The sequence below is a fragment of the Chiloscyllium plagiosum genome, unplaced genomic scaffold (assembly GCF_037043375.1).
Source record: "Chiloscyllium plagiosum isolate Xiang-an unplaced genomic scaffold, Cpla_swu_hap1 HiC_scaffold_38, whole genome shotgun sequence".
Classification (NCBI taxonomy): domain Eukaryota; kingdom Metazoa; phylum Chordata; class Chondrichthyes; order Orectolobiformes; family Hemiscylliidae; genus Chiloscyllium; species Chiloscyllium plagiosum.
The window spans coordinates 85,628,127-85,700,215 of NW_028270176.1; the positions used below are offsets into that span (position 1 = coordinate 85,628,127).

The window sequence follows — 72,089 nt, forward strand, 5'->3', positions numbered from 1 at the left end:
CAAACGTTTCGTCCCCTGTCTAGGTGACAGCCTCAGTGCTTGGGAGCCTCCTGTGAAGCGCTTCTGTGGTGCTTCCTCCGGCATTTATAGTGGCCTGACCCTGCCGCTTCCGGTTGTCAGTTTCATCTGTCCGCTGTAGTGGCCGGTATATTGGGTCCAGGTCTATGTGTTTGTTGATGGAGTTTGTGGATGAGTGCCAAGCTTCTAGGAATTCCCTGGCTCTTCTTTGTTTCGCTTGCCCTATAATGGTAGTGTTGTCCCAGTCAAATTCATGTTGCTGTTGAAATCTTCTGAGACTCGGGTAAAGTGCACCCATAAGCGACAGGCAAAGGCAGTCTGGTGATTCCGTTTTTTTTTTGCCAACGCATGTTTAACCCCTCTATGATTTCGACTTTGTTGTAGCCAATTGCCCCTCTTTTTCATTTTTCCCTCTCCCTTTCTTTATCTTCTAACCCCATTTTGCTCAGATTTAATTTAACATTTTGTAACTTTACTGCACTTGCGTGTTTCTCGTCCCACCGAAGTGTTTGACTAATTACCTGAGACATTCAGCTTTCCTTTTGTCCCTGGGTCAATCCAAATCCAACCTCCTTTCCAATTCTAAGTGCATCGCCTCTTTCTGTACTTATAAACTTCCTTATCAAACTTGACAATTGTCTTCAAACGCCAGAACGTCTTATGTAATTTTAAGGGCCATTTCTCTCACTTTTAATTGAACCAAACACAAGCAACGGAAATTAAACAAATTGCCTCATCCACGTGTTATTGAAAGATTGAGGGCACTCATCGGCATGTCTTCAAATCTACTGGGTTATATTACTCAAATCTGCTCAACTGTGTCTAAATTTCAGACTGTTTGTTTCTGAACCTGTCCAAATCACGGACCGAGCCTCTCTCCATTCCCACCATTGGTTACCTATGTTGCAGACCCAGATACAATGTAAATGCTGAAAACAGACCTTGTCCAGAGTGGGATAACCGTACCCTGAGGGATCCCTTAATGATTGCAGCATGCAACAACAAAAAGACGAGAGCATCATCTGCAGAACCTTCACTGAATTTCTAGTCACAAAAGTAAGTCAAATTGGTGTATCCCTGGTTAACCCACTCAGTGCCTCCCTCTCGTCAGTTAATGTTCCTGCCGGATTGAACATTGCATCTCTGCACAGGCTCAGTGACCTTAAATATAAAGAGTACAATTCTCCATTGAGGTCGTTGACAATATACCTGCACAATTTTCTGTACATCAGTCATGATCATAGCAATACCACTGTTGCCGTCCAAGATGAATGGTGTTGCTGTGGAAGCGATGGCTCATCAGGATGATGTCTCGGGTATCAATCAACTGAAACAGATAAATATCCAGGCCTCGGAATTGAATCCCACTACGGCTGATTTTGTAATTTGAATTCGTTATGTAACTGGAATTAAGAATTAATGACTCTCTCTTCTATTGTCAGAAAACACATCTCGAGCATTAATGTCCTTATGGAAAGTAACCAGACACCTTCACCTCGTATGGCCTGGATGTGACTCCTGACCCTCGAAATATATCAGTGACTCTGAACTGCCTTTCGAGATGGGCCGCGACTCAATTATATTAATCACTATAAGATCAACAGGAGATCGATCCAGACAGACATAGGAACCGGCGATTTACAGCGCGTGGACTGCAATGGTTCAAGGCTGCAGCTCAGGAATACCTTCACAAGAGCATCTCGAAACGGGCAATAAATGCTCACCCAGCCAGGGAGATTCACGACCATCACTCAATAAAAGAAGACGACCATACGAAGGGAGTAGGAAATGAGGGACATAAATCAGTTTAAACAGGTATTTGGAATAAATAACAACATGATAGTGATATGGGAAATTGAAGAAAAAGAAACGAAATTGGTCACACATGCTATTTCCATCCTAGCTGATACTCCACACAGCTCTGTTTGCTTCTGGGTTTTTTTTTTCTCAGTCTGTGTTACTCCATATAATCAACTCACACCTTCTCCACTTTCAAACAAGCATCCCTGTCACCACAATCAATCGCACGATTTTCCAGCTGCTGTCCGTTCCGATATATGGTCTGTGGTTTGGAAATGGTAACTTTGGTCTTCTCTCGTCTGAACCTGCTAATCCTCGCAATGTTCCAAGCACTTTCTCTTTCTGTTTCTCAGATCTCTTTCTGATCTTCCAGATCTCTAGCAACGTTCTTCGTTTGATTTGACTTTTTATTTTAATACTACATAGGATGTCAGCATCATTGGCATTGGCAGCATTTGTTGACCATCAGAAATTGCCCTTGGCTGTGACCTTTCCACAAGGCAATATAAAGCCAAACACATTGTGGTGCGTCTGATCTCTCTTAACCCAGACCATGTAACACTGTTAAAACTCATTATCAAAGGACATCAGCGAAACAGACAGGTTTTTTTTGACAAAATGATGTTGGTATTATGGCTGCTATTAGTGAAATGTATTTGCATACAATACTTATCATTTGAATTTAAGTTCTGTCATTAGTTGTAGGAGCATTTCAAAGCTTGTAGTTAATATAATAGTCTGTGCCTCTGAATTACGCACCCTGGGACATTATTACTGTGAAACGTTGTCCCTCTCATAAAGTTATTTGAGAGACAAGAACAAGATTGTGGTAAAAATATTTGTAATTGGACAAGTGGCCAGTTGAGCCCTGTAACCATAAAGTCTGAATTTTACCAATGGGTTTTTTAGCAGTGGTTTTGCTAAATAGTTTATTTAGCAAAAGCACTGACATGGAGGTGGAGATTGGGGATTTCTGGAGCTGTTATGAACGCGCTTGGTGATGAGAGAATAATGCAACATAATTAAGTTTATGGTAAAAAGCTCCCTCGAGGTTGCAAACAGGCTTGTTCTCCGTCTCTTGTGAGAGCAAGGTGGGAATTCCTGTATAAGGAATGGAATTTGTCATTGAAACTGAAGACAATAGTTTCTGTCATTGCCAAATGTGGATAAAGTACATAGGAATGATGTTCAATTGGTATTAGCAATCAATAAATCAACAGAGATAGCGAGACTTACCAGAAACACCGACAACAGCGAGAATGGGATTGCAAACCGTATGAATATTCATCAGTACCCCACATATCTTGCAATGGAATGTTCCCCTGCAAAAATAGTGAAGACTTCAGAATAAACTCCTGTCCATTGTTGTAACATTCCAGTCTAATGCTCTCAGATTCTGGTGCATTTTTCGAACATTCCAAGCTATTGTTCTCAGATTCTGATCCATTGTAGGAACATTCCAGTCGAAAGCTCTCAGATTATAAATGTTCCTCCCTCTCTCTCTGCAGCTGCTGTTCCCTGTTATTGTCCGAGGTGATACAGCTGCTTCTACAATGAAATAATGCATTCGAATAAGCCCCTTACGAATAGCAGATGGAAACCCTCCAATGAGACAATTAGAATCCATGAAGATTAGCATCAATCACTGGTGCTGAACAAACAGTTCCAGTTAACACCTTACACGACGGCACTTTCAACTTACAATAATAACTGGACTGGATTGGATGTTGATGTGGCTATTTGGGCTTATCTCGCATCACGAATTGCTTTAATGATGTCATTGGTGAGGGAACGCAATGGTTGTCACTTTTCATCGCCTAGACAATTCTACTGTGGTGTACATGTGTAATACTGCAGCTGCCTGCACCACTGCGCCTCCCCCACATAAATGTACACAATTAGAAGATCTTCACTGGGCATGGTTGCCCTGACCATTCACAGGAAATGTAGTTTTCGCTAGAAGTTCTTCACACTTTGTATCTTCAACACGCAATGTTTCTAAGGTCATTGTAGTTTATTTGCTTTAAGCAGTAACATGTACATGTCTTGACTTCAATCCAAAGCCAAACGTGGCATATAGAATGATCGTGTTCATTAAAACCCATGGCTTAATGAATCAGGGACAGAATGAATATGGCATTGAGTCGGAGACGGAAAGGAATGGGGCAAGTGGCTGTGGAAACAGGAGAGGAGTACCGTCATATTTCCCAGACACCATCACTCTTTCCAAAAGATGGAATGAGATGTAATCCGCGCAAGGAAACAGTTGACATTTCGGAGCTGGAATGTTGAACGACAATGTGAACAGAGAAGCAAATTTTCAAATGTGATGTGGAGAATTATATTTTACATGTACTGGTTAATCACAGAGTAAACAAGCTGATAATTTTCTTCATATCTGCACAGGATAGTCAGAATTAAAAGCAGGGGCAGACGGCAAAATGTTTTGGGTACAGGGAATGTTCAGGATAACATCAGTAGAGATATACTTCAGTCCAAGCTGGCACAGAGACGATGGGCTGAGTGAGCTTTATCTTTAGTGTAATGATTCCGTGATATGCAAGACAGGTTTTAAGATCCTGAAGACGTGAACATAATCGGTGAAGACTACAGATTGTGCCATCATCATCATCATCATCATCACCATCATCATCATCATCATCATCATCATTATCATCAACATTATCATCATTAACAACAATCATCCATTGCTTTTGTTTCGTGAAGTGCAACTGCCTCTAAAATGTCTATTCAGATACAAATTTCCAGAGATTCATACATTTCGTGGGATATTCGCAAAAATGATTTTTTGGGGATATAAAGAAGCAACAGACTCTGGTGTTTTACAAATGTCATCGGCACAACAGCTCTAATGCGAACAGGGATGGATCATATTCTCCAAATCAAGTCAAGCTCAACATCTAGACCTATCAAGAACAGAGGAAATGGAAGTCTGTGTCCGAAACGGAAAATGGTGCAGCAGTATTTGAAGGCAGATTCAGAATTAACGTATCGAATCTGATATGAGCCTGTTCTGAAAAAAAGCCAAATTGGTCTAAAAAAATTGCTGTTTCCCTCTGCTCTGATTTTTCCCAGATCTGATATGTTTCTGCAGCACTTCCTTTTTTGAATCTATTGAACTTGGGCAATTTGTCTGATCTGAACTGGAATACTGAAGCTGACCTTTTATTTGACTCTCACGTATTTGGTTATGGATAATAAATGAAAAATTACAAACAACCTGCATTTGACACGTCCCTAAATATCAATGATGTGTTGCATTGTGATAACTCGCCACGAAAATGTTGAACTCAGTGACACTTACATCGCATGATCAATCGTCTGTTAGATTGAAACTGATGGGAATCTTTAGCTCAAAGTCATGTTATGTTCCTGATGTCGCATGGCTCATAAGTATCCAGCAATATCTTACCTTTCTGATACATTACAGCAAACTGCAAAAACGTCAATATATTGTTAATTGTAGCAGGAGGTTTACGGGGTTTTTGTCAGTACTGGCCTGGGTTGGATTTATTTGTCATCCCCAACAGTTCTGGAGAAGGTTGCAGAGAGCTGTCTTCTTTAACCATTTGTCTCCCAGTGGCGCAGGCATTCGCAAAGCTGATTTGGAGTGGATTCCAACAGTTTTAACAAACAAAGAATTACTCTCTCGTCAGGATGGCAAGTGACTTGGAATACAACATGCAGGGACTGGTTTTCCCATTGCTCAGCCGAGGATATTACCAAACTCAGGATTGTCTCCAAATCCTATTGATCACAGTTTTGTTCAGGATCTTTGGTGCCACGCTCCGTCAAGATCTCCTTTGATGGCAAGATAATTTACTGAGATATCACTTCAAACATTCGGGAAAAAATACTGCAGATGATGCAGTCTGTACTGAAAGCCACCAGTGCTGAAGAAGACAGCGGGTCAGACAGCATTCAGTTCTCTTTTGAATCCACATTCCTAACTCTCCCAGGCAGGGCATTCCAAATTCTGACAACGCCCTGAATAAAGAAGTTTCTCCTCATCTCACTTTTAGTTTTTTCACTGAAAATCTTAAATTACAATTTCTAAATACTTTTTTCGGAATATTCTTCTTTTTATACCCTGCAATTCTTTTCATACTGTGAGCACCTCAATATTTTCACATCTTTTTCTTCCTGGAGCAGAAAACACTAAGCCTGTTGATCGCATTAACCTTTAATTTCTGAACTGCTGCTTGTAAAGCACAACCGCTGGCTGTTCATACTCCCCCTTAAAAATGCCCTCAGCACTATCAGAGACATCCTTGACCCAGGTATCAGTGACACATCTTCTGAAGAATTATTTATTGTGCTATTGCAACACGAGGTGCTGAGTTTGCTGAGCGTTTGCACCAACTTCTCGCTTGTCCCCAATGATTATTGCTTATTGATCAATATCTATGCAACAGAGACTTGGAAAATTCTGAATTTAATCATGTAGTGGGTGGTTTGTCTACGGCATGAGCTGTCAGAGGAAGTGGTGGAGGCTGGTACCATAACAACGTTTAAAAGACATCTGGATTGGTGTGTGGATAAGAGCGTTTCAGAAGACATAGGCCAAATATTGGCAAATGGCACGAGGTTAATTTACGATAACTGGTCAGCATGGACGTGTTGGACAGAAGGTTTCTGTTTCTGTGCTGTACATCTCTATGGTTATTTTCAAACACTCCATGAACATCATCTAGTTCACTTCACCAGTTCAAGAACTGGAAAGATATTCACAGCATTTCGACGTCTGACCACTTGGAAAATACCGTATAAATTCATAGCCTTATCAGAATATCATTACATTCTGTAACTGCAACAATTCTTTGTATTTATTCCAATTCGGTCTGCACACATATATATATATATAACACACACACACACACACACACACACACACACACACACACACACACACACACACACACACACACACACACACACACACACACACACACACACACACACACACACACACACACACACACACACACACACACACACCACAGAACTTCACGAAAGAATGTAAGTAACTTTATCAATAATTAGAATGCTAACTGGAATGAAGGACTTATATGAATGAGAGGTGAGAGAAGCGTGTTCAGAACGGAGTGATGGAAGAGGATGAACAGTCAGAGGTCGTGGTACATATTGGTACCAATGATATAGGCAGAAACAGCTCTACAGAAGAGTCATTTAGTCTCGAGGAGTTAGCTTCCTCTGCCTCCATGAATGCTGTCTGACCCGCTATGTTCTTCAGGATTTGTTGTTTACAGCCACCTCAAATAATGCTGGTACATCAGTGTAAACAATAAACGTTGACAGGCCGATGACGGCAGAGGCCATTCGAGACTTGGTGCTCGGAAACGATCCGGGGCAGGAATCAGATCTTGCAGTGGGAGAGCATTTTGGTGATAGTGATCACAACTGCCTCACATTCTATATAGTTATGGAGAAGGAGAGGATTTGGTAAAATTGGAGAATATTTAATTGGGGAAGAGGAAACTATGATGAGATTAGACATGAGTTAGGAAGCATGAACTATGAGCAATTGTTCCATGGTAAAGGCACTATAGGCATGTGGAGACAGTTGTTTCGAGTGATGAATAAATATGTCCCTCTGAGACAGGCAAAAAGGGGTAAGATAAAGGAACCTTGGATGATGAGAGCGGTGGAGCTTCTTGTCAAAAGGAAAAAGGTAGCTTACATAAGGTGGAGGAAGCTAGGCTCAAACTCAGCTCTAGAGGATTACAGGAAGGCGACGAAGGAGCTCAAAAATGGTCTGAGGAGAGCCGGGAAGGGGTTCGAGAAAGGCTTAGCAGAACGGATTAGGGAGAATAAAAAGACATTTTACACTTATGTGAGGAATAAGAGAATGGTCAAAGAAAGAGTTGGGCCGATCAGGGATAGCACAGGGAACTTGTGTGTGGAGTCTGAGAGGGTAGGGGAAGACCTCAATGAGTTTTTTTGCTTCTGTATTTACGAAAGAAACGAACTATGTAGTGAATGAAACCTTTGAAGAGCAGGTGTACACGTTGAAATGGATAGAGATAGAGGAAGCTGATGTGCTGAAAAGTTTGCCAAACATTAAGATTGACAAGTCGCCAGGCCCAGAACAGATTTGACCTCGGCTGCTTTGGGAAACGAGAAATGCGATTGCTTCGGCACTTGCGAAGATCTTTGCATCCTCGCTCTCCACTGGAGTCGTACCTGAGGACTGGAGAGAGGCAAATTTAATTCCTCTCTTCAAGAAAGGAAATAGGGAAATCACCGACAATTACAGACCAGTAAGTCTCACGTCTGTCATCTGCAAAGTGTTATATAGGATTTGTGACCATCTGGAAGAGAATGGCTTGATTAAATTCAGTCAACACGGCTTTGTGAGGGGCAGGTCGTGCCTCACAAACCTTATCGAGTTCTATGAGGATGTGACTAGAAACGTTGATTAGGGTCGAGCTGTGGATGTGGTGTATATGGACATTAGCAAGGCATTTGATAAGGTTCCCCATGGTAGGCTCATTCAGAAGGTCAGGAGGAATGAGATAAAAGGAAATCTTACCTGTCTGGACACAGAATTGGTTGGCCAGCGAGTGGTAGTAGAAGGAAAATATTCTGCCTGGAAGTCAGTGGTGAGTGGTGTTCCACAGGGCTCTGTCGTTGGGCCTCTATTGTTTGTAATTTTTATTAATGACTAGGATGAGGGGATTGAAGGATGGGTCAGCATGTTTGCAGATGACACAAAGGTTGGAGGTGTCGTTGACAGTAAAGGGGGCTGTTGTAGGTTGCAGGGGGACATTGACAGGATGCAGAGATGGGCTGAGAGGTAAAAGGTGGAGTTCAACCTTGATAAATGCGAGGTGATGCATTTTGGAAGGTCGAATTTGAAAGCTGAGAACAGGATTAAGGATCGGATTCTTGGTAGTGTGGAGGAACAGAGGGATCTTAGTGTGCAGGTACATGGATTCCTTAAAATGGCCACCCAAGTGGACAAGGTTGTTAAGAAAGCATATGGTGTTTTGGCTTTCATTAACAAGGGGATTGAGTTTCAGAGTCGTGAGATCTTGTTGCAGCTGTATAAAACTTTGGTTAGCTTGCACTTGGAATACTGCGTCCTGTTCTGGTCGCCCTATTATAGGAAAGATGTGGATGCTTTGGAGAGGGTTCATTGGCAGTTTAATAGGATGCTGTCTGGACTGGAGGACTTATCTTATGAAGACAGTTTGACTGAGTTCGGACATTTTTCATTGGAGAAAAGGAGGAGGAGAGGGGACCTAATTGAGGGATACAAGAAAATGAGAGGTATAGATAGAGTCGATGGCCAGAGACTATTTGCCAGGGCAGAAATGTATAACACGAGGGGTCATAGTTTTAAGGTAGTTGGAGGAAAGTACAGAGGGGATGTCAGAGGCGGGTTCTTTACACAGAGAGTTGTGAGAGTATGGAATGCGTTGACAGCAGCAGGTGTGGAAGCAAGGTCATTGGGGACATTTAAGAGACTGCCGGATATGCAATTGGTCACAGACATTTGAAGGTGCATACATGAGTATCAATGGTCAGCACAACATCGTGGGATGAAGGGCCTGTTCTGTGCTGTACTGTTCTATGTTCTTTAAAAACACACACAGATAGTACCCTTTTTAATAATGTGCGAATTACCCTCACAATATTCAAAAGATAATTGATACAAGGACGTCTGTTTCGATGAGGGAACGTTTGTTATTCTTGTTTTGACTCTATTTGTTTCGTTGCTGTGATAGAGAAGCAGAAAGAGGCTTCCATCTGTACTATGGGAAGAAAATCATCCCGTTCTCGTTGCATCAGACAGTGGCAGACACACATTGCTGCCTGTTCCTATTCGAAATAAACCATTCCAACCTTATCATTCATTGATAAAGTACAGCAAAAATAAATCTGCAGCTTCCATCATTCTGTTTGAAGAGCAAAACCGCTAGTGAATTATCTCAAAATTTTCTTTTCATTTATTTTGCAATATGAAGAACAGTCGGTGTTTTATATTATAATTTACTTCAAATTCAAGGTAGGAGAAAGTGAGGACTGCAGATGCTGGGGATCAGAGCTCAAAATGTGTTGCTGGAAAAGCGCAGCAGGTCAGGCATCATCAAAGGAACTGGAGAATCGACGTTTCGGGCATAAGAAGGGCTTATGCCCGAAACGTCGATTCTCCTTCTCCTTTGATGCTTCAAATTCAAGGTAGGCATGTGATTGTGAGTTGATCTCCTACAGTATGAATGTTCATCCACATCAGTCTCGCTCTTTAAAGCCAACTTAACGAGTGGTTCTGTGTCCATCCAGCGGATGGAAAAATCCTTCTGCTTTGACTATTGCAGGAATTGTTACAATTAACGTGCTTCAGCTGCACGTAAAGTGCAAAGGTGGAAGTGCAAGATACCAAAACCGAGTGCAATATTCATGACGTGCAAGCCTAATGAATAAAAATTGCAAAAGTGCAGAGTGCAAAGGGAGAATTTAGCTCCATCTCCAAAATAAGACTTGATGCTCACTTCGAAAAGAACTCGACTGCATCAGTGTATTAATCCACGAACAGAAGTAAAACAAGGACTGAGATTTTCAAATCTTCCTCGATGAACAACACCTGGAAACCAGAAAGAAAATAGAGGATTTTTCATGATATTCAAAAACGATAAGGATGAGAATGTGGAGGATGGGGAGGAGTGAACAATAAATAACTTTGAGGGTGACACAGACATGAGGCTGATACTTCACATTGAGGAGGAAATTCATAGAACATACAACATGTAAAATTACAGTACAGAACAGTCCCTTCAGCCCACGATATTGTGCCGAGGATTAATCCTAATGTGAAATAAAATAAACTAACCTGCACACCCCTCAATTCACTGCTGTCCATGTGCATGTCCAGCAGTCGCTTAAATGTTCATAATGATTCTGCTTTCACCATCAATGCTGGCAACGCATTCCATGCATTTACAACTCTCCACATAGGGACGCTAACACTGACGTCCCCTCTATACTTTTTCTTCTAATATCTTTAAACTATGACTCCTCGTGCCATTCAATCCTGCCCTGGAGAAAAGTCTCTGGCTATTGCCTCTCACTACCTCGTGTGGGTCGATCAGGTCACCTGTCTTCCTCCTTCTCTGGAAAAAGGAAAGTCCGAGCGGAGTCAACCTCTCTTCCTACTACAAGCCCTCGTGCAGGCAACATCCTGGTAAAATTTCCTTGCACCCTCTCCAAAACCTCTGCATTGTTTCTATAGTAGGGCGACCAGAACTGGACACATTATTCAAAGTGTGGTCTCACCAAGTACTTAGAAATGTGTTGCTGGAAAAGTGCAGCAGGTCAGGCAGCATCAAAGCAGCATGAGAAACGACGTTTCGGGCATGAGCCCTTCTTCAGGCCTATGCCCGAAACGTCGATTCTCCTGCTCCTTTGATGCTGTTTGACCTGCTGCGTTTTTCTAGCAACACATTTTTAATCTCTGACCTCCAGCATCTGCAGTCCTCACTTTCTCTCACCAGGTATTTGTAGAGCTGTAGCAAAACCTCGCGGTTCTTAAACTCAATCCCCCTGTTAATGAAAGCCACTACACCCATGTGCTTTCCTAACAACCCTATCTGCTTGGGTGGCATCTTTAAGGGTTCAATGTACCTCAACACCAACATCCCTCTGTTCCTCCACAATGCCAAGAATTCTGTCTTTAAACCTATATTCAGCAATCGAGCACGACCTTCCAAAATGCATCACTTCGCATTTCTCCACGTTGTACTCCATCCTCCATTTCTCAGTCCCGCTCTCCATCCTGTCTACGTCGCGCTGCAGCCTGCAATAGCCCTCCATACTATCAACGGCAGTACCAATCTTTGTGTCATCTGCAAATTTACTGACCCACCGCTCAACCTCCTCATACAAGTCATTTACAGAAACTACAAAAAGCAGAGGCCACGAACAGAGCCCTGCGGGACACCACTCAACACTGACCTCAAAGCAGCAAATTCCCATCTAAAACCACTTTCTGCCTTATGTCCGCAAACCAATTCTGATTCCAGACAACCAAACCCCCCCTGTATACCATACCTCCTGACTTTATGAATGAGCCGACAGTGGGGAACCTTATCAAATGCCTTGCTGAAGTCCATATCCACCACATCCACTGCTCGACCTTCATCGGCCTCTGTTGTCACCTCAGCAAATTACACAATAAGATTCGTGAGGTATAACCTGACTCGCACAAAGCCTTGCTGACAATCGTTAATCACGCTATGCATTTCCAGATAGTCTGTAATTACAAGGGATTTCCCTATTATCCTTCTTGAAACAAGGGACAACATGTATCTCCTTCCAATCCTCCAATAACTCCTGGAATATCATCTCTCACTGAATCTAGGACAGCCCAGCCATCCCTGCAAACCTCCAGGATAATTCACGTTCTCAGTGCAAGCATAATTCCGCACCAGCACCAATATTAGTCCAGCTGTTTGCCACTATTATTTTAAGTATTCCAATAACATGGATACAGATTTTCCTTCATTGTAATACAGACTTTTCGCTGAAAGGTTGTCTTTTATCAAAGCAAAATAAAGCCCTTCTTCCCGGGTACTCTCTCTGAGAATGGGTTTGTGTTCCTAAAAAATATTAAATCCCCAGCCCAGAGCTAATGATCTTGGTGACTGTTTCCATGGTTAGGTTCTTGTCACTTGAGTATATGGTTCTGAAGAGAATGTTTGTATTTGGACCAGGATTGCGAATGCTCGCAAACGAACAGTCCACACTGAGACGGGAGGAAAATACTACCTAAAGAACTGAAATTCATTCCCTAACATCAATTCTCAATTCTCAGATACTACTGCAATCTATGTCACCATTCCCCGAAATTTGTGGACATTATTCAGGTTTTGCGGATAAGCGGCAAACAAGAATATTTCTTCAACATGATCAGGTAGTAAATAGCTTCAGAAGGAGAGAATACAAACCCCACATTTGATATCGGTGATATAACCAATCTCCAACTAAAGATATCTGTGTATAACTATTGACCAGAAACTGACCTGGACAAGCCATTTAAAACTTCATTTCAGATGCTGACAATTATGTGGCATTTAATTCATCTCCAGAATTCCACAAATCCGACTCATTCTCAACATGGCACCAGGCAGGAGTGAAATTGAAGATCCTTTGTTACCTGGATAAGCACATCTGCAACAACTTTTATCGAGAGGAAAGTAGAGGGCTTAATTAACTCTCCATCCTTATCCAGAAATAGTTACTCCTGGCAACACTGACACACAAGATGCACTGCTATGTCTCCCTCCCAACAGCACTGTAGATGCACCAACAGTAACCAGCCATATTAAAATCCCAAATGAATTAATACGAACATCCGATTTACTAATAATTATTGACAAAGGCAGACATTCATTTCATTGATTGGCTGACCATGTCGCTGTGCACAAATTTGTGATCTATTTGCAGATTTCATGGCGTTCATACATTTAAACAAAATACCAACTGACAGCTGAGATCAAGATAATACAAGACAATGAAGCTGGAAAAGATAATGAACCGCTGAAGAATCAATTGGATGAGCACTTCAAATATCAGTGCTTGATAGGCTATCGATCTCGAGTTAAGTCGGATTAATACAGTTTGGTGGCATTTGGCTGGCATAGACATGTTGGGATGAAGGGCCTGGTTATATGCCCGAATATAGAACATAGAACATTGCAGTGCAGAACTAGCCCTTTGGCCATCGATGTTACGCCGGCCTGTGAACTATTTTCACCTCGTTCCCTACACTATCCCAAAATCATCTCTGTGCTTATCTAAGAATTGTTTAAATTTGCCGAATGAGTCTGAGTTGACTACATTAGTCGGTAGGGAGCTCCACACCCTTACTACTCTCTGCGTGAGGAACCTGCCTCTGACACCTGTCTTAAAACTATCACCCCTCAATTTTTTTTTATGCTCCCTTGTTCAAGATTACGTCATCATCATAGGAAAAAGGCTTTCACTGTCCACCCTGTCTAATCCTCTGATCATCTTCTATGTCTCTATCAAATCCCCTCTCAACCTTTTTATTTCCAAAGACAACAGACCCAAGTCTCTCAGACTTTCCTCAAAAGACTTTCGCTCCAGACCAGGCAACATCCTGGTAAATCTTCTCTGCACCTTTTCCAATGATTCCACATCCTTCCCGTAATATGCAGACCAGAACTGTACACAATATTCCAAGCGTGGACCCACCAGCGTTTTGTATATTTGCAGCATGATATTGCGGTTCCTGGACTCAATCCCTCTACCAATGAAACCTAACACACCGTATGCCTTCTTAACAGCACTATCCACCTGGGTGGCAACTTTCAGAGATCTAGGTACATGGACTCCAAGATCACTCTGCACATCCACGCTAACAAGAGTCTTCCCACTGACCCAGTATTCTGCCTTCCTGTTATTCTTCCCAAAGTGCATCACCTCACATTTAACTGCATTGAACTCCATTTTCCACCTCCGAGCCCAATTCTGCAGTTTATCCAGGTCTCCCAGAAACCTATAAAATTCTTCCAAACTGTCCACTACTCCACCGACTTTAGTGTCGTCTGCAAATTTACTAATGCATCCAACTATGCCTGTGTCTAAGTCACTTATAAAAATGACAAACAGCAATGGTCCCAAAACAGATCCTTGTGTAATACCACTAGTAAGCGGAATCCAGGCTGAATATTTTCCATCTACCATCACTCGCTACCTTCTTTCAGAAAGCCAATTTCTAATCTCGCCTGCGAAATCACACTCAATTCCATGCCACTGCATTTTCTCCAACAGCCTACCATGTATAACCTTACCAAAGGCTCTACTGAAGTCCTTGCATACCACGTCAACTGCCCTACCATCATCGACATGCTTGGTCACCTTCTCAAAAAACTCGATGATGTTTGTGAGACACGACCTGCCCTTGACGAAACCATGTTGACGATCTATAATCAAATTTTTGCTTTCTAGATGATTATGCATCTTACCTTTTATAATTCCTTCCAAAACCTTTCCTACGACAGAAGTAAGGCTCATTGGTCTATAATTAATTGGGTCATCTCTGCTGCCTTTCTTGAACAAGGGCACGGCATTTGCAATCCTCCAGTCCACTGGTACTAAACTTGTAGACAATGACAACTCAAATATCAAAGCCAAAGGCTCCACTATCTCCTCCAGAACTTCCCAGTGAATCCTCAGATAAATTCCATCCAGCCCGGGGTACTTGTTTACTTTCACCCCTTCTAGAATTGATAACACCTGTTCACAACTAATCTCGATCATTTCTCATCTAATATCCCGTACGTCATTCTTCACCTCTACAATATTCTCCTTTTTTTGAGTGAAATCCGATGAGTAATGTTCGTTTAGCACCTCTCCGATCTCTGCAGGGTTCACACTCAGCTTCCCACTTCTGTCTTTGATTGGCCCTATTCCTGCACTAATCATTCTTTAATTCCTCACATACCTATAGAAAGCTTTGGGGTTCTCCTATATTCTATTTGCTGAAGACTGCCCATTTCTTCTCTTTGCTCTTCTTAACTCTCTCTTTAAATCCTTCCGAGTTGATCTGTAATCTCCATCGCCTCATCTGAACGACCTTGCCTCATCAAACCATTAACCTCCTTCTTCTTAACAAAAGAATCAATTTCGATAGTAAACCATGGTTCCCTTACCTTATGACTTCCTTCTTGCCTGACAGGAACATTGCTATCATGGACACACAATATCTGTTCATTAAACTATCCCCACGTTTCCATTGTTTGCATCCCCAACATTTTGCTACCCCATTCAATGCATCCTAATTCTTGCCAATTCGCATTATAATTTCCCTTGCCGCATCGATAACTCTTGACCTGTGGCATGTACCTATCTCTTTCCATCGCTCAACTAAACGTAACTGAATTATGATCACTCTCTCCAAAGTGCTCACCTGCAACTAAATCAAACATCTGGCCATGTTCATTATCAAACACCAGATCCAGTGTGGCCTCCCCTCTTGTCCACCCTTTGACATAATGAGTCAGGAAACCCTCCTGTACACATTGGACAAAAGCTGATCCATCCGACGTACTAGAGTCATAGCATTTCCAGTCAATGCTGGGAAGGTTAAAGTCCTCCATAATGACAACCCTCTACCTTTCACTCCTACCCAGAGTAATTGTGTTCATTCTCACTTCCACCTGCCCGGAACTCTGTGGTGGCCTATAAAAAAACGCCAAGCACTGTGACCTCTCCTCTCTTGTTTCTAACCTCAGCCCATGCTACCTCAGTTGACGAGTCCTCATCAAAAATTCTCTCAACCACCGTTATACTATCCTTAACTAACAAGACCACGCCTCCACCTCTTTTCCCGCCTTGCCTGCAATTAATGAAAGATCTAAACCCTGGAAACTACACCATCCATTCCTCACCCTACTCTATCCATGTCTCCGAAATGGCCAGAACATCGACGCCCCAGATACTTATCCATGCTGCTAGCTCACCTACGTTATTTCGGATACTTCTGACGTTGAAGTAGACACACTTCAAACCTGTTTGCTGTATGCCAGCACATCCTTGTAACCTGAAGTCCTGTCCCTGTCTTTCCTACTCTCAGCCTCCTGTGCACTGCAATTACACCTCCGGTTCCCATCACCCTGCTGAAATAGTTTAAACCAACCTGAACAGCACCAGCAATTTTCCCGCCCAGCACATTAATACCCCTTTGGTTCAAGTGAGACAATTCTGTTTGTACAATCCCTACCTTCCCCAGAATGAGCCCCAATTATCCAAAACCTGAAACCCTCGCCACTGCACCATCCTTGCAGCCACGTGTTCAGTTGATTTCTCTCCCTATTCCTTGCCTCCCTATCACGTGGCACGGGTAACAAACCATAGATAACAACTCTGGTTTTTCTAGCTCTCAGCTTCCGACCGAGCACCCTGAAATCCTGCCTTACATGACTATCCCTCTTTCTACCTATGTCGTTGGTACCTACATGGACAACGACTTGAGGCTGGTTACCCTCTCCCTTCAGGCCCCAAAGATACGATCCGAGGCATCATGGACACTGTACGACATGTGTTGGAGATAACACATCAATCACGAATCTCGTTCGTTCCCAACAAAGCTACTATCTGAGCCGCGAAGTATTGAGTCCCCAATTGCTAACACTCTCCTTCTGTCCCTCTTTTCCTTCTGTTCTACGGGCACAGGCTCTGTACCAGAGACCTGAGCCCCACTGCATAACACTGGTAAGTCGTCCCCCTCCATAGTATCCAAAACGGTACACACTTTTTTTTCAGGGGAAGGACCGTAGGGGTTCCATCCACTGACTGTATTTTCCCCGTTCAAACAATCACTCAGGTTTCTTCGTGCCAAGGAGTAACTACTTCCCTGTAACTCCTATCCATCACAGCCTCTCTCTCCCGAACTATCCGAAGTTCATCCAGTCCCCGCTCCAGTTCCCGAACACGGTCTTAGAGGAGCGAGAGTTGGGTACACTTCCTGCAGATGTACTTGGATGGGTCACTAATGGCGTCCAACACCTCAAGCACCTCAAGCATCATACAGAAGGAATATTGCTCTCCTTGTACTGCCATCCCGGCTAGTTCCTTTATCACAAAGTAAAAAAAAGAAACGCTTACCTAATATGTCCTTGGTCTTTCAGGTAAAAAGAGATGGTTGGGTGGGAGGCCCTACAATTTTAGGCTCTTGGGTTGGGAAAACACTGGGCTATATAGCTGGACGGAAATAAAAATAAGAAATCCCTCCTTTCCCAGAAACCTCTGCTGTCTGACTTCGTGTTCATCAGAATGCTCTCATTATATATCTAAACACAACAGAAATTTTGAAACTATTGTGAGAATTATGCGATTGGATACCTTCAACTAACACTGATATGGGATAAGATCGTGGATGATGCATCGTTGCCTTGAACAAACATTCCACACCACCCCTTATAACGCTGATGTGACATTCTTAGTCAAGTAACTGGTCTGCCTCTGCGTTTAGAATAATCATTACTTGATCCTCCATCGTTCTCTGGGAAGTGATTTTTCAAACACACAATCATTTGAGAGGGTAAAAAAAAAACTTCTTAATTGTGAATATCTTCAGTTTTACATCGATCCATTCGTGGAAGTCTCTCGCAAAATCTGAAAAATTATTTAAGCAATCAAATTATAATATAGTTCGGGTTGAAATATGACCATGTCACATTTTCCTAATTTTCAACATATCCATGGTCAGTCTGGCCAAGATATCCTTCGAAGATTCATGTTCCACAAAGGAACCAGTTGAGAGAATATTCTCTGCCTTGCTTGTAATTTCATTATGCACACAGCTCCCTCGAATAGGTTTTACTAATACCTTGTAAAACTGCAGATAAAACTCCTTACTCGTAAAAACACAACGTCAATGAATTTTTGTTGTGTGATCCAGTTCGTCTGTGTCTTAGTTTTGCAATATGTCCATTGAAATAATACACTGCATTTCCATGTCTGTGCTTCATACACAATATTTGTCCATTCACTTGACCATTAGTTGAGCTGGAAGGTTCATTTTCAAACGTTTCGTCACCATAGTAGGAAACATCTTCAGTGTGCCACTGGACGAAACATTGTTGATGATTCCTGCTATCTGTCGAAATGTTTAGGTTCCTTGGATTGGGTGATGTCATTTCCTGTGTTGATGTCAATTCCTAGAGTGATGTCCTGCATTTTCATGCCGCATCTTATGTTCCTCGGTTCTGGACATACACACAATTGGGAACATCCTCCTTTTATTTAGACTGTATCGTTCTATTCTAATTTTGCAAGTCTCTGTAAAGTCTCCCCTCATTCGTCTGAACGTCAGCGAAAACAATCCTAACCTTGTCAATCTGTTCTCATACGTTAGTCTTGTCATCCCCAGAATCAGCCTGGTTAACTTTCAATGCACTCCTTCGAGACCAAGAACACCCTTCTTTAGAAAAGGAGACCCCAACTGCAGACGATATTTTATGTGTGGCCTCACCAATGTCCTGTATACCTCTGAAACACATCCTTGCGCCTGTTCTTGAAATGTCTCACAATGAAGGTCAACATACCAATTGCCTTCTTTACCCCCTCCTGCGTCTACATGCCTATCTTTAGCAACCGATTTAAAAGGACACCCCGGTCTTGCTGTCGACTTCCATCTTCCAAGATACGACCATCCAGGTAGTTATCTGCTTTCTTGTTTTTGCATCCAAAGGGAATTACCTCACATCCATCCATATTATGCTGTATTTGCCATTGATTTGCACACTCACACGGACTGTCCAGATCATGCCGCAGGGTGTCTACATTCTCATCAGCGTTCACCTTCCCAGCCAACTTATTACCATCTGCAAAATTTGAGACATCACATTTTTTCTCTCATCCAAGTGGTTTAATGTATATTGCGAATAGCTACCTGTGAAGTGGAATATCATTAGCTATTTTCCAGTCCTCTGGCACGTCCTCTGTGTCCATATTCCAGTTAAAATGTTGTGTCAGGGTCTTCCCTCCATTATTTGCAGCAGCAGCCTGTGATACCACACACCTGGACCCGGAGATTTGTCCAGTTTTCTATCGACCAAATCCATCAAACACTGCTCACATTTTATATCAAACTGTAAAAGAACTTTGCTGTAAACTTCTCGATTTCTGTATTTGTATCTTCATTCTCCCAAGTAAAACAGATATAAATCTTTCATGTAACAATCTGCAAGTGTTCTCTAATTTCACGCACAGATTATCCCCTTGGTTTCAAATGGGCCCTAACTGCTCCCTGTTTATTCTCTTCCAATTAATGTACCTGTAGAATTTCTGCGAATTCTCTCTAATCTTACCTGCCAGCACTTCTCCATGCCCCTGTGTTACTCAGTCCCCTCTGTGTGAATTGTCTAAGTTGCACTATGTTTTCCTCTCATTTTTTGAAACTCTGGAGAACACAGACTGAGTTTGCACATTAGACATTATTGCCATCTGAGGGATTAATCTGGAGAATGTTTAATGCAGTTCCCCTGTGATCAGTGTATTATTTCTTAAATTGTAGCACCTAAACTGTTCACTTGAAGTACAGTCTCACCAACACTCGTTGCAATTAGTGCAGGATTTTTTTAAACTTCTATATTCCAATCCGCTTTAAATGAAGTTAAACATCATTTTAATTTAATTGTTTTCACCACTTTAATGTATTAGTTCCTTAAAAATGCTCCTGAATATACAGCTGCACGACATTCACGGTTCATCATTACTTTATCCACAGGAAATATATTCAAACAATTGGAAATAAAAAAAGTTCGTCAGTTATGACTTTCCTTTCTAAGATGAATTATTATTCCTGCCTATTTGCTGTTACTTGCTAAATATCCAATATTACATCATTTATGTGGATTCCAACAGATACTCTATTGTGAATGGCAAGTTTGCTGTAGTTTGCTATTCTCCCTCTTTTTCCGTTCCTGAGCCACCAGATTATGTTAACCTTGGAGTTGTCCACAATAACTTGCTGCCTTTCCAGAACGTCCAGGAAGACAACACAATGATTCATATTCCGGTCAATATGTTCATTGCTGCTTCCTCCGAAGTTCTGGTATGAAGCACAACTCGTCTGCTACACTTCCCAATGCTCAATTCAGCTATGTTTCCAAATGCTATTTTGTGACTGATATGAATGCTATTAGTCTTCAGTTACACACGGTCCATGGTCATGTGGTAGTTCTCTGGAATTTTCCGTATGTTTCACCATGAAGGCAGACACAAAGTAATTGTTTAGTTCCCCTATAATTTCTCTGTCCTCTACAAAAACTTAACATGTTTGTACATTATATTTTCCTCATTTGATCTTACATTTATATTCTTTTCAAATATTCATGTAAGCTCTCCCGCAGTCCTTATGTTTCCCGTCAGTTTGCATTCTTGTTCTCTTTTTGATTTCCTTATTATTTTCTTGGTCCTCCTTTGATGGGTCCTATATTTCTCTCTATCCATGGTTTACCACAACATCTGGCATGGTTCTAAATCACTTCCTTTCATCGAATGCAATCTTTTGTTAACTACCATTGAGTCATCATTCCCTTTTTCTGTTTGCGCGCTGCAATATTATGTACATCTTACAGTGTTTCTACCAATAACAGATATTGCCTCTTTTCCATTAAATATTTCTCATGTACTTTGCGAATTCACTGAAGCCAACGTCTTCCTCATACCTTTATGCGTTGCTTGAATCAGGTTTATAATTGCAACTTCAAAAAAAAAACGAAAACTGTTTTGTGTTCAAATGTCATGCAAAATTCATGATATTATGTCAACTACTTACACTACACCAAAGGTTTCAACTGGCTCTCCTGATCATACAATTGCAAACAATGTGATCTGTAGCTCGGTGCTCAGCATATTGCTTAAGTACATTATGTCATACATGCTCATGGAATCCATTTTTCCAGCATTAACATTCACTGGGGTGAACGCAACTTAGATGAAACTTGAAATTATGTATTGCAACTGCAGGAAACTCTACATGTTGCAATCAATCCTGCCAAGTGGCTACTTAGAACCTCAAGAACTTTTAGCAATCCTCAAAACTTCGTACCACATAGACAGTAGCCACTTCCCTAGTTGTTTCATGCCATGTTGCTCTAAGAAACAATCTCCCATACAATCTGAATATTTCATTGCAGTACACTTGACAAGTTGATTAATCGAGTCAATATGCACGCTCAAACTATCCATTATTAGCACGGTAACCTTCTCAGTCGACGTCCTTATTTCTTGATTGATACTGTGCACAACATCGGAAGTACTGTGCGTCAGATGGGGCGCTGGAAATTGCTCCTCCCAAGTGGCTTCTCCCATTGCGTTTTACTTCCACCAGGACTGATTTATCATGTTGGTCCTTTGTGCCAATTTCACTTCTTAACATATCTTTAATGTCATTAACAAAGCTCCTTCTTGCATTTCCCTTCGCAATGCTGGGTACCCATGGACATGCAACCCTGCACCCCTGACATTCCCGTCACCACATTTCATTAATCGCAACTATGTCGTACCTATTTGTTTCTATTTCTCCCGTTTGGTCATCTATTTTATAGTAAGTACGACATAGAGTACTTTTAAGATTTTTCAATTAGTTCAATCGTTTTGTATTTTCGTTTTTAATATTTTCTTCTGCGCTATGCTTTCCAAATTCTCCACCCTTATTTATGCATCCCTGATCACACTGAGCTCCACCTCTATGTTTACTCCAACCTTCAACTTACATTTTTAGCTTTTATGATTCATTCCCTCACTGTAGTCATAATACTGGCCCTATCTGTTGATCCTATTAACCTTTACTTTCTGACCAGCTGCTTTTCTCTACAGCCTCCTGCTTGATTTGTTTACATCCAACAAACTTGCACTGGCAAACCTCTGCTCCAGGATACTGATGCCCCTCCGGTTAAGATGGAAACCTATTCTTTTCGTACAAGTCTCAGCTGCTGTAAAAGATATCCCAAGGATCCAAACTTCTGAAACCCACGCCACCCAACTATTCTTTATATCTATATTATCTTCTTATTCCTTATCTCAATTCAACGTGTCACAGGAACTGATCTTGGGATGACAAACCTGAACATCCTGATTTTCAATTTATACCTATCTCCTTGACCTCTCCTTGCAGGATGTTATCACTTTTTCTGACTCTGCCATTTGCACCACTGTGGACAAGGACCACTGCCTGTTCATCCTCCACGTTAAATATGCCTTGAGCACTCTCGGAAGCATCCTTGACGCTGGTATCAGTGACCCCTCTTCTGACGAAGTCTTCATTTTGCTTTTGCAACACAAAAACTGCAAGATCTGCTGAGCTTTTCCTTCAATTTCTGATTTGTCATCAATGATGATTCATATTGAGCAAAATCTATGCAACTGAATCTTGAAATATTCTGAATTTAATTTTGCAAAGGGCGCTGCATGTGTGCAATGAGCTGAGAGAGATGCATGTTGGTAGAGTTCCAACATTTAAAAGGCATCTGAATGGAAGCACAAATGGGCAGGGTTTGGAAGGATGTAGATCGAATACTGGTAAATGGACGAGATTACTTTAGGATGCCAGGTCAGCAACGATGAGTTGGACTGAAGGGTCTCTTTCTGTGCTGTGTATCTCTGTGACTATAGAAATAATGAGTCTTTCAGTGATAACAATAATTGTCCTATGGTTTTCTTGATTAAGTTCATGGCCATCATCTTGTTCACTCTACCAATCCAAGAACTAAAGAGATTTATTTTGCATTTTTTGGATATCAGACTACTTGGAAAATGTTTACTCAACAATATTTTTGAATTCAGTTCAAATACAGAGGATTGTTCACAACACACATACACACACAAACAAACATAATGTATTACTTTGTCAACGCATACCAGTAATGTTCTAACGAATAAGAATGATAACTGGAATGAAAGATTTAGAATAAGGAAGAATGGGGGAAATTTGGGTATGTGGTTTCTGCTCTCGCAAGGATAAGATGTGAACGTATTGAGGTGCATTGAAATTGGGAGGAGTGGGAGTTTTGGTAAAATTCTCAGCAATAATGAGGGCCGGATAGCTAGCGCGATTTACAGAGATGAGGAGGGGTGTAGTAGGTGGAGAAGGATGCAAATATATGAAGGGATGCAGTAACTGGAGGATGTTAAAGAGATAGGGAGGATTGTTGTCGATGAAGGAGGTTGCAGAGGTAGGAAGGAGTGCAATAGCTGGAGATGGTTACAGAGATTGGAATGGGTTTGGAGCTGGATCAGTTTTCAGAAATAGGGATGTGTTTGAGGCTGGAGGAATTTACAGAGATATGGAGCAGTGTAGTACCCGAGGTGGCAAAAGAGATAGGGAGTGGTGTCGTGTTGGAGATGTTTACAGAGATAGGGAAGGTGCAATAGCTGTCGGAGATTTACAGAGTTAGGGAGGTTGCAGTAGCTGGAAGTGGTCACAGAGATAGGGCGTGGTGTAGTAGATGTACGAGGTGACAGAGATAGGGAGTGTCATGCAGCTGGCTGTGATTAATACGATGCGGGATGATGCAAGTGTTGTTGGACGTTATGCAGATAAGGATAGATGCTGGACGATGTCAGAGATATCGGGAGGAATATAGAGGCTGGAGGACGTTATAGAGATCAGGAGCAGCGTGGAGGGTGGATGGGGTTTGTAGAGGTCGGGAGAAGTGAAGCAGCTGTAGGAGGTTGCACAGATAAGGAAGGGTAGAGCGGCTAGAGGACGTTTCAGAGATGGGGAGGGCTGTAATTGCTTGTTTACATCGATGGGAAAACATATAAGTGTTGATTGAGGTTATAGGCAAAATAATGGGTACAGGTGCAAGTGGATGCCCGAGATATGGGGAAGTATGTGGAGGATGGAGCAAGTTACAGAGACCAGGAGGGGGTCAGATTCGAACTGTGTTACCAAGGTCAGGGTGATGGAATGGCTGTTGAATGTTATAGGGATTGGGAGTGGTAGAGTGGCTCAAGGATGTGGTTGAGATTAGGAGGAGTGGAGGTGATAGAGAAAGCTGCAGGGATTGGCAGGGATGTTGATGCTGTTGGAGGTGACAAAATAGGGAGGAGTGGAGTTGGAGGACATAACAGTGTTCGGGTAGATTGTACATTTAAGGGCTGGATGAAGTTAAATAGATAGGGAATGTTGTCAAGTTCGGAGTACCTTACAGAGATAGGGAGATATATAGATGCTGGAGGAGATTGGAGAGATTGGGCAAGGACCTGGAGGAGTTTAGAGAGACAGGGAGAGATGCAGGGTTTGGAGGATGTAACAGAGACAGGAACGAGTGTCGGGATGGAGTGAGGTTAGAGAGGCCGGGGTGTCATGTTTGGAGGATGTTAAAGAGATGGGGAGGGTGTAGGGTTTGAAGGAGTTCAGAGAGATAGAAATTGGTTTAGGGTTTGGAGGACGTTAGAGAGATGGGGACGGCTTAAGATTCTGCAGGAATTTATCGTAATAGAAAAGTTGATGAAGGTTATGAAGATACGATGGGTGACTGAGATAGAGATGGGTGAGGCGGCTGAAGGTGATGATGGTGAAAGGTACACATGGACAGGTGGACAGTTTAAAAACAGAGTTGTTCAATTAATTACTGGAGAAAAAAAAACAATGTAGATATCTGTGGAATAGACAACGAAAAGGGAGGAACTGAATGAGTGAGACCTTGGAATGTCCAATCACAAAACCCATGGAGTCAGTGACATGCAGCACAGGAGAGGCCCTTCAATTGATACCGACGAAAAAATTAAAACGGCCCTGTCGAATCTGCATTCCTTCCGATTGCCTGGGGGCTAGTGCCAGAATTGGGCGAGCTATCCTAAAGTTGGCTCAAGCAACAACGTTTCGGAGTAGAGTGGTGCTGGAAAAGCACAGCAGTTCAGACAGCATCCAAAGAGCAGGAAAATCGACGTTTCGGGCCTGATGAAGAGCTTTTGTCCGAAACGTCGGACAAAAACTCTTCATCAGGCCCGAAACGTCGATTTTCCTGCTCCTTGTATGCTGTCTGAACTGTTGTGCTTTTCCAGCACCACTCTACTACAGAATCTGGTTTCCAGCACCTGCAGTCATTGTTTTTACCCTCAAGCAACAACGTGACAATACGAAGCCTGATGGTGTCAGATCACACATTGACACGGAAACCTCCTGCTGACTCACCTCCCTCTGCCACATGATGTCAGATCAAACATTGACACGGAAGCCTCTTGCTGACGCCATTCCTACATCTGATGGATCAGTGTCCGTCCACATTGAACAACATTTTGAGGAAGCACTGAGAGAGTCACAAAAGTGGAAAAATATACTGAGAGGGCCATTTCAATACCACCACCAGGAATGGCTCAGCAGCAGCATTGCTGGTTGATATTGACAGGACCAAAAGGACATAACTGCGAGATTAGGTCTGCAGCGGGAGGGGAGGGAATAACTAAGAGGGAGAAACATATTTGAACTCACCAATCTACCGGGTGTAGACATGTTGATGGATGTCCACATTGGGAATGGTTATTACTGCATGCAGCATTTCTGGAGACAATGTTACATTTTTACTTTGTGAATACCCTGTGTGTCTGTGTGTGAAACTATCACCGTGCTAAGCGGGAGAAATTTCGAATAGACCCACTAACGCAACACTAGGCTGTGCAATATGATCGGGTCATTACCAACAAAGCATATTTGTACTCCAGCACAATGTTCACTAGCAAAGCCTGGCATATGCTCCACTTCACCCTGTCTATTAAGCCAGGGGACAAACCCCTGTTCAACGGAAAACACAGGATGGCTTGCCAAGAGCAACACCAGGTGCACCTAAAAATGAGTTGATGTTACCAAATAGGATTAGTTTCGCACTAACAGCATAAGCAGCTTGTGATAGACAAAACTAAGTGAAACAATAACGAACAAATCAGACACAATCTCTGCAATACTGCCACATGCCGTCTGGGTGGATGGTGTTAGACAATCAAGCAAGTCAATTGAGGGGGTGGATGCAAAATCATCACATTCCTCAATGATGGAAGAGCCCTGCACAACAATAAAAAAGTTAAGGCTGAAACACTCAGGACAGTGTTCAGACAGAAGTGCAAAGAGGTGACCAATTTTAATCTCCTGCAGACGGTATTTTTCAGATAATTTGATTCATTTTGTGTATTATCCACAAGCAGCTGGAAGGATTGGATAATGCAAAGGCTGTGGGCCCTAATAACAGTCCATTCAAGCTGCTCCTGCTGGTTTACAATATTGGCGCATACCTGACAATGTGGGAAACTATCCGGTGTGTCCTGTACAAACACAGATAAAACTTCGGACAATGAATGACTGCCCAATTGGTCTCATCCCTATTATTAATAAAGTGATGAAGGGTGTCATCTACAGTGGTATAAAACAGCACTTCGTCAGCACCAAATTGCTCAGGGATGCTCAGTTTGGGATTTGACAGGGCCACTCACACCTGAGCTCTTTGAAACCTTGTTTTAAAGATCTACAACAAGAAAACATGCAGCTGATTTAAGAGATGAGGCGGGATTGACTGCGCTTAACATCATCATAATTACACTTGATCAAGTGTGGTACAAAAGATTAGTAGCAAAACTGGAGAAAATCGGCATCATGGAAACCTCTGCACTGGTTGAAGTTATACCTGGTACAAAGGAAGATTGTTGGCGTTGGTGGATAGCAGCCATCTGAGCTCCAGTTCCCCAGGGGAGGTATATCTGTGTAAGCATGTACATCAGAAATGGAAAGGCAAGGCCTTTTACTACTACGGGACGATCTGGTTGCTCCCTCGTTAGACAGAGACGACCGGTGGTAGATTAACTGTACGCTAATCTTGTCTCAAGTATGGGAGAGGTTGAGTAGTACAGTCCTTTACAGTCATCTTAGTCAGTGCAGGAACGGAACCCATACTTTTTGCATTAATCTCCACCACAAACAAGCTGTCTAACTGATTGAGCTAACCAAGTTCTCACTCTGATTGTTAGGTTTGATATCGTAATATTAGTCGGTTCACATATGTGAACCTAAACATCTCTGACGCAGGTGAAACTTGAGTTAAGTATCCTTGCTCAGTGGGAGGGACACTATCAGTGCTATATAAGTGTACTCTCTGTCCTGGACCCAACTTCTTTAGCTGCTTCAGAAATGAAAATCCCTCCACTGTAAAGTCACAGGTCGGGGTATCTGACAATGATTGGATAACTTTAAACGCCATTCGTGATTGTTCAGAAACTGAAGGCGACCTTTTCCAAATGCAACAGGGCATGCAAAATATGCACACATACGCTTAAAATGGCCAAGTAACATTTGCATTACACATGTGCGAGACCACGATCAACTCGAACAATGCAGAATTGGACCATATCCTCTGACATTAAATGTCATCGCCATCACTGAACTCTCAACTATTAATATCCTGGGGATTACCGTTAACCGGAACTGGACTGCTCATATAAATTCAATATCCATTCCTGTGAAGGGCTTATGCCTGAAACTGCACTCATTATCATCAAACCTGCACTTGACCAAGTGTGATGCCACAGATTAGTACCAAAACTGGAGAAAATCGGCATCACGGAAACCTGTGCACTGGTTGAAGTTATACCTGGTACAAAGGAAGATGGTTGGGGTTGGTGGACAGCAGCCATCTGAGCTCCAGTTCCCCAGGCAGGTGTATCTGTGAAAGCGTGTACATCAGAAATGGTAAAGTAAGGCACCATACTACGACGGGATGATGGGTTGGTCCCTCGTTAGACAGAGACGATCGATGATAGATAAACTGTACAGTAAGTTTTCCGCAAGTCAGCTGGATCTCGGTTGCTGCCGGACCTCCAGTGCTTTTCCAGCGCCTCACTTTTCGAACCATATAAATTCATTGGCCGGAAGAGTATGTTAGAGGCTCGGTATTCTGCAGCAACAACTTCCTTCAAGGTTGCCTAATGCCTCCACACCATCTATAAGACACAAATTGAATGTGTGTGTTTTCAAATACACATTGCATCTGTGCAACTTCACCCCACATCCGCTGATATTCAGTACCAGCAAGGCCTGCCATCTGCACGATGCTCTGCAGAAATATAACAACGTTCCTGATAAAGTAGCTCTTAAACCACGACCATAAACAAGTACAAAGGAAGAAGTTCCGTGTGAGCACACCCATGTTCAAATTACGTTCCAAGCCACTCACCGTCCTGATTTGGAAATATATTGCTATTCCTTCAGTTCACTGTTTCACGTTCCTGCACGAATGCTGGTATAAATCTACCTACAACACATGGATTGTAGCAGTTCAATGTGTCAGCTCAGCTCCACCTTCTCAAGGACAACAAGGGATGGGCAATAAATACTGGCCTAATCTCATTCAATGAATTAATTAGAATGAAAAAATATTTTTGAAACCTACCCAATCCTGGAAAATGAGTTTTGAGTTTTGTGAGTGCAGGCTGGTTTGGTTCAATTAGTACCTTGTTTGTTGTGAACAGCTGAAGGGATATGCTGCTTGAAACACTCTGTCTTTCGGAGGCGATGGCCGTATACCTAGCATCACACAGACACTGACATTTACAAACCATACTACTGAGCTGTGAGATAGGAAGAAACAATTGAAAATCTACACGTATCTGACTGGAGATTACTCGGACACTCAGTAATATTATTGCCACGAAAGTTGTTATGGGGATATTCGCACGCACATTAGTACAAGGGAAAATAACTATACTTTCAAAGCCGTTGGACTTAATAATAATTTGGTCTTGGGAGTGGTAACAAGACTCATCATTTCAAAGGCACTGAGTGTGAGCTGTGCACTGTTTTCATCATATTGTTGTCACAAAAGTGAACTGAAAAGAAGGGTGGATTTTGTTCATATCAGAAAATCGAGAAGTGAGACTTCGCAAACCATGTCGAACCAACAGTAAAAATACTTTGCTCTTAATGGTTAGAACATTTCAGCAGCGGGATTGAACCGAAACTGTAGTTTCAGTATACAGTAGGTTGAGAGTAGTGAGGTCAGAAATAATGTTCCAAGGTCGCAAGCGGGTACCGGCAAGGAAGACGTTGGTTGGAAGTGTGTCTACTTCAACGCCAAGAGCATCTGCAATAAGGTGAACATGCAGCATGGATTGGTGACTGGGATGTCGATGTTGTGGCCATTTCAGAGACATGGATTGAACAGAATGAATGGTGCAGTTTCCGCGATTCAGAGGTTTGAGCAAGAATAAAGAAGATGGAAAAAGAGAGGGAGGTTTTGGCATTGTTATTAAAGGATCGTATTACGGTTGCAGAAAGGACGATTGAGGACTCGTCCACTGGCGAAGTATGGGCTGAGATGAGAAACAGGAAAGGAAGGCTCACACTGTTGGGAGTTATCTCAAGGCCTCCGAGATTAGATTACTTACAGTGTGGAAACAGGCCCTTCGGCCCAACAAGTCCACCCCCGCCGAAGCGCAACCCACCCATACCCCTACATTTACCCCTTACCTAACACTATGGGCAATTTAGCATGGCCAATTCACCTGACCTGCACATCTTTGGACTGTGGGAGGAAACCGGAGCACCCAGAGGAAACCCACGCAGACACGGGGAGAACGTGCAAACTCCACACAGTCAGTCGCCTGAGGCGGGAATTGAACCCGGGTCTCTGGCGCTGTGAGGCAGCAGTGCTAACCACTGTGCCACCGTGCCGCCCACAAGGCGGAGATATAGAAGAAAAGAAAAAAAAGAAGATGCTCGATAAGAGGGGGAGTGACAGGATAGTTGTAATGGGGAACTTTAACTTTCCAAATACTGACTGCAATTACAATAGCTGAAAATGTGTTGCTGGAAAGGCGCAGCAGGTCAGGCAGCATCCAAGCAGCAGGAGAATCGACGTTTCGGGCATGAGCCCTTCTTCAGGAATGAGGAACGTGTGTCCAGCAGGCTAAGATACAAGGTAGGGAGGAGGGACTTGGGGGAGGGGCGTTGGAAATGCGATAGGTGGAAGAAGGTCAAGGTTAGGGTGATAGAGCGGAGTGGGGGTGGGTGCGGAGAGGTCAGGAAGAAGATTGTAGGTTAGGAAGGCGGTGCTGAGTTCGAGGGATTTGACTGAGACGAGGTGGGGGAAGGGGAAATGTGGAAACTAGAGAAATCCAAGTTCATTCCATGTGGTTGGAGGGTTCCCAGGCAGAAGACGAGGCGCTTTTCCTCCAACCGTCGTGTTGCTATGGTCTGGCGATGGAGGCGTCCAAGGACCTGCATGTCCTTGGTGGAGTGGGAAGGGGAGTTGAAGTGTTGAGCCACGGGGTTGTTGGGTTGGTTGGTCTGGGTGTCCCCGAGCTGTTCTCTGAAACGTTTTGCAAGTAGGCGGCCTGTCTCCCCAGTATAGAGGAGGCCACATCTGGTGCAGCGGATGCAGTAAATGATGTGTGTGGAGGTGCAGGTGAATTTGTGGCGGATATGGAAGGATCCCTTGGGGCCTTGGAGGGAAGTAAGGGGGGGAGGTGTGGGCGCAAGTTTTGCATTTCTTGCGGTTGCAGGAGAAGTTGCCGGGAGTGGAGGTTGGGTTGTTGGGGTGTGTGGACCTGACGAGAGAGTCACGGAGGGAGTGGTATTTTCGGAACGCTGATAGGGGAGGGGAGGGAAATATATCCCTGGTGGTGGGGTCCGTTTGGAAGTGGCGGAAATGACGACAGATGATACGATGTATATGGAAGTTGGTGGGGTGGTAGGTGAGGACCAGTGGGGTTCTGTCCTGATGGCGATTCGAGGGGCGGGGCTCAAGGGCGGAGGAGTGGGAAGTGGAGGAGATGCGGTGGAGGGCATCACATCTGGGTGGAAATTGCGGTCTTTGAAGAAGGAGGCCATCTGGCTTGTACGGTATTGGATCTGGTCCTCCAGGGACCAGATGCGACGGAGACAAAGGAATTGGGAATATGGGATGGCGTTTTTACAGGGGGCAGGGTGGGAGGAGGTGTAGTCTAGGTAGCTGTGGGAGTCGGTCAGTTTATAGTAAATGTCCATGTTGATTCAGTCGCCCGAGATAGAAATGGAAAGGTCTCGGAAGGGGAGGGAGGAGTCTGAGATGGTCCAGTTAAATTTGAGGTCAGGGTGGAAGGTGTTCGTAAAGTGGATGAACTGTTCAACCTCCTCGTGGGAGCACGAGGCAGCGCCGATACAGTCATCGATGTAGCAGAGGAAAAGGTGGGGGGTGGTGCCAGTGTAGCTGCGGAAGATGGACAGTTCCACATTTTCCAACGAGGAGGCAGGCATAGCTGGGGCCCATGCAGGTGCCCATGGCTACTCCTTTGGTTTGCAGGAAGTGGGAGGATTGGAAAGAAAAGTTTTTCAGGGATTACAATAGTTCAAGCACTCCAGATGTGTCAGTATTTGTCAGATGTGTGCAGGAGGGTTTCCTGACACAGTATGTCGACAGGCCAACAAGGGGCGAAACCATATTAGATTTGTTACTGGTTAATGAAACCGGCCAGGTATGCATTTGTAGGTAGATGAGCACTTTCGTGGTAGTTACTGCAATTCGGTTATGTTTACTTCAGCAATGGAAAGGGATAATTATATACCGCAGGACAAGAATTATGGCAAAGGCAATTACGATACGATTAGACAGGATTTCAAATGCGTAAGATGGGTAAGGAAATTGTGGGGGATGGGCATAATTAAAATGTGGAGCTTATTCCAGTAACAGCAATGTCGGTGATAAGTATGTACCTGTCAAGCAGAGAGGAAGTTGTTGAGTGAGAGCCGGGGTTTACTAAAGAATGAGATGCTCTTGTCAAGAGGAATAAGAAAGCTTATGTAAGGATGAGATGTGAAGGTTCAGTTGGGGCTCTTGACAGTTAAAAGCTCGCCAAGAAAAACCAAACAGTAACGTAAGAGAGCCGGGAGGGTACATGAGAAATCGTAGGCAGATAGGTTCAAGGAAAACCAATGGCTTTCTATAGTTGCATCAGGAATAAAATAACAAAACATAGAAAATGGAACATGGAGCAATACATCGCAGAACAGGCCCTTCGGCCCTCGATGATGTGCCGACTGTGAACTATTCTCAGCTCCTCCCCCTACACTATCCCATCATCGTCCATGTGCTTATCTAAGGACTGTTTAAATCTCCGTAACATCAGCAGTTAGGGCATTCCACGCCCTCTCTGCATATAGAACCTGTATCTGACATCTGTCTTAAATCTATCATTCCTCAATTTGTAGTTATGCCCCCTCGATCAAGCTGATGTCACCATCCTAGGAAATGACTAGACTAAGATGAGGGCCAATCAAGGATAGAAGTCAGAAGTTGTGCATGGAGTGTGAGAGATAGTGGAAGCGCTAAATTAATGTTTTTTCATGACTTATCACACTGGTAAAAGACAATGTTCGAGAAGAACACCGAGATGCAGGCTATGAGAATAGATGGGATAGAGTTTCACAAGGGGGACGTGTTTTTGTTTTGGCTCTGGCCACAATGAAGCTTGAGTGGAAAGGCTAGCATCTAATGTAGATTCAACTTTCACAGCGTGCCAGAAACAAGGCATGGGTTAAAGTCCACCAAGTCTCACTCAGTTTAAGGAAAACAATCATAGAATATTCCGAAGGCTGTTGAGGCTGAATCATTAAATACGTTCTAGTCTGAGGGAAGTATATTTTTAAGCAAATGTTACGGGGAAAATGCAGGAAAGCAGAATAGAAGATTATTAGAACAGATAACATCTAATTGAAATGAATTGAGGGGATGGGCACACTGTTGTTTCTCTGTCTTATGGCATCCTTTTTCCAATATATCAAACATTGACATGCAAACCTCCTGCTGACTCAACTCTCTCAGCTGATGGATCAGTGACCCTCGAAATGGAAAGGTAAAGCACCATATTCCAAGAGCTAGATAAGGTTACTCTCTTGTTATACAGAGATGAATGGTGATGGTTTAACTGGACCGTCATGATGACTCAACAAAGGGAGGTTTCAGTAGATCAGACCTTTGTAGTCACGTCAGTCAGTGCAGGAACGGAACACACACACTTTTGGCATTACTTTGCGTTACAACAAAGCTGTCGAATTATTTAAGCTCAGCTTGTTAGGGTAGATTTTGTAAGATTAATCTGTTCTGATATGTAGTAACACACCGCTCGAACAGGTGTAACTTTATGCAATCTTCTTCGCTCAGGGAAAGGGACACTTTCAGTGAGTGCTCTCTGTCCTAGGCCAAACAATATTCAATTGTTTCACAAACGAGTGTCCCTTCTCTGTGAAGTCAAAAGTAGGTGTGATCGCCAATGATTGGCTAATGCTCACGACTTGACAATGTTTGTCATTTCTCAGATATACATTTTGTGTAGGCGTGCGCTGGAAAGCGACATTTGCATTACACAGGTGCCAGTCAATGATCACCTCTAATAATAAAGATTTGGACCATATCCACTAACGTTCAATGGCATCACTATCACTGCACTCCCAAATACCAAGATTACTGTTCACCAGAACTAGACGAACTATATAAATGCATTCCTCATTATTGTGAAGGGCTTATGCCTGAGAAGTCGACTCTTCAGCGGCCTCGATGCTGCCTGACCAGCTGTCCGTTTGCAGCGCCACTATTTTCGACCGATAAAAATTCGTTGGCTACAAAAATATGTCGAAGGCAAGGAATCCAATTGACATCGTTTTCCTCGCGATTTCCGATGACTGTCCACCACTTATAAGACATACGTTGAATGTGTGCGCGATGAAATGCCCTCCATTTCACTCTCTGACTGCAGCCTCACACAACATACACTGGCACTCAGTAGTAGCAATGCCTGCCATCTACACTGTGCTTTGCAGAAATTTACCAAGGCTCCTTACAAAGTACCTTTAAAACCAGGACCATCAAGAAGGACAAGGGCAGCTACATGGGAACAACACCATATTTACGTTCCGTTCCAAAACACCACCATACTTATGTGGAAGTTACTGTCCCTCCAGTGTCACTATTTCTTGTTCCCTCCCCAACAGCAATGTAAGTTTACCTGCAGCACATGAATTGTAGCGATTCAATGTTGCAGCTCACTACCGCCTTCTCAAGGGGAATAGGGCGCGGTCAATAAGACACTGGCGCAATCATATTTCAGGGATAAGTTAGAATGAAACATATTCTCCAACCAGGCCCAGTGCTGGACACGGAGATTTGTGTTTTGTGAGCAGAGGTTGGTTGGGTCCTGTGAACAACTGAAGATATATGCTGTTTTAAACAAACTGTCAGACTTTAATAGGCATATCTTATATACATCGCATCACACAGATACTGATATTCATACACCATATTACTGTACTGTGAAATGGGCAGAAGCAATTGAAAATGTATTCATATCTGTTGTAGAATGTTGAGACACACAGTAATACTGTTGCTATGAATATGATTGTGTGTGAATATTAGCACACAATATTAGTACAAGGGAAAATTACTGCATGTTGCGAAAGTCATAACACTTAATATTAATTTGCTCTTGGGTACAGTAATGAGACTCATCATTTAAAAGTCCCTTACTGTGCTTTGTGCACTGTTTTTATTATATTGTTGACATAAAAGTTAACTGAATAAATGAGTGGATATTGTGCTTATTGAGCAATCGAAAAGTGGGTATTATCCAATAATGTCGGACCTTCAGCGAAGAGATTTTGCTGTTAATAGTTGGAGCAATGCTGAAAACACTGACATAGAAATCGCTAGATTTTGTCTCACACAAGGACGTTGTGCTGGGTCATGCTGGCCATCAACTTAGCTGCACATTTCTGTTTGGATACTGAGGTTGTGGAGCTGATATACACGCTATAGGATTTATGAGGGATTCAGTGCAGGATGCCATATGCTACAGGAGTTTATCATCTTTATATCATCTCCATTCAGCATCTCGTCCAAGATCGGAACTACAGAGTTTAGGTGAAACATCACAACAAATAAACTTGCAATATGTACTTGTTTTGAGGTGAATTGTAGAAGTGTTTAAAGTGCTAGCCCTTTGGCCAGTCTGCCCCACGCATTCTCCTGTTCTTCTGGTATGTCTCTAAATGGTCAGTTGTGACGGATTGTGCAAATAACTGTCCAGGTCCAGATTGAAAACTCTTTGGACAGACTTCCCAAATGGATTTGGACTTAGTAGGGAGGCCCAGTTGTACGATGTCTGAATTCATACTTCTCTCAAGATCATTTTCAGCAGTTTTGCTGCCTGCAAGATAGTGTGTTCACTGATCAGAACATGAATCAGCTTTTTACGACAGTCACTGAATAATGAAAATTTTAAGTGTGCACTCTGGTAATTTAATTATTGTTCACTTCAATTGTTTTCAACTGAACAACAATGGTGTTTGCTTTATTTTAAAATATGTGAGAAATAATGTGATATTAATTCTTCACTGTACAAAATATACGAAGTGTAAATGTGACCTGCTGTATATTTCCCATAGACCAATCAAGCAACAGTCAGATATTGTCTGCAATGATTCTGCAGGTTTCTATGACCAACACTATGTTTTAGGCATCGTCACCACCCTCACTGCGAGGTTCCGTCCACTGATAGGCCAGAGCGAGGCGGGGGGAGGGGGGAGCGGGGGAAAGCTCATTGGTATATAATCAATAAAGTACTCAGCATGGATGCTGGATTCGGTGGCCACTACCCTGCTGTGCGACTGGTTATGAGGGAATCAATAAAAGGGAAATATATAATTGACTACATCATCAGCATTCCGCCTGCTGCAGATACACCTCTCCATTTACTATATTAGTAAGAATGGCCACTGCCCAGGCCTTCTGAGGGGGAATGGCCATCTTCACATTTTGTCGAACACAAAATAATATGACGGAACCTGTGTGCTGAATGGGACACACGACAAACAGATTGAGCAACTAATGACGATGTGTCCGTGGTGTGCAGTGGACCATCAGCAACATCAGAAACATATTCTGTACAAGTCATACATTCTGTGACTTCATGGCCCAGCATTTTGCCCACTCTACAGTAACCATCAATCCCGCTGGGATCCACCCTGTGTCAATGATGAGTGCAGAAGTACATGCCAGGAACAGCACAAGCTAAACCTAGATATGAGGGGACAGTCTGGAGAAACTCTTATTGTCTTCCGCTGCAAGAAAGACTGACTTGCATGATAAACAGCATAAGCAGCAAGTGCTCAACAGCCCTCAGTGATCCCACAATCAATGGTTCAGATCTATCTCTGCGGTCCTCCAACGTGGTGTCATAAAGATAGTGTACACTGAAAGCGACCTTTTGAGAAGAACGCTACTCTCCAACAATGCAATCCCCAGTTGTGTGGGAGCACAGCACATCGGGACAAAATAAAACTACTGAATTTGTAACAACATTCAGCATGAAGAGCTGAGCAGATGATCCATTTCAACCTCCTTCAGTGGGCCCTAGCATCATATAGCTTTATTCCTGATGAAGGGCTTTTGCCACAAAAGTCGATTTTACTGCTTCTCAGATGCAGCCTGAACTGATGTGAGCTTCCTGCACCACTAATCCAAAATCTGGTTTCCAACATCTGCAGTCATTGTTTTTACCTAAAATTATATACCTCAATGTTCAGAAAACTCGATTCACTCCACACAATGTCAAGAAATAGCTGGAGACACTGAAAATTGTGAGTCAACTCCGGAGACTGCCACTTTATTAGCCTAGCTGTTCCAATCCAGCATGAACACTGAAAACTGCAAACATTATGATAAGCTGCCCAAGTATATCCTGTCAGCAAAACGCATGGCACTTGCATTGCACTCATTCACTGATCCAACGGTACACGGTCTACCTTGTAAATGTGAAGGAAGTGTCAGTAATAATCTGATCAATCAGCAATAATCTGCTTAGTGTCATACAGTCAGTGTCCCGTCAGGCTGACTCATCTCCTGACCCCTTGTAAGCTCAGTTCAGACAGTGGAATTCTAAAGGGGCACTGCGAGCATTTGCTCCAAAAATCGAGGCAACATTTAACAGTGTGTGATAATAGATACCCGAATACAATTACAGTTAATCGGAATCTGAGGGAAACATTTTCCTGGTTGAAATTATCAGCAGCAAAAAGGAAAAAAAGGATTGTTCTGATGATCAGTAATTAGAACTGCAGAAGGCCTCTGCACCCATTTCTCGGAAAAGAGAGAACATGGAACATAAGAATACATTACAGGCCCCTTGGCACTCGATTTCGCACCGACCTGTGAAACCAATCAGAAGCTCAATTAACCTACACAATTCCATTGTCATTCTTATCTTTATCCAATGACTATTTAATAGTCTTAAATTTGGCGAGGGTATTACTGTTACAGGCAGGGCGTGGAACATCCCGACCAGTCGCTGAGTCAGGAGACTGCCTTTGACACCTGTCCTTTCTCGATCAGTCCTCAATTTAAAGCTCTGTCTCTACGTGCGAGCCATCACCATCCGAGGGGAAAAAAGGGTCTCACTGTCCACTCCATCTAATGCTCTGATTATCTCATATGTCTCTGATATTTCCTCTCATGTCTGTGTCACACTCCAGTTCCTTCACTGCATTCAAAACCCAGCTCTCCCGTTTCTCATGATTCTGCTCTTCAATGTTTTCACCTCTCGACCTTCTTCTCTTTAATGAGGACAGCCTGACGTCGCTCAGTCTTTCCTCACAATGCAAATTAGTTTTTAAACTTAAAAAGCTTCTTCAAGTAGAACAAGTAGAAAAGAGATATCTACAAAATTCCATGCAAGGACTGCCACAAACACTACATCGGACAAACAGGAAGAAGGTTCGCCACCAGGATACACGATCACCAGCTAACAAGAAAACGACACGACTCTCTCTCCCTCGTAGGCCTACACACGGATGAAAATAGCCACCATTTCGACTGGGACAACACATCTATCCTGGGACAGGCTAAGCAAAAGCATGCCAGAGAATTCCTCGAGGCCTGACACTCCAACCACAACGCCATAAACAAACACATAGATCTCGATGCCATCTCTCAACCCCTCAGAAAACGAACAGGAAATGACATCACCACAAACCCGAGGAACCCCATCCAGGAGAAAGATAAAAAAAGAAAGTAGGAGACAACAGCTTCGCTTCACTTGGAGGTCGTCATTGATGATGTTACCGAACCAGGTAATGAAACGTCTTGATATCAAACCTACAGCTCAGCGAGCAAACCTACACCCTAAACCTCAACCTGAGCTACAAACCTTCACAAACCTTGCATGACATGGAAACCTTTACAGAGTTGGGCTGAGTAGCGGCAGTTGAAATTCAATCTGTATTCATGCCAATGATTCATTGAGGAAGGTCGAATTTGAAATTTGAATACAGGGTTAAAGGCAGGATTCTTGGCAGTGCGAAGGAACAGCCGCATCTTGGGATCCATGTACTGAGATCCCTCAAACTTTTCATTCAAGTTGATGTAGTTGGTAAGAAGACATTTCTTTTCCTTTCATTAGCAAGGCGATTGAGTATAAGAGCCGCGAGCTTTTGCTGCAGCTCTGCATAATCTGGTCAGACCACTCTTGTATTATTGTGCCCAGTTCTAATCGCCTCATTATAGGAAAGATTCAGATGATTTCGAGAGGATGTTGCTTGGATTGGACGGCTCGTCTGACGAATTGACAGTGAGTGAGCTCGGGCTTTTCACACTGGAGCTAAGAAAGAAGAGAGGTGACTTGATAGAAGCAGTGGAAGGGACAGATAGAGGAGAGAGACAGAGTTTTTTCTGGGCTGAAATGCCTGTCACGAAATGTCATAAATTTAAATTGATTGAGGGAAGATGTCAGAGGTAGGTTCTTTACGTAGAGATGTATGGGTTGGTGGAATGCGTTGCCAGCAGTCTGAGAACACTCAGAGAAACTAGGAACATTTCAGCGATTGCTGAACAAGCACATGAATGGTAATAAACTGAGGGATGTGTAGTAAGCTTGACCTTAGATGAAATTAAATGTTCGGCACAACACCGTGGGATGAAGGGCCTGTACTTTGCTCTGCTGTTCTATGCTCTATGTTCTGTATTTTAACTTTTTTTCTCGAAGTGTGTGAAACTGGAAAAGCATAGCCGATCAGGCAGCATCGAAGAAACAGGAAAATCGACATTTCTGGCACAAGACCTTCTTTTAAAATGTGCCATTCATCAGGAATGAAGGGCTTATGGCCACAAAATCGATTCTCCTGGTCCTATGATGCTGTCTGACCGGCTATGCTTTTCCAGCAACACACACTTCGACTCTGATCTCCAGCGTATACAGTGCTCACTTTCTCGCAAGTTGATTTTCATTTCAAAAAGAGATGTGAATTGATTTTTCATTTCATTTTTTTGCTACAGTTGAGCAGACCACTCGGCCCCAAGCAAAACAGAATTTATTTTAAAACTACAGCTAAAACACGAAAAAAGAATGCAAATGTAAATTATAATAACCTAACTAATAGAAAACCCAGCAGACTCAATGCATGAACTTAACCAAGGATCTTTACCAATTCTCGCAATATAAATATACACTTTGATAAAAGATGAATTCAGACACTATTCCTTACAAGTAGTGGAAACCTCAGGGAAAACATTTACCCAAAAATCATATGCTGTAGCATGGAACCTTCTTTCAATGCATTGCAGCAGCTTCTCTGCCAGAACTCAACCAAACTAGACAAAATTGTAAACTGGGAGAACTGGCTACTCCTCTGCCATTGTAGATTTGCCTATATTGGCACCTCTCTCTTTACGAACTCTCTAGAGCAAAAAAGAAAGGGAAAAATAACTTTGTTAAAGGGGCAGAAGCATCACACCTCAATGATCCAATGCACAATTTAAAAATGTGTTGATATTGGCTCGTTATTCCTTATTTTTCTGGGGAATGTGGAACCGTCTGGTTCACCTCATCAAATCAGATTGATCGTCATTAAATTCTTTCCAAGGCGTAGAATAAATTACAAACGGAGCAGAAGCAATAGAATCTCAGCAGGACATTTCACCTTCTCTCCTGTTTATCATTTAAGTAGAATCACGGCCGAAAATTTGCAATACGTTCAAAATAAATCCAGGAAACCAGCCTTTTTTTTGTTTATTATTCACAACGAGTGGAGTCGACCAACAATTATTTATTCTCAATATCTACACCAGAGGAAGAGTGTTCTAAGCTCACTTTTTTCGATCATAACTGCCATTCCTATGTATGAGCACCAACGAGATTGCTTGGAAGGGTTTTTTCAGTAGTTTGACTGAATGTATGGTGATGCGGTTCCACTTCAGAAGAAACGTGTCGAGGAATATGCAAGTGCTGGTGTTTCCATGGGTGCACTCTCATTGACATTCTAAATGCTAACGTTTCAGAAAGTGATGTCAGAAGACACAAATGAGTGAAGTTAGAGCAAAGAAACATGGAAACTGGAGGTTGCATTTGTCCACAGTCGAGTCAAGCATGCTCAGCCATTCATTATGACCGTGACTGATCTTGCATATCAACGCCATAATTCCACATTCGTTCCAAATATCTTGATGAACTTAGTCGTGTTTTCCTTCAGAGAATGCATGTATGGGTTACGTTTTTAAAGATACCAGTGAACTGAATATGATAGCCTGGTGTTGTAGAAAAGTTCAGAGTGACTGAAAATATCTTAAGTCTTCACTGAAATGGCAGACCGCATATTCTGAAATTCGAAGCACTGTAATAGATTCTCCAATCATGGGGAACTTTCTTCCTGGATCTAGTCGGTCGATACCTGCCTTGGTTTTTATACTTTGCTTTCAGAACCTTTTCATTCTTCTCACCTCCGTCCTGGACAAACCTGTACACATCCAAAATACGATCAACCTCAATGTCACCTGATTGAATCTGCACTGGAGCATACTTATTTAATTAAAAACGTGTACACTTGCTCTATATGCATATTATAGAACGTCAATCAGATTATCAAACTATTTAAAGTCCACAATGTCAAAGAGTTTGCATAAAAAGATTTTGCACCAGAGTTCACGAGCGACGGTGACATCAACTCACATGAGGCACTCTAATATACAATAAAAAAGAACAAAAAAACGAAGTAAACGGGTAAGCGATCTAGAAATATGAAAGAAGATTTCATAAACTTTATTTTTGACATATAACCAAGGTAAGGGAAAGTTTAGTGTAGACATTGGACCATTGGAAAATGACACGAGAAGAGTAATGTTATGAACAAGAAACGGTGAAGAACCTGAATCAATACTTTTCATCAGCCTTCATGGTAGAAAGTTAGCATACCAGAAAGGAACGATAGTCAGGGGACAGTGATAAGCGAAGTGAACATCACTAAGATGAAGGTGGTCGGGAAACTGAAAGTTCTGAACGTAGATAAATCACCTGGACCGAAGTGATCCAATCCAAGGTTCTGATAGACATAGCTGTCGAGATATTCGAGGTGCTATTGTTGACCTTTTGGCAAACAATGAGTTCGGGAGGTACCAGTGGCCAAGAAAATGATTAGCGTCACATCCCTGTTCAGGAAGGAAGTGAGGCAGAAGATGGGAAATTGTTGTTAGGTTAGCCTGGCGTCGTCCCCTGTAAGATTATAATGTCAATTGTGAAAGGTGAGATTGCAGATTACATTGAAATGTGTCGTAAAATAGGGTTTGAGAGAGAATAGCTTTTTCAAGGGAAGTTCATGCCTGATAAATCTGTTGGAAAACTTTGACGTCATAGCATCCAAATTAGACAAAGGAGAGCCAGTGTTCACAAACTTTCTTTGAGAAAATGGACCACACAGAAGTCTGTCTAATTTAAAGAAAAAGCCAGTGGTACAAGGAACTGGATTGGCTGAATGGCAGAAGGCAGAGACTGGTCAAAATGGATCCCATTTCAGAATGGCTATCAGTGAGTAGTGGAATTCCACACTGTCAGTGTCAGAACTCCAACTTTGCAAATTGCATCTTGATGATCTGAGCACAGCACCAACAGTATTGCTGCTCAGTTTGCAGATTGCACATTCATGCTTGGAATGTCAAGGAATTTTGGGGAAGCGAGGAGGCTGAAGTACACTTGGACAGGCTAGGATAATAGGTAAAGAATTGATGGATGTAAAACACTGTAGGAAAACATGGACTTGTGCATTTTGCTAGACAGAATAGATGTTCGGACAATTTCGTCAACTGGGACAGGTTTTGGAAACGTGAAGTGTAAATGGACTTAAGAGTTCTACTTCACGATTATCTTACTATAACATCCAAGTTCAGTTCTGTGTTACGGAGGCAAACACTATTTTGACATTCATGTCTCAAAAGAATAGGAATGCACTGCTCAGATTGTATAAATCTTTGATCACGTATATTTGGAAACATATGAGCAGGTTTGTTCTCTATAATTTGGGAAGGATATGCTGTCTTTGTTTGGTCGGTGGATTCAGAACGCAATTACGATATTGATCCCGGGAATGAAATGTTTGTCATGTGAGGTGTGGTAGGGTTTGTACATCAAGGAATTTAGCGGGATGAAGGGAAAGCTCATTGAAATTTACAGAATGCTGAGAAGTCTGAAGAGGGTGGATTTGAAGAAAACATTTTCGCTCTTAGGAGGAACAGTGACCCATTGGCAGAGTCTCGGCGTGAAGGGAAGAATCTTAAGAAATGACTGAACGACATTTACCATTTGCTTCTGGTCAGTGAACATGTGGAACACATTTCCATAGTAGGCTGCACAGGCTAAGTGTGCCTAAGTTACAGACATAAATGCGATGAATTAGTTTGGGGATCAAACATTAAATGGACAAAGCAGGAGGACCAGGTTGTGAAACATATCAGGAAGATCTAATGGTGGAGCAGACTGAGTGGGCCAAATGAACTAATTTGCATCATGTATCTTATGGTCCAAACCGCTACTTCTGAGCTGTACTCGTTCCAAACATTATCATGCGTTCGCCTCAGCATTGGTTCCTGGATTTCATAATTGCCTCTTCGCTGCCCTCACTACACGATGCTATGGTGATCTCATTTTGTTACTTTTGAATAATCATCTTGCTTTACCAAGTTGTTTCCAACTGTTTAACTGAAAATCTAAACAATAAGGTAACGTCAGCGATCAAATAAATACACGACTTAATCTGACGTTTTAGCTGCCAAAAAACATGAGGAACCTGGCTGAAATAATGAGAAGAGATTGTATTCGAAATACTACCCCTCTTCGTTTTCTGCTATCAGCCACTTCGGTGGGCATACTCAGCGTGATTATGGGGAAAGAGAGCCACTGAAATAAACATAATAGAACCCTTCCTTTGTCAATGCTTCAAATGTAAAACAATGTTTTTTTCTGTTTGTTCATTGATCTAAAATTGAGAGCATGATGCAGTTTAATTGCTCCCCTGGAGACTGTCAGATAAAATAAATGAAGGTAACTTTGAATCTTTTACAAAATTAAACAGCTCAAATTCGAAAAGTGTGTTACTTTCGAACGGTCGTGCATGGGCCAGTGAAAGGGCTCTTCTATGCCATTACCTATCCCATTGTTGCCGTTGTTGGAATCCCAGGTAAGAAATGAATTGCAAAGAAAGTACATAGTTATTTGGAAATCTTCACAAAAGTTCTTTTTTTCCCTTGCCGATTTTTCTAAGTTTCACCCCTCTGTAAATATAAGGGATATAAACCAGGAACATATAGAGAGTAGTGCCATTTTGTTTATTGCATGTTTTGCACCATTAAAGAGAGTTTTAGTGCATTATTTGAACTTATATCATCGAGCAACGCAAGACTATATTCAATGATTTATATAACACATTTCTGTTAATAGATTGTGCAAATATGAATTAATGAATAGCATTGCCGAAACAGTAACATTTTGTATTATTCAGAATTAAATTTAACTTTAAACCAAAATAGATTCCAGAAATTTAATGACATATGTGCTTGCAGTTTAGTCAGGTGGTAAAGTGCATTTTCCTGCACTGATCTTAATACATCCACGCTGATAAAGAAGATCAGCCATGAAGTTGTTGAAAGGTACGGTGGAATGGCTGAATCTATCGCCGTATAAATTTCTGCAGGTTACACATTGTGTTGGATGTAATGAAATCAACAGTTGTGTGCAGGGATTGAAATACAAGTCTGCAATCCTATCTCATTGGGTAGTTATTTACGTAAGCTGCAACGGATCAACTACGTTGAATAGTGTAACTAATTAATATTTGATATTTTTTGCAGAGGCGAATTAAAATAAAATGGAATTTGTTTCATTAAGGATTTTGGCTTTTTGTTTGCATTTGGCATTCATCTTGCAAAGTTGAGTTAGTTATTCATCAGTAAGCGATCTATTTACTGTCGAGTTGACGGATTTCTTTCACCTCTTGCTCATACATCTGAACATGGAGTTGCTTTAGTTTGCACATACTGCAATATGAATGTTGTGGTATTTCAAAGGAAGTTGCGTAAACAGGTTTTACACAAAGAGAAACTGGAGAAGATTAAGAAGATGGTGAAATTGAAAGGGTCGAGATAATGTTTACAAGGATGTTGTCAGGGTTGGAGGATTTTAGCTATAGGGAGAGACTGAAGGGTTTGGGGCTGTTTTCACCCGGACGTCGGAGTCTGAGGGGTGACCTTATACAAGTTTGCAAAATAATGAGAGACATGGATAGGATAAATAGACAAAATCTTTTCTCTGTGTTCGGGGAGTCCTGAAGTAGATAGCATAGGTTTAGGGTGAGAGGGGAAAGTTATAACAGACACCTGAGGGGCAACTTTTTTTCACACAGAGGACGGTACATGTATGGAATGAGCTGTCAAAGGAAGTGGTGGAGGCTGGTACAATAGCACCACTTAAAGGGCATTTGCATGAGCAGATGAATAGGAAGGATTTGGAGGGATATGAGCCGGGTGCCGGAAGGTTCTATGAGATTGGGCTGGGATATCTAGTCGGCATGGATGGGTTGGACCGAAGGGTCTGTTTCCATGCTGTGCATCTCTATGACTTTTTGACTTTAAGTTTGGATAAGAGGAGTGATATAGAGAAGGAGGGAGAAAGTGCGCTTTGAAGAAGGGAATTCAATTTCGATAATTGAGCCATTAACGTCACATCTGGAATGTTAAATACCATAATTTTACAAGAGGTTATAATTGGAGAAAAATTGACATCTCAGATAATAATGGGAAACTGAACGGTCACGAGTAGCAAAACGAAAGTGAACAATGAAATTATTTACTGAAGAGAATAAATTGCCACCTGTGGTGTTAATTTGTAAGTTAGCAGAGGCCTAATACCCAATGTTTAAGATGCCAGTTGTGGATAATTCTGACTATTCTACTCACAGTTACCTGTGAACGTTGGTTAGCCCGCGTCTGAAGGTGCCACTGTCGTGGATCAGAAGGGTTTCAGTGTCAGATAGGGCGAGACAGTATATGTTCCTTGCGATCCACTTGTTGACATCTAGGTAATGCCATTCTTTATACTTGGTATTTCAACAAACTATTTAACTTTTTTGTCCATCACAGCCAACTTGGTGGCAATTGCAATTCTGTTCCGAGGGTGGTGCGGACTCTCCAGGTGCATCAACTACTATTTGATGGCCATAGCAATGACAGATTTCCTTGTTACTGTCACCGGATGCATACCTAACCGAATCAGCCGCATTTACTTTAGCTACAGTGTTCTGTCCACCACCCCATATGCAGACTGACTACAATTCTGGTCCGCTGCAGCCGGGATGGCTCCGTCTGGCTAACTGCAGCCTTCACCATCGACCGTTTATGTTCATTTGCTTGCAGAGCCTGAAGATCAGATACTGCACCGAGAAAACCGCCGTGCTCATCATAGGAATGATCTGCGTCCTATGTTGTGTTAAAAATTTCCCATTGTACATCATCTACAGACCCTTCTACATCCTGGATGGGGTCGCCTGGTTCTGTGGTATAAAGTCTATATTTTATACGTTACCAATCTGGCAGGGCCATGACTGGATGGATCACATCTTAACTTCCTTTCTCCCATTTCTCCTCATCCTGCTACTCAATGTCCTGACCGTAAAACACATCATCACAGCCAGCAAACTCCGTAGGAAACTTGTCAGTGCTGAAAATGGCAGTGATCCAGAGATGGAAAACCGTAAAAGATCCATCGTCCTGCTCTTTGCCATTTCCCTCAGCTTCCTGCTGTTGTGGGCCACCGAAGTTGGACATTTCCTGTACTTGCGTATTAAAGGTGATGCATACTTCAACAACGAGAATTTCAAAGTCTTAACCTACGTCCTGCAAGAGACAACGAACTTGTTTCAATTACTCAACTCCTGCAACAACGTATTCAAATATGCAGTATCCCAGAACAAGTTCCGTGAGGAGTTCAAGAAGGTGTTGCTGTGTCATTTTGTTGTGTTCATAAAACGCTGTGAAAAATAAAATTCCATAACAAAACACTGAGGTTTACCAGCGGACCTCAATCCTCCTGACTGAATTTATTTACTTTGCAGTTTTTAACTGAGTTCTAGTTCAGTTAGACAAAGCTAAGTCACAAGAAATGCATGTAAACTGCACCCAGATTTTCTCAACGTTCATTTACTCACATTGAAGAAACTCGGGATTTGAAGAAGAATCATACTGGACTCAAAACCTTGCTGTTGTTTGTCTCTCTACAGATGCTGAGTTTCTCCATCATTCATTCAACACCTCCAATTGCACCTCTCTGATAGCAGCCCTGCGGAAGGAGTTGTACGGAAGTGCTTGTTTCCACGTTGCGTAACTCTATAACATCCTCTTATATCAACTCTCGCACCCAATCATTATAAACAACCCAAAAAATCAACAGTTAACACACTTTCCTCCAATGAAAACAATTCTGGCCTGGAGACTCTTGCCACCAAACTACATTTTTTTCATATCTGGATGTAGTCCAACACAGAGATTTCCAAAGATAATTTGCGAAAATATTGCGAAAATATGGAAATATGTTAAGGAAATACAAAAGGAACATCCAGACACCAACTTCTTAAATACTTAGAAACTCTTTTGGAAGGGAATTCAGAGGAGATAGAGGGGTCAACTGACCAACTTGGCAGAGACATTCAAAGGACCTTCTTTAACAGCCTGAGCCATTGCATCTACTGTTTGGGGAGTCATGAAGTGTTATGATGCATTAAAACTACTTTCATTCCAGCACCTCAGACATTCAAACTTCATCTCGGTTCTGAAACAATGAGGAAATTTAGGAACAGAAAGATAACACTGAAAAGTTCGAAGTAAGAAAGCTCTGATTGTAGGAGAGTTGCTTGCTGTTGACAAAAATGAGTCTTCAGAGCAGCAATATGTATCTTGAAACCACTGACAGACTGTTTTCAGATTTCATTGAAATGGTGGAATTATCTATATTTCTCGTGCGATTGATCAGTATATTCTGCTACTAACCAAGAGGCAAATCTTTCAGTATCCAGTCGTCAAGACCAAGGATTTAAGATGGTGACTCGTCCGTGTAAGTCCTGACCTCTTTGCTCGTCAATAACCCACTCCATCTCACTTAAGTACACATGATGTGTCCTTATGTACAGGATTTCATGGCGACGTGTTCCACAGATTCACTGCCCTCTTGGTCTCAGTTGTAAAGAGTTGTCCATTAACTGTGACATTTTGCCCTTGCATTCCAGGCTGTACAACTGGTGAAACTGTCTTCGCCTAGTTCACTCCATCCAGACTTCTCAGCATTCCACAAACAAAAATCAAGCTACTTTGAGTACAGACCCAGAGCCCTCAACCATTCCTTACATGAAAGCACTTTCATTCACGAGCTCATTCTACGAAATTACTTTGAACATTCTCCAAGGCCAGCTCATCTTTCCTTAGTTGCAGAGTTCAAAATTGTTTACAAAAATGTGAAATATATTATAACCAGAGCCTTATACAGTCTCAGCGATATGTCACATCTGATCTAAGTAGGCCCTCACTAAACGAATGTTCGCTTTAGATTTGCATTCCGAACTGACAACTAACCTACATGTTAACCATAGGAAAATCCAGATTAAACAATGCTAAATCCCTTTTGAACTTCAGATTACAGAAGTCGTTGTCAATTTGGAAAAGTATGTGCCTCTATTCTTCCGACCAAAGTACTGAATTGGGCTTTCCATTATATATTCCACCCGTCAAGGTTTTTTTTTCTTTCATTACAGTCATTCTGCAGACTGCTCGCTTCACTAATGTTACCCGTTCCTCCATATTTCGGTTGGGTTATCAGCAAATTGAGCATAAATCATATCTGTTCCTCCGTATAGATCCTTACTGTTTAACGGATACCTGCAAAACTCGAGTAATCACCTTTTGACTTCCAAAAAAGGAAAACTTTATCTGTCAGTCAACAAATGCTTGAGTTATACCAAAAGCAGCAGCTGATTGGAAAGCTCAGCAGGTCTTTGCAGCATATGTGAAGACGTTAACGTTTCGAGTCCAGTGACTGTTCCTCAGGACAGTGGACCTTCCTCCTTTATCTTTGACAGTTCCATTCTCCGAGTATCTTTCACTCGTATCTCTTTTCAGCTGATACCATGCGGAAGATATTCGATGGCCTTCTGGTAATCCAAAAAAAAGTCATCGGCAGAAGTTGGTACTGCAGACATTGGAGATTAGTGTCAAGATTAGAGTGGTGTTGGAAAACCACAGCAGGCCAGGCAGAATCCGAGGAGCAGGAAAATTGACACTTTGGACAAAAACCCTTCGAGTAAAAGCACCACGCTATTCACAAAAATTGTCATTGCCTCTTCAAGTAAATGTAACAGGTTTCGCAGACATGACTTTTCCTGGAAGTCGTGCTGATCCTAAAATCTTAGCAACAACAGAACTTAGGCTAACTGGCCTTGACTTCCGCGTCTTCTGCTTCCCATCCTACATAAACAAGAATATTGTATTAGCCAATTTGAGTCCTCGGACTCCATCCCTTATTCCAGTGATTTCTTGCGCATGACCAAAAGTGCTTTTGCAATTTATACAGATATCCTCTTCGGGGCTTTTGCCTAATCCATTTGGTTCGAATATTGTATCGATATTCAGACCTTGCAGCTTGCCCAGTACATTGATCGTAGTGATAGCTACGACACACAGCTCTGCCCTGTGACATGTTTGAAGTTCTGGTAAACTGCTGCTAATGCTGATCACCATGGAGACTGTTGCAATATACAATTTCTCTGTTATCCATTATTGCTTCCCCGGCATTATCTCTCAGTTGTACATTGTCCGCTCGTTTCTCTCCCAACGTTTAAACGTACATAAGAAAAACACTTGCAATATTCTTAAATATTACTGGATAGCTTATCATTTCATCTTCTCTTGCATATTGTTTCCTTAGTTGTCTTCGGGTGTTTAAAGGCTTGCACATCATCTGTCTACAACACATTGTGTAAGTTTTCATTTATGTTTATGGTTCCCTGAAGTTTTTGACAATCATCTTTGCCTCGTTCTCCCTTTAGTACGCTTCGTGTTTCTTCACAAATTTACACTTCTTGAATTACCCGATGAAAGTCTGCGATTCCAGGTCTGTAGTTTTCACTGCTCGGCTACACTTGCAATCAACTCTGGACAGCTCCTCCTTCACTTTCCATTCTTTTACATTTGATTCAAAATTCTTCTTCTCAAGTTGACGAGTGAAATCTTAATACAGTATTTCACTGCCGCCAAAGGTCCGTTCGCTTCGCGCTGCCTGATCAAGGCTACCTCATTTCACTTTGCTTAGTTAGGCCACATTCGGGGTACTGCATCCATATCTGGTCGCCACATTGCAAGAAGGATGTGTGGGCTTTGGAGATGATGCAAAAGATGTTTACCAGGATGTTGCCTGGACAAGAGAGTATCATCTATTAGGAAAGACTAAAGAAAACGTGGATAGTTTTCTCTGGAGTATGGAGGCTGAGGAGAGTCTTGATAAGCGCCAAAACCATTATGCGATGCAAAGATTGACTTGACGGCCATAAACGTTTTTCCTCCAGAATTGATATGTCTAAACCTAATAGGCATGCATGTAAGGCCAAAGTGGTGAACTCGCAGGAGATCTGAGGAACACGCTTTATCTTGTACAGGGTGTGACAAGATTCTGGAATGTAATACTGAGGTGGTGTGGTGGAGGCAGATACACAGGGTTGTTTAAAAGTGCAAGTGCATGAAAATTCAAGGAATGGGGGTGGCATGGACCAAGGGCAGGCAGACGTGCTTATTGAGTCGTTTGATTTGGGGCCATGGACAGCACAACATCGTTCCTGTACAGTATAGATCTATGCGCTATGTTCTCGATCTTTAGGCATCCTCCCGTCGGATATGCAGAGTACGTGGACCAACCAATGGAGACAGTGTTGTTCGAGCAGGGTGAAGAGGCTGGGTTTCTGGGCGCATGTTACTGATTCACTCAATCCCGGATGCCTCACTGGCTGCAAAGGTGGAAGGTGTTGAGACTACGATCTTCTCTAGAATACAGGCTCCAGTTCTCGCTGCATTAAAGCGGTGCGCTGATGTCGCAGGTCCAGTAGAATGTGACTTTAGTGTGCATCATCATCTTTCTGTTCTCGCAGGGTGTCTTTGTTCGCCTGACGAATGTCGAGGCTGCTCTTCTGATCCATTTGTTGAGTCTCGGAAGAGACTGTCTTTGATAGTGGGACCAAGGTTTTAATACTCACAGACTACCTCAACAGAGAGAACACCTGAACGTCATCTTGTCAGTCTGAACATATTGATGAGACATCACATTTCTGGATTTTTAAATAAAATATCCCACAGTCAGAACATTTAAAAGTTTGACGATCATGTGAGCATTTTTAATACATATCAGTTCCTTAGAACTTTTGAAAGACTTTTTGTAATCATGATATTTAAAAGCTTTCATCCCAGTGAGAATTCAATGATTATAAGAAGATGGGCGACCGAGTTAATTCCTTCCCACATTGGGAGCAGCTGAATGGCGTGTACACTGTGTAACGACACTGATGCGAATCAAGCACAAGTGGATATTTGAATATCACAGTTTCAAGATTGGCAACAAGAGAACTAAGAGTGAGATGTGGGGGAAAATCTCTTTATTTCGAGAGATGTTTAGGTTATTCGCACTGCCTGGGAAGCGATGAGGGCGGAGTACAAAAAGAAGTTTCACACGGGTGCTGCATCTGAGTTTGGAATTGGTGGATTTACAGCTGCACATCTCAGATAAAAAAGAGGAATAAAAGTGAAAGTAGTAACTTACATACAGTGTTTAAAATAAATTAGAAGTAATATACTGTCTTTACAACAGAGTAAAAGAGATCGAAGTTGCAGTGCAGGAAAGCATTTCAGATCCATGTTATTGCAGCTGCATTGTCACAGCACAGAGGCCACGTGATCAGACAGCCCATTCCACGCCCAAGACCAACTCTGTTTAGTTGAAGGAGCAGCCATTGCATTTTGTGCTTCCTCTTCCTAATGTTGCCTCTTCCTTATGGTCAGAATCAAGACACAGCTGATCTTGCATCATATGGATGTGAAGTGAGACACGGTGCTCAGGGTGGCAGTGACACAGACGGCTGAAGTAGTGAGTAAGATGGAGCAGGAGGTTAGTTTCAATGGGAAGCTTCAGAAATCATCAGGGTCACACTCAGACCATGTATAAGAAACACAGAGCGGGAGCTAACTATAAGTTTTCTTCAGAAAACTTGCTTCAAGTTAACAGCTGCACGCGTATTGGGAGAGCACACCTCAAATGTTGCCACATTGCTGGCCGCCACCTGAAGGCGTTGTACTGCTCCAGAACCCTTCATTGAAGACTAACAATGTGATGTGGGCCTCTCCAATTTCTCCACACACTCAGCTACTCCAACCTCATCGCCTCTGAACACGCAGCAATCTATTTGTTCCAGAACAACGACCAGTTCATATTTAAACGAGCTGAAAAATATGGCGCGTTTTTGGGAATCTTGGGAATGGACACTTCTGTCGCAAATGTTGAACGCTATCTCTCCAACACCACATCCCAGCCCCATTCTCATGCAACCTCACCAGAACCTATCAGACCAGAAGGGAAAGCACGATCCATGCCCTCATTGCTCCTGGTGATGACCCCTCTTGTGCCTTCAAGCTCATAATCCCCCAAGTCACGTACTCCCCGGTTTTATCTGTTGTCTAAGATTAAAAATCCCAAATAATCTGGCCGGCCTCCCGTCTCGGCGTGCTCATGCCCCACGAGATTCATCTCGTCTCACCTAGACTCCATTCTGTCCCTCTTGGCTCAGGTACTTCCCACCTACATATGCGATACCAACCACACTCTCCATCTATTCAGCAACTTCCAGTTCCCTTGCCCCAGTGCTTTATATTCGCTATGGACGTGCAGTCCTTTTACACTTCCATGCCTCACAAGGATAGCATCCAGGCCCTCTGGTTCATCCTCTCCATTAGAACCATTCATTCCACCTCCACTAATACCCTCCCCAGCCTCGCTGAACTGATCCTATCCTCAGTAACTTGTCCTTAAACTGACGAAAATTTGCTCAAATCCAGGTGGTTGCCATGGAAGCCCGGATGGGTTCCAGCTATGACTGTCTCTTTGTTGCCTATATTGAGCAATCCCTCTTGAGTACCTGAACAGTAACTGTGCCCCACCTCTTCTGCCAGTGCATCGATGACTGCATCAGTGAAGTACTCTGGACTGAGCGTGAATCGGAGCAGTTCATTGACTTCGCCCACAATTTCCACCCCGCACCCAAATTCACTTGGTCCATTTCAGACACCTCCCTCAACCTTGTTGATCTTATCATTTCCATCTCCTGCGACATTCTCCCAACGGACGTTTTCTGCAAATTTACACACTCACATAATTACCTGAAGTGCAGCTCCTTCCACTCTGTACCTGCAAAAGCTACACCTGAATCTCCAAATTCCTCTTCCCTCGCTACACCTGTGTGAACAAGGAGACATTGCACTCCTGAACATCCCAGATGTCCACATATTTTGAACAACATTGTTTTCCTGCTTCCTGTCATCCAGTCAGCCCTCCACCACACCTCTGTTCCCTGCTCCATTGCTCTGAACCCCACCTTTCCCAATTCAATAAAGACATTCACCTCAGTCATCAGCTACCACCCCACAAGTCTCCACATCCAACGCATCATTCTTGCATACTTGCACCAACTTCAATTAAACCCTTCCCCTCCCCACCCCGCATTCCGGAAGGACCGTCCTCTTTGACAGTCTGTGGTTGGCACAACGCTCCTCAGAGACATCCCTGAACTCCAAGGTATATTTCCCTGCAAATATCAAAGATGTTAAACACGCTATGTTCCCCTATCAACTCAATCCAGAGCCCCAAGCAGTCCTTACATGTGATACAGATGTTCATTTGACACTTTCCCAACCTAGTTTATTGCAATAGGTGCTCCGGTGAGGTATTCTGTACATGGGGAGACTGAATGTAATCTTAGGGAACAGATCGACGAGTGTCGCAGCCAGTTCCGCAGGGGGCGACAAGACCTTCCAGTCACCGCCCATTTCAGATCCCCCATGACTCCATTTCCAATGACAATCCTTGGCCTACTCTATTGCCAAAACGAAACACAATGCAAATTGAGGAAGAACACCTCATCTTCGCGCTAATAGCCTGCTGCATGGAGGACTCCGCATGGACTTCGCCAATTTCAAATAAGTTCCTTCCTCTTCCTCTAACTCAGTCTCCATCCATCCCACTGTCCCTGCCGACAACTGGATTCATTCCTCCAATTGGCCAACCAGATCATACCCTCAACCTGAATTCACCTATCCAACTGTGCCCCCCAAACCCATTTATTTGCAGCTCACGCCACATCCATCCTCCGTGCCGAAAAAGGATTACAAGTGAATCGTCGACTTCTCCAGCTGCTGATGCTGGCTGGCTTGCTGTGTTCTTCCAGCCTCCTGCCTGTATATTTAAGATTCTAGCATTCGCAGGTTTTTTCTCTTGTCTGCTACCAGCATTGTTGGTGAGGACAAAGGAGCGAACAAATCCAGCTGACGTACCGATTGAAAAAATAAGTAAGGCAGTTTGTTGGGGGAATTCACGCAGGAGGCCATGAATGCAATTAGCAACACTTTCAATTGCATACTGCCCATGACCTTAAACAAAGGCCTGGCACATTTCAGAGGGAGCAGGTAAACGAGTCCTTGCATGGAGATGACATGAGGTCAGAGCAGGATCGATTATCAAACACTTTCGAAAATAAATAGGTATCAAACACGAAAGTGAGAAAGAGAGAGGGAATTCCAGACCTCAGGGCTGAGGCAAGTTAAGGGGCAGTCACTAATGTTGGAACAATGAAAGTAGGAAATTAGTAAAAGGCCAGAATTAGAGACGACCACATACATCAGATCGAAACATTACAGAGATTAAGTTGGGAGGGTCCATTGGAGAAATTTGACCACAAGCATGAGGGTTTTAAAAACGAGATGCTGCTTGAATGGACGAAAGTGTAATCTGCATGGCATTTGCACAGGCATGAGAATAGTTGGAATGTAATAACCGCAATGTTTTAGATGACAACAAGGTTAGAAGGTAAAACGGGGAAGATCATTGAGGACAGAAAATAAGCTGTCAAGTCCGGAGCTTATGAAAGGATGAATCTGCGTTTCTGCAGCAGATACACTGAGAGGGCGGATTTCAATGAGGTTAAATCACTTACATTGTGAGAACAGGTCCTTCGGCCCAATAAGCCCACACTGACCCTCCAAAACGTAACCCACCGAGACCCATTTCACTCTGATTAATGCGCCTAACGCAATGAGCAATTAAGAATGGCCAACTCATCTGATCCGCACATCTTTGGACTGTCGGAGGAAACCAGAGCACCCAGAGGAAACCCATGCAGACACGGGGAAATTGTGCAAACTCCACACAGGTCATCGCCCGAGGCTGTGATCGGACCTGGATCATTATCACTTCCGACAGCAGTGCTAACTACAAAGCCACGTGCCACGCGGTGACAGAGGTGGATAAAGGCGGTCTTAGTTTTGACAGAGACTGGAGATGAGAAGCTCTCGTCTGAGTCAAACATAGCACCAAATTGTGGACTACCTCGCTAAATCTCAATGAGTTAAAAGAACGGGATGGAGGCAGTAGATCATTAATGAAGATTGAAGCAGTGGCTGGAAGCTTTTGTTTATTTCTTTTCAATATTTAATTGGAGTTAACTCTTCCGCACAAAAAGACTCCAGATCCATCAAAGGCCCTAATGCAGTCTTAAGTTATTTTCATCTGGACAGGAGCAAAAAAAGTGAGCGCTTAAATTTGTAGAAATCACCTTAATATGCATGTCTCCAGCAGTGGACGAATGTTAAAATCGAGAAGGAATAAATAAAAAAAACCTTTTAAAATCAGGATCGTTCTATACAGTGTGGGCAGTGAGAAACTATTAACCCCAGTAAAAAAGTTGAGAATAAGATTTAAAATAAATTACAATACAAGGAAATATATGATAAGAAAGAGACTTCATAAAGTAAGCAGATAACTCTGGAAGACAAAGCATGGAACTGTGAATTTGGCAGGTTCAATAAAGGTCATTAGACAATTATTTGAAAATAAACAGTATGCAAGATTGCAAGGAATATTCAGTGGAATGGAAAAATGTCGGAAAGTCCATTTATAGAACTGCATTACCAGCTTCTGTGCTTTCTTAAGTCGGTGTTTTGCACTTGCTCATTGATTTGCTGCAATGTGAGTTAGGAAAATCAGGTTATCATTTGTTATTCTGTACAGGGAGAATCAATCAGATCAATATTTTGCGTTGATAAATGTCTGTGGTACCCCAGGAATTATTAAGTAGATGTCAGCTATCCAAAATAATGTAGAGCTTGCGGGCGAAGGTACAGTTTCGAGCGAAAGCGATGGATGCGGGTAAAGTTATAGCGTTTAGTAGACATTTCGATAAGTTCATGAACAGGAAATGTTTGGAAGGGTACTGGAGAAGCAGAAGCAGCAAAACGAGTTCCGTTTGGGAATATGGTCGAAATAGACTGGCTGGTTCAGATACTCTACTTGTATGCTGTGCGACTGTTTTTGACTGCAGAAGCCATGACGACACTGACAAGCTGGAGATCTGGTCGGATAGATAACAGATGAATTTCAGAACGAATATTCGAAGTATAAAATAACGGCTGACTACTGTAAAGACAGCATGTGCAGAGAGACCTGGATGTAGATTTACACAAGCTGTTAAATCTGGCAGGGCAGGTAGAGAGAGTCATTGGAGAAGCCAACAAAATTCTAGACTTTGCTATTAGTGGCATAGATTAGAAGAGATTATGCTGAGCTGAGATAAGTCACAAAGACTTTTAGATGGAATATTGTGTCCAGTTCGAGATACCATAACTCAGGACGAATGAGACCTCATGACAGAGACTGACGATTGTTTTTACAGGAATGATTCAAGGGACGAGGAACTCGTTACACAGATATTGTGAAGAAACTTGATTTGTTTTCATTATAGAAGGCATGGCTGAACGGAGATTTTTTTAAAAAAACATCCAACACCATGAGGGGTCTACACACAGGATATGGGGAACGTTTTCTGTTCATATGATGATTGAGAACCAAATAGAATAACTTTAGACTAAAATGTAAAGGAATGAATCCATGTAATTTGAGAGAAACGTTCTGACAGCAGATACTTATGAATGCGATGTCTGAAAGTGTTTTGGCAGGATCTTAATGAAATATTCAAGACTGGATCAGGTAATCATGAGAACAGGAGCAATGTGCAGGCTGAGTTGGAAGGCAAGAGAATGACATCAACACATGTTGCTGATTTCGAAAGCCAGGCAGATGCAATGGGCGGGATGGGCTCCTTCAGCACCGCAACAATTCCGTGTTTTTTTTTATTGAGGTTTCCATTAAATCTGCAGTCTGGCTCTTCAGTTGACACAGCCTGATTATATTTTACCCGCAGATTAGTCATACTGTGATGGATGGCAAGTGTGATACAATACAGAAATCATAGTTGGGCAATCAAGAGCAGCTAGTCAAGACGTTTAAATGTTAGGAAAAGACGTTCTACGTGGAGTAAACCTGAACCCACTGTTCTTAAGAATTACAATAGCCTGGTTATTAGAAATTGGAATTCTCAATTTTGACATTTGGGACAGATTTCCAGTAAACTGCAAATAGAAGCAAAAAAATTTGCAAAACATGTTCGAGTAGCACATTAAGTCTATAAAACATTTGCTGACTGAACAAGTAATGAGGAAGTCGCAAGCTGCTTTATTTTGCGATGGAGTGATGACCAAATTGAAAGGTAAAGAAGGACTACAGCTAAGTATTGGTAACTGACACGCACACATCAGTGAAACTGGGAATTCCTCGTAACAACTGCAGATCCCGTCTTATTTGGACAGCAAACATTTGTTGCAATTGTACCAGCAGTTCACAGATCGACTAAACTCTTCAATTGACGATTTACGTGTATTGAGTAGTCAAGTTTTCTTAATTATTCACCAGATTTGGGCAATATAGCTCAGCCAGTATTTAGTGTACATCCATAATTGGTCTGCAGAGTGTGACGATGTGCTGTTTTTCTGAAGTCCGTGCAGCATATTGACACCCTCAATGCTGATCGGGAATGAGTTCCAGGGATTTCAACACAGCAACAGTGAAGGAATGACAATGCATTTCGAACTCAGGATTGTGAATTTTTGCAGTGAAAGTTATAGGTGCTGAGGTTGCATGCATCTAATGCCATTGCTCTTCTAGAAGGTCGATGTCGCAGGTTTGATGATAAGTTACTCATTGTAGAATTCCCAGTCACTGACCAGTTATTTCTTCTTGTTAAAATGCTGTATACGTAGTTTATGACGGTTGCTAAAGGTGGATGCTCTGGACTGCCACAAAAGCATGTTAAAATTTTCACAAAAATAATCACTGCCATGTTAAAGCTACAAATTGTATTTTGACAATTCAGGCAGAGTCATCTTTCCAACAATTCTGAGGATCTTCAAAATGCATGTGAATTGAGGAAATTACGTTTTTAATCAGGTAACAGGAAATAGAATTTGTTGAATGTGCACGAGGTGGTATTTTCAGAGCAGCTTGTATTCGAGCTCTCAAGGGAACACGCAATTCTGAATTGGCTGATTTTAAGGAGGTTGATTTGATTTGGGAAATAAAGGTGCAGGAAGTCCGAAGGGACAGTTACCATAAAATGGCAGAAATCATCTTGCAGTTTGGGAGAAATTATTGCATCAGACATAATGGATAGACCTGAGCGAGGCGCTGACGAGAGTTAATTGCAAGAGGCGCCTCGCATGGAAGAGAATGGAACATAAATAGGAGTGGTTTCTGCAATAATTGAAGACACATTGCAGAAATTCATACCACAGAAGAAGAAATATGCTAACAGGAGGATGAGGAAAACATGGCTAACAAGAAAATTCGGGGGCAACATAAAGCAAAAGATAAAGCATAACATTTAGTGACGGTCAGGGGAAGGCAGAAGATTAGGAGGCCTTTGCAACCAGCAGATGATGCTTAACAAAGCAAGTCAGAGCCTGATAGAACAGTGGAACTGACTGTGACAGAAAGCTGTCTAAATCAAGTCATTCAGGATACTCAGTGCAGACTCAGATACTTATTGATTATTATGGAAGTCAATAGCTATCATAGGAAGGCAAAAGTACAGTGTTGGGAAACATATCAGCCACATGGAATCGTGGATAAGACGTGATGGGCCAATTGGCCTAATTCTGCTCATATGCCATTTGGACTTCTTGTAAAGAACAAAGCACACCTTTGCACGAATCTATGAATTCACAGATTGTATCTACTCTTTTTGCCGAGAAATACACCTGTGACGCATCTCTGTTGTTACATGGAGATTGGAACAGGGTGATGATTACAGAACAGAAACCAGATACTGATTCACAGAGAATTTGGATTATCAGTTTTAGCCATTCAACCCTTTCACATCATGCAGCTTGACTTTGAACAACCTTAGAATCTATTGTGCACACGTGGCTATCATTTTATCCTCATAAAATGCTGATGGCCCAGTCAGTGTATGACCAGGTTGAATTTCTGTTCTTCGTGTATGATCCATCCACAATTTGTCTTTCCTGATCTCCATCCTGGTGATGTTAAACACTCTGGTAGAAGAGTTACAAATTAATATCAATGCGTTCGAAATAAAAGTGGCCATTCTGTTCGACAGTTATCCACAATATTAAGCACCAACTCGTATTTCTATTTCACAATCAATACATATGAACCTAGCCTGTAAGATTGAAGGAGTCCAATCCATAACATGACGATCATGACAATAGCCACTGCAGCAAGCCCCTGTGACCACATGTGAACTCTCTGGTGTATCAGGCAGGACGGTGACTGCGTGAAATATTTCCCACATACAGAGCGGTAGAAGGATCTCACCCCAGCGCAATATCGCTGATGTCAGCGGATTTATTTTTTAATTTCAAATCTCTTCTCACAGTTAGAGCACTGAAAATGTCGCAGATCAGTATGAACATGCTGACATGTCTGAAAGTGGGATGACTCAGGAAATTCATTTCCGCATATGGAACAGTGTACTGCTTCTCCCCAGTGAGAAACCACTGGCGAATCATTCGGTCTGATGAATTGCTAATCTTCTACAACACAAGTAGCAGGACAACGGCCTGTCCCCATTGTGGATGCAGTGATGTGCCTGTAGTTTGGATTGTTCTTGTAGTCTTTCCATCTCTCACTTCCTCAACTGCGAGAAGGGCAACAGCAACTGGTACATGGGAAAAAACAATATTTCCCAGGATATTGACCAACGATTTCACGTTGGAGAGAGGCTCTTCGTTTGGTCAGAGCATTTGTGAAGCAGGTTAATCAAACATGCGACTCCGGGAGACGCCACTGATATTCTGCAGTGACTGCAGAGTTAGATTTTACTACAATTCACATCTATGACTGAATCAAGGTCTCATTGAGAATTGCACCTTTTCTTCTGCTGATAATAAAACAAAATTAACTGGCAGAATTTACCATTTTGGCAATTGCTTTTTTCTTTAACTTGTATGATATTATTCCTGAAGTGTAACAATTTATGACAAACTTATGTAACCCACCCTCTGAATAATTGAATTTCCTAAGGCATTTCCCCGTAATTTTTGAGATGAAAGAAATGCGTGATTTAATTGTACTTCTTATAATTTAGCGCCCATGTTTAAGGCTCATGATCTACCTTGGGAAAATCAATTAGGGAAAGGAAGATCACTTTGTAGAAAAAGTACATTTATTCTACAACTGGCTCTTAGCTTCTGGTCGAGTGAGAGAGATGATAGAAAATTATAGTAGGTCAGGGAACATTCACTGAGAAGCAGTATCGACGTTTAGGGCATAAACCCTTCATTAGGAATCTCCTTGTAGATAAAGGAGGAGAACTCCTTCAAGATAAGCATTCTTGTAAAAAGCTTCGCAGTCGGATTGAAATCAGCTGGGTGAAAGTGAGGACTGCAGATGCTGGTGATCAGAGTCGGTATTGTTAGCTGGAAAAGCGCAGGAGGTCAGGCAGCTACCCAGGAGCAACATTATCGATGTTTAAGGCACAAGACTTTTGTCAGGAATGAGCTTCACCTTCTCTATCCTTGTCATTTAAATCCCTGGCACTCTCACTGTGACCTGTTTATCCTCGACCTCCAGCATTATTCCAATGAACCTCACTCAGAGCTAGCAGAACATCAGCTCATATTTTTACACAGAAATCTTAAACTTTGGACTCAACAATGAGCTCAGATGTTTCTGGACCATCAGAGAGAGTTGTTGAGACTTGGAAATCTTCATCTGTCAGAATCATCCGAGCCCCTTGTCCCCGAATGCCTTAAGTTAACAAAGATCCATCAGCATCAGATTTTGAATTAACGTTGAGTAGACGTACAATGGTGCTGGGAAAGAACAGTTCCAAGCATTTACCAAATTTATCTGATAAAATGAATCCTAATTCTGCAAGTTCAAGCTCAGAGATAGTTGGGAGCTTTTGTGAGACAGTTCTTTTAAAGCAATAGACACTGGTGAGCGTCCAAAAGCCTGGACTTTGGCTAATGTGATGCTATTATTGGGATATGTAGTGAGGAAGAGGTACAGAACCTTCAACTGGTGAGCCGAACATCAATGGTGTGTAACTTGTCAGAGAGGTATTTGAGAGATAGGAATGTCATACATTTTGAAAGGCAAAGACTGATTGGGGATGGCCAGCATGGCTTTGTCCTTAAGAAATCTCATCTTCTTAACTTGACGGACTTTTAAAAAAATGTAACAATTCTGTTTGAAACGGCATAGTTATAGACATTATCTGTATTGATTTCAGCAAAGTGATCAATAAGGTTCTGCATGGTTGACCGATTAGTTACCTCAGACCTCATGAGGTCCAGAAGGAGCAATCAAATTGTTAAACATAATTATCTTGTCGGCAGAATGGAGATGGTGGTTGTGGAGGATTGGGATTTGGACTCACAGCCTGTAACCAGTCCTACGTTACAAGGATAGTGCTGAATCCATCGCTTTCATAACTTATACAAATGACATGGACGTGAAGATTGGAGGTATTGTTAGTAAGTTTCCAGATGACATCAAAATAGGTGGTGCAGAGCACAGCGAAAAAGATTATCTGAGAGAACAACGGGAACATGATAACATGGGCCAATGGGCCGAGTCGTTGCAGATGAAATCTAATTTAGATGCATTTGAGGTGTTTTGGTAAGGCAAATCAGTTCAGGACGTTTACAGATAATGGTAGGAACATGGGATGCATTACCAAACAATGGGATCTTGGAGTGCCGGTACATATTTCCACGAAATTTGAGTTGCAGGTGGACAGGGTGGTGAAGAAAGCAATTGGGACTCTTCGCTCCACTGGTCACAAAATAGAGGACGAAAGCTGGGGTGTCATGGTCAGAATATTGCGTTTCATGCCGGTCTACGTGTTGCAAGTAAGAAGTTCATAACTTGAGAGGATGCAGAAAAGATTGTCAAGAATTTTGGCAGCATTGCAGGCTTTAGCTACACAGAAAGCCTGAATATGCTGAGCTTTTTTTTATGTAGCTGTTAATGGTACGTGGCTGAGGGGTCACCCTACAGAGGTTTGCAAATGCATGTATGGCATGAATAATGTGAACAGCTAAGGCTTTTTTTTTCGTGGCTGGGGAATCCAGAACTAGAGGGCATATGTTGAAAGTGAGAGTTGGAAATTTTAAAATGAAACTGAGGGGCTAACCTGTTCACAAAAAGGGCATTGTGGGCATGGAACGAGCTACCAGATAAGGTTGTAGAGGTGAATATAATTACAGAAATTAAAAGGCAAATGGACGGGTTTATAAACAGGAAGGGTTTAGAAGAACATTGGCCAAATGTCGCTAATTGGGTCGAGATCAGCTTAAGATATCTGGTTGGCATAGACGCATTGGACCAAATGATCTCTTTCTGTGCTGTACATCTGCCTGCTCCGAATCACTGAAACTTCTCTGAACTGCCTCGAAATATATCCCTTCTGAAGTAAAGGAATTGTACATATATACATTCCTGCAGGTGCTGTCTGATTAATTCCGTTTGCCTTTGCATCAACACTTCCCTACTTTTACTCTACCCGTTTAGCAAGAAATACTCAATTTTCTTTGCCTTTCTGACTAACTGCTGTATCTGCGTGCAAACGTTCAGTGTTTAATGCACAAGAACACTGAGATCGCTCTGCTTCAAAGTATACTGAATGTGTTGCCCATTTCTCGTCGATCGTAAGTTGCCGTTCTAATCTTTCAACCAGAACCAATAACTCAGAGTTAGCCACGTTAGTCTTCACCTGCCAAATTTTGGCTGATTCACCCAACGGACCCACATCAATTTGCAACTTTATGTTTGGATCGCATTTTCTTCTCCCAACTATTTTTAATCTCGACTGCAAATGTCTCTATAGTACATCTATCTGGATGTACAAGGCATCGATGTAGATTTTAAATCGATGGGGGCCTGAGGACTGATCAATGTGGCACTCCACTCTTTCCCGAACAGAAACGTAAAATCATTTTCCCAAGATTTTTGTTGTTTCGTCAAACCTCTACCAAAACAATGGATAACTCCCAACACTCTGGCAGATCTCACGTTATGCTAACATTTTGTGTGACAACGCCACAGGGAGAGTCGCCTGCAGTTAAAATTGGATCAAGATCCTTTGTGCTATGTGGCAGCAATGCTAACCACTGAGGCTACATCCCACCCGACTGGAAAGTCACTGACACATAGACACTGAGTGACTGTTTTCCAATGAACAGACTGTGGAAAGATATTGAAGCAGCTCCACAGTCTTAACGTCAATTGGTTCCAAAATTTGTAGATGACCGCACAAAACAATTTCATGATTATTTGATGTTTGTACGTTACAGCCTGCTTCACAGTTAATTGACTCAAATATATGGGAATTTCTGAGATTATTCCTGGTCAGCGACTCATGAAGAAGGGCTTATGCCTGAAACATCACTTCTTCTGCTCCTCGGATGCTGCATGACCTTCTGTGACTTTCCAGTACCACACTCTCGTCTCTGATCTCCTGCATCTGCAGTGCTCACTTTCTCCTTTTTTCTCAGGTTAGTCAAGAACGTCGTTCTTAGAGTTAAGGTAAGATTCCATGATGTTATTTGTCGAGAGATCGGAGCCCACTTATATTATTAATAGATGGCCTCCATAATTACCATATTTGTCTTTCCCCTCTTAGGTCTTACAGCAGCAGCTATGAAATCTGTTTGAGAGCACACGTGGATTCTCCATGAGAGCTCTTTGGCTTTTTATGATTTCAAAATTATCACTTGTTTTCTTTCAAACCACAATGTCAGTGGGGGGAAAGACCTGAGACATATTGTGAGCTTCACTGAATATGGTGGGACGATCTTCACCACTCACACAAATCATTCATTTTGTCTGTCCTCAGACCTGAGCTACTGTATCTGCACACATGAATGATTATTTTCACATATGGGAGGCAGAGCAGAGACAGGAGAACTCTGAACTGTGTTGGTTCAAAAGACTCCAATGTCGCATGATTTGTAGACAGCAGGCATAGCGACTCACTATTCATTGAGACTTTTTACCTGACATTCTCTGATTCCAGCGAAACGAAGAGAGACTAATGTTTCATTTTCTCACTTCTTGCTTTCTCTTAACTTATATTTATGCTCATCTCTAGTCATGAGTTTGATGACAGGAGTTTTTTGTTTTGTTTTCCTTGTTTAATACTGTATTACACAGTGCACCTGCACTTTCTTGCCGACCTGCACTTCAGTTTCATAATTGATGTCCTAATTAGTATTACACTCTTGTTCAGTTGTAAACACACAATGGAGAAATTGAGGACTGTAGATCACTTTCAAAACGTGTGGTGCTGGAAAGGCATAGCCAGTGTGTCCGCATTCGAGGAGCAGGAGAGTCGATATTTCGAGAATAAGCTCTTCATCAGACATGATGATGAGCTTATGCTCGAAATTTCGACTTTCCTGCTTCTCAGATGCTGCCTGATTGGCTGTGCTTTTCCAACGCCACATTTCCCGACTGTATGCATACAAATGTTAAGAAAAAAAATCAACTTATTCCAGACTGTTCGAACTCATCAATTCCTGTCTGGAACTGTTCAGGATTCACAATCGCTGTCGTACTATTTCACTAGCTTCAGTGCATTTCCCTCTTCTGATGTTCCAGCAACTATTTTTCAGTTCTGCTCGAGCATATCACAATATCATTCTAATTTCTAGGTTCACTTTACACAGTCAGTGAACTATTAAATCTCATTAAGAGGCGATTTGTTCCATCATGCCTGCATCATGCCTGTCTCTTCTCTAGTGACAACCAATTGCCTTTTCTTCACATCTCTCTACAGTACCATTGAATCCAAATAATCATGCAGTAACCTCTAGGAATGCCTCAATTGAACCTGCCTCCTCCACAATTCCAGGCAGTACATTCCATACTTTACTATTCGTTCTGTGACAAAACACTGTTTTCATATCGCCCTTGTTTCTTTTGCGTGTTACTTTAATTCCATCCCTCCTCATTTTTTTTACGTTGATGAGTGAAAACAGCCTCTTCTTATCAAGCCTATTAAGCACGCTTTTGATATTTAAAATTCCCATCAATCTCCACTCAGCTTTCTTCTGTCTGAGAAAAACAGTTCCTGACTGTTTAATGTTATTACTGGAACTGAAGTTTCTCATTCATGTCATCTTTCCTGTAAATAACTTCAGCATTCAAACCAATGTATTCACATCTTTTATATAGTATAGTGCCTGCCCACAACTATGCCAGCTGAGGTCTTGCAAATATCTTGGACAAGTTCAACATTACCCCCTGCTCTTGAACTCTATGTCCCTGTTAATAAAGCTGAACATACTGGATGTTTCATGAACTTCTCGAATTGCCCTGTCACCTTCAGTGATATATGTATGCGCCCACGTTCTTCCACTCCTGCACCATCGTTGGAACTGTACCTCCTATTTTAGATTACCTTTCAGTGTTCTTACTTCGCTGCATTGAACATTGTTTGCTTCTTATCTGCCAAATACACCAATTCGGGAATTTTCGACATGAGTTCTATTCTAATTTAAGACCCTTGATTCAAAAGTTCTCTGAGCAGTTTATGTTTGTCATGCTGATCCTAATATTTGAAACTAAGTTTAACTTCAGAAACATGTAAGAGCAGCATCCGCTCCGCTCCCCACAGTCCTCGATTTGGTGCTCAATTTTGTTTACATTTGGTAAGTGCTGTCATTGAAATCCGTCAATGGCTCGTGTTACGTAAAGACCACACAAAAATACAACATGGAGACTCGATCCCTCTTTCCCCCAAACACAGGGTCAGTGAGAGTTGGGACCGTGGGATTATACTGCATGTGATGTATTCACCCCTCGATTCCTCGCATCACATGCATAGGGAAGGGTGACTGTACTGGGGGAAATTGCTGGAACTGCACTAATCCCTCTGACCTCCATATCAAGGGGGTAGAAGAAAATAGAGCCATAGTGTCTGTAAGCCAGAAGGCAATCTGGGCTGTGTCTGCTATTGGGGAGAGTGTCGAGAATGTGGTGCTGCAAATGCACAGCAAGTCAGGAGGCATCCAAGGAGCAGAAAGATCAACGTTGTGGGCATCAGCCCTTCATCAGGAGGGCAGGCTTATGCTCGAAACGTCGGTACTCCTGCTCCTCATAGGCAGCCTACGCTGTTGTGATTTTCCAGCACCATGTGCTCCACTCCGATCTTCAGCAACTGCTGTCCTCACCTTTCCCCTTTGGAATATATGAACACTGACTGATCCCGTATAAAATACAACAGCAAGATTGTGAACAAAATGATTCAGCTTTAGACAGTTTTCGGGTTGGGGGAGGTCTTGGATATCAGGGTGAGTTTGACGTAGACGATATTCATGAAATAGCGCAAAGGAGAGCGAGGATGGTGACGCATGTCTGGGTCCTCTCAGTAGAAATGTGAACACGAGCATCAGTGCTTTTTGCTGATTCAAACAGTAGAAGCGTGTTGATTAGAAACAGGACAAAACAAAGATTAACCCTTGGTGACACCACTTACAAGTACTGGAAAGGAGGGTCGCAAATGGGTAAGTAGTCTGTGTGGACAAGAGAGTACGCGGTTATTTCTGAGGATAGATGCTAACCGCGAATATAGAAGAGTGAAGGACGGTACCAAAAGGCGGAGAGAGGACAATTGCAGATACAGTGAACATGGGGGAACTGGACCATTGGCAGTTTCATGAGAAGAAGGCTATATCAATACATTTGTACGAGATGGGGTCTGCCATGGCTGGGTAAAGTTACATGAGCAGAACGTTGAAAAGAATAAACTCTAGAGACTCAAATGACAGCAGCATGCTGCAAATAGTGGAAATCTAAAATACAATCGGCAGGTGTTACAGAATCTCTGAATAGAGAAACAGAGTGAGCATTTTGAGTTGAGTATGAATTTTCTTTGGAATTATATTACTCCACATATGCTGTTGGACTTGGTACCTTTCACAGGACCTCGTATGTTTTAATGGTAATTTAAAGACTTGTTCAGTCATGGGTGGATGGGAGGGAGGCAGCTGAATCAGATCGCTTCTATTTCACGACCAGAAAACCTCCTCGCTCTTGTTGCTGGAGATGAGGATGGCGGGGACAGGGCGAGAAATTCAAAATGACTACTTGACATCTGAGATACCAAAAAAACTCTGCATTTTTCACAGTTAACGTACAAGCTGGAGCAACAGTCCTCAGGTCTCAATACTGAGTTCACCAACTAAACACCAGGAACTCTGTCCTCTATTCGGAATTACCCTGTTTACGTTACCCACTAACCTCTCCTCCAACGCTCCCTCTCGACATCTTCCCCCTACTGATGCCCCCTCCCTCCATTCCACCTGGCAGCTAACCAGTGTCTTGGTTATTAGCCATGCTCTCAACTCAACTAACATAATTTCTCTTTTTAAACATAACACTCGCACTGCCTATAAATCTATACATCACCATACCACCACGAGTTCTCTGGACAGGTTAACAATAGTTCACGTCCTCTTCCTACTCCTTTCCGACATACTAATTATTTCCAGTCCACTTCAGCGCCAAAGCAGATTCAGATCAGACGCAAAACAGTTATTACTCTTCTTTCCCCGCAGGTGTGTCAGACTTGTCGAGTTTCTCCAGCAAGCTGGTTTTCTTTCTGGCCTCGAAGATCTGCGTGACTTTAAAACAAAGCGGATTGATTTCTCATTGCCCAGAATTTGAGCCCCAATAGCTGGGCTGGAAGCAGTAATCAGCAGCAGAGACAGATCCAGGTTAGCAGGATTCAATCCAGTTTGCGAGTAACAAAACTCAATCACGGTAATTACTTGTGAACTTGTTTATGTCTGAACAGATTGATGACAAAGAAAAGCCCTTCCCACACTTGGAGCAGGTGATGACTTCTCCCTGATGTGAATACGCTGGTGCTTTCGCAGATTAGAAAGAAAGTATCAACTTCTTTCTGTATTAGGGACAGCAGAATGGCATCTCCCCGATGAGATTTGTTGGTGAAGCTAGACCAAGTGAAAGCGTGTAAACGGTTTCTCATCAGTGTGAACACTATGATGACTGACCAGTTTTGCAGTATATTTAAATTATTTCCCACAATTCCGCCGTGGGAATTGTATTGCATTACTCTGAACCTGTTAGTGTTTCAGCAGGTGGATGGCTGAGTGAATCCCTTGCATCATTAAGAACACATGAATGATTTCTCGATAATGTGAATTCGCTGATATTTTAGTGAGTGTGTTGGTTGAGTGCTTCTTTTCCCACATTCTAATTGAGTGACTGATCTGTCCTCAGTGTGAACTTCCTAATTTGCCATCAGGTGGGAAAAGTCACTGAAAACCTTCTCATATTCTGCACAGGTGAACCGCCTCTGTTCAGTGTGATTGTACCAATATGTGCCCGGGTCGGAGGAGTATTGATTCGCTTTCCACAACCAATATATTTCCACACTTTTACCCAATTACGACAGAACATGTGGAGAAAGTGAGGACTGCAGACGGCAGATCAGCGTCAAGAGTGGGGTGCTGGAAAAACAAGGCTGGTCAGGCAGCATTGGAGGGGCAGGAGAATCGACCTTTCGGGCACAATCCCTTCCAAGTGAAGGGCATATGCCTGAAATGTCGATTTTCCCGTTTCCTGGATGCTGTCTAACCTCTTTGATTATCCAGCACCACGCTCTCGAATATAACTGCACTTGTGTCTGGCCATCGGCGGAGTCTCGTCCATACAGGGAAAAAAAGAAGGTTTCTCCCCACTGTAAATGGTGATTTTAATTTCCATGTTTAAAATTCAAAAAATATTCAGGTTACCAAAAATGTGTGAAACTATGAGATTCTGATGTGATGTTTTGCGATGTGAATTTTCTGATGTTAAATTGTCCCCTTCGAAAATCCTGCGAACTTGACTGAAAAGAGAAAGAAGTGCAAGGGAAGTCCCGCCAAACCAGAAATTTCAGTTTAAGGTCTGTCACTCTTATAATTGCTGGAGATAAAACATTTGAGTCTGAAAGCTGTCTAATTGGCCCATGAATATCCTTCAGGGAAGGAACGATAATACCTGTTGTGGCGTTATCACCAAATTAATTTCGAAGTTACACACTTAACTGACGTGTGTGCCATCCACTTCTAAATTTCTATAACTTCACTCCAAAACCATTTAATCTCTCTCTCTCTTTGTTTAGCATCTGATGCTGACACATATTGCACAAACATGCAAAATGTAAGAGTTGGACACGCTTCTGATAGTTTTGGATAAGACAGATTTTTAAACCTTCTTCCTATTAGTTGACTCAAAAAAGGTTATGGTACAGTTGTTACGCTTTGGGGTAAGCTTTCTTGGGGGACCATCATTTTGAACACAGAGTTGACAACATTTTCTCCTCCTGTGAGCTAGTTCACGATGGCCACACGAATTGAACTGCTGAATATTGTCCCTCTTTGCTATTGGTTGATCCTTTATTTGAGGATAGTGTTTGTTCAAAGTCTTGAGTTTCAGCTGTGATTTAACAGAGCCGCAGATCAATGAACACATACGTCTGGATGGCAGAGGGAATTGGAGTACAATATTTAGGAACGTTCACTAGACGTTAATCTGTACCTGCTTTTTCTCCATAGACTGTATCGGACTTTAACTTCACTCGAGAAGACATTGTTTCTCTCGCAAAATGTGTTACTTTATCATTCAGTCTTTCCGACAGTGCTGCCTAATCAAGAAGATGTGAGACATCGTCAGTTAGGTTCAGAAGATCTGACTATTCTGAACAATTCAGTTGTTTGTGATTCTTACAAACCGTTTGCTGCCAAAATGGTGGCGTTATATGCTCATCGCACATCTTTGCCCCTCAGAAGGATGGCTGGCATTATCAAAGGCCCAACATTGATAATGAGATCCCGCTCACTATACTTCAAGTAAGGGAGAGACAAGCTCTTGATTAGGGTTTGAAAGAGACTTATGCAACATGTTTGCAGCAGCCTGCTGAACATTCTCCAGATTCACCACTCTCTCCACCAAGCCATAATTCTTACCACTCGTAAATGAAAAAAATTGATCATCCCTCTATTGTCATTCATCTTTCTGCGTATGGTCCCTCTATACGTCAACATTACTCCTGCACGCTGCTTCCCTGTCATGTAGATAGCAGACGTTCACCAGGACGTTGGGTTTACATGTAGCCCGTGAAGGATTGAAGCGTATTTTATTAATTTGTTTTCCTGTAGCTATGGACCAAATGTGAAGTCATGAAATTCTAAATACACATCTTACCAACGTTAACCATTGCATCTATTCGCTTGCTTGTCACATGACATCGTTTTGAATGCAAAATGGCACAAACTCTATTCATCATCAAATATAGCAAGCAAGATTGCACGGATTACAATGCAAAAGAGAATTGTTCACGTATTTATGTTTTTCACAGCATATATTTATTTAATTTCAATATCTTGAAGTTGATAATGTGCCACCTTAATCCATTTGAACAATTTTAATAAATCAATATACGTTGACTTCAAATTTTGTCTCATGCTCCCATATCGATTTTTGTTTATTAATTTAAATTTAGCTCATTATGTTACTTTTTATCCACCACGGAGTTCCATTTCCTATCTGTGTCCAAACTTTAAAGCAAACAACAATTCAGCTGTTGTTCCCAAAATTGCTAACAGTGCACGTTATGCCATGCAAAATGACAAATGACACCACTCCTGTTGGTGGATGTTGATTTTTCAGTATATTGAATCACCATTGCAACATTAGTCAAAACGAAGAGGAGAACGTCTTTTAATGTGATAACCCTGCTGCTGGAATAAGGAACCAAGGTTCAGTTCAAAAAGCAAAGTTTCATAGGAACATTGTGTGAAACATTAGAGGTGAAATTGAAAATCTCTTGTTCTACAAGCTGAAGTAGCCGGATTCGCCACTCCCTCCAAGGTGATTTAAGTGGTGAAAAGATATATCTTCTGCAAACATCGCCAGAATTCCCTAAACTGCTTCATCTGGATTGTTAATGTATTAAGTAAAAAGATGCGGTACTGACACTGAGACTTGCAGGACACCACCAGTCAACTGCAATCATTCTGAGAAAAAACACTTTTTACCCCACTCTCTGCTCTCTGCCTGAAAGCCAATCGTCTATCCATAGTAGCAATTTGTCTGTAATTCCATAGGATTTTCATCTTACTCAGTGGTCTCCTTTTTGGGTCCTTCTTGAAGTCCATGCCTTGACTGCAATTGGTCTAAGCTGCTCGTTGGTTACTCAGAGAATTGTAGAAGCTTTGAGACATCATGTCCCCTTGATAAAACCTTGCACTTCCAAGCATTCAGAAATCTCAATCTTCACAATCGATTCTATGACCAAGGTTCGGTTAATCGGCCTGAAATATTCCATCTTGTACCTTACTCAATTCTTAAACAACAGAGTCTCCTTAGCGACTTTCCAGTCCTCTGGGATCCTGCCTGATTCGACAAATTTCTGAAGAATTCACCACGGAGGACTCCACTGCCTCAGCAATTCAGCAATTTCCCTTCAGACTCTGGTGTGTAGTGCATCTATGCCAGGTAATTTATCCACCTTACAGCCATTCAATTTTTCTAGCACCTTCTCCTTGGTTATTGCCACCATACTCAGGTCAGCCCTCTAACATTGTTGATTTTTTGGGATATATCTAGTGTCTTCCAACATGAAGGCTGACACGAGTTCCTCAGCCATTTCCTTGTTTCCACTACTTATTTTCCAGTGGCCCGATATCCACTTTTACTCTTTTCCG

The 72,089-nt window shown here is 42.3% G+C and overlaps 1 pseudogene; it reads left to right on the forward strand.

Moving 5' to 3' along the window:
• Positions 1–28,100: 28,100 nt before the first annotated feature.
• On the forward strand, positions 28,101–46,700 carry LOC148139717 (putative G protein-coupled receptor 139; annotated as a pseudogene).
• Positions 46,701–72,089: the final 25,389 nt, after the last annotated feature.